Below are 72,089 nucleotides of genomic sequence, written 5' to 3' on the forward strand. Positions count from 1 at the left end.
TAGTGCCAAGGGATGGATTGAAAAGGACCCTGACTCAGCATCCTCTCCCTCCCCTTTACAGAGACTGGAGCTGATGGTGGAGTTAGCTCAATGAAATCCTTGGGCTCCCTGAGGTCTGGCACTCCCATTTTGACCAGCTCAATGTAAGGGATACAAATATTGGAGGGACATGTAGAGGAGCTACAATATGGCTCTAAATGCATCCAGACCCACTGAAATACAGCCACCTCTGGGACAGAGAGCTTTAGTCAACTGGTGCACAATAAGTGCTTGATGGGATAGGTCTCCCAGACCTTAGGTTGTAAGTACTTTGAATCAATGACTCTGTCTTCCTCTGTTTGTACAGTGCCTGGCACAATATGGCCCTGATCAGCATCATGGTAGCTGGATACTATAGTAGTATAAATAATAATAATAATAAATACATGAAATCCATATTCAACTTTAAATTGATTAAGTTCTGCCCAGCTGAAGATATAAAATATTATTATCTGTAGCCAACATACCTGTTCAAACATGTAGAGAAATTTCTGTCATTAATAGTATTGATTGATAATTTTAAAAGCATTTTGTTTGTATTGTGTGTTTTCTGGTCAGATAGCACTAGCAGCACCTACAATAATCAAGGTATTATGTGGTATCCGTCTATTATGTGGTATCCGTCTATTTTAAAATTAATGTGGGGTTTAGGCTGCCCAAGCTGCAAATAATACATAGTGGATCTAATAAGTCTTCTATTGTTCTTGTAGCTTGGCCAGTTACGTAGTTTTAATGGCAATGGTAGAATAAGTATCACGGTTGTATTTTACTGGAAGCAATTTTCATCATGATGTATTTAAATCAAGTATCTAATGATGACATTTTGGAGAATAAGTTAGTTACATGGTATGATTTAAGACTGGCATGTTGATGACCGCATATCAATTAACATGTACATGTTTCAAATAAATCAATATAAAAGTTTTCCCTTTATTGATCTTTGAAATCCTGAAAATTATTCACCTAAATTCTTGATTCCCTTTTGACTGCTTCTGTAATTTTAAATATAACTTTAGTCAGCTGGAAAGTGTCTGTTAAAGGAGAATAGCTCAACTGAAACAAATTCCCCTTGCTTTTGTCTCCAAGTCAACTGCACTGTGAAAGGACATGCGATGTGCGTGCGCTGCCTGAGAGGTTTGCAGAAGAAGAAAAGGTGCAATCTGACGGGTAACTAACAACTTCTTCATAGTAGAGCAAATATTCCGAATGGGAAAAGGCTGTTGGTTGAGAAACAACAAGTAAAACAAGACTTCAGGTTAAAAAAAAAAAGTATATTAATTTTTCATGTGAATTGTCCTCATAACCTCCTTAAGAGCTGCTATTAGAAGGTGAATTCTGCTGCATGAAGAAACTAATGGTTACTCAGGTGTATGAAATGATATTCAATGGCAGTATGTGTGAGAAGAGGAAAAAACACCTCTCCCTTTAATCGGTGATGATATTAATTATATTTCTGGTATTAAGAGTAATATTTCAATATAGTAAGGGACATTTTCTAATAATTTACAATCTAATGTTTATGCTGATTTGTGCTCAAAAACAAAGTTTATTTATGTATTTATTTTGTGCATTGAGTTTGAAAGCTTTGACCATATGCTGCATATTAAAAATCAAATTAGGGATATGTTCCTGTTTTCAATTGTATTAAGTGTTGCCATGCATCTTACCCTTATAACTAAATATTGGTAGATAATGCCAGCTTTCAGAAAAGTTCCCAAATTGCAATCAGGTTCTGAAAAAAATAGGCCACAAAAACTTGCTGTATTCAGTCTTTGTTTTCATTGTGTTGTTTTCTTATGGACCACATTTTCAAAGACACAAACTAATTTATGAAAAATTATGCACGTCTACATGTGTGCATATAATTACAACAGACGCTTTTGGTTATAGGCCTGATCCCAGGACCACTGAAGTCAACGGAAAGCCTCCCATTCATTTCAGTGGGCTTTGGATCAGGCCCTATCTGCATACACAAAATACTGCAGATTATTATTATTAATGATTTGTATTACCATGGAGCCTACATTAATACTTGCATGTATAAACGGATGTTTAAGCATCTAATTTCTCACTTACATGCACACATTTGTGGGCACAGTGGCTAGGCAAATTAGGCCTGTAGTTTTGTGCAAGGACCAGGGCTCCTGGGGATTTGCTAACTGGACCTTTTCAATAATTTGGTGCTATATTTGTAAAAAAATTGTATTTAAGTTCCCCAGTTGGTCCTCATAAATTGAAACTGTTGGTGTGGCTTGGGCAGGAGAATAACTTGGGACCATGCTGAGTTTTCCGATTTGATTAAATCAAAAAAAGCCTATTTTAAAGGAGCAATTGCAAAATTTACATTTAAGAAATAATGCTCCTGAACTGTATTCTGTTCATCCCATTTTGACATCAAGGACCCTTTTTTCCCCCTCTCAAAATACAGGGATAAGGAAAAGACTATACAGATTGAACTATAGGGAAAAAAATTAGTACTACTGCTGTCACCTGCTTACTCTACAGATTAGGTTTGGTGCATCCTGAACAGGCCTCTGAAAACTTGAGTGTTCTGTGGTCCAGTATGCAAATTTGTTTTTGTGGCAAATTTTAATACCTGAATGTAATGTGCCATAAAGTACAACTGGAAATGGCCAAAGGATCAGACCCTGATTTCATTTACATTGATCTAAAGCCACTGATTTCAGTGGAGTCACTCCAAATTAACAATGCTGTAACTGAGATGAGAATCTGCACTACATGCTATTTTCTTCTTTATACACACATGTAATTTCAGGTTTAATTAATTAGTGTTGCATAATGTATTAAAAGGAACATATGCCATGTCAGTGTTTTAATCCACTGACCCAAATCAGGGGTGCTGAAAGAAGACTCATTCAGAACGAGTCTTCTTTATACAATCTCATTCGAAATATGACTTTGGGTTTTTTAGTTTTCCAGAAGTGGTGGCTGAATGGGGAGAGAGGTGGAGAAGAAAAGTGACCAAAAGTCATTTACAGTTTGCCTCAGTTTAGCTAACTGTGCATATAGTTCCTAATGGACACCTGACAACACCTCCATGAAATATCTTCATTGTCTAAGCAGAGCAGCAGGCCAATCAATCAGTGCCCAAGATGATTTACTTACACTCGTGTCCCTATAGGTGTTTCTCAAGAGTAGGAATGAGGTATGTTGGCCAGCCAAACCTATTGCTTATGTTGTACGTGTTCTATGGATAAATAGAGCATTTCAGTTTGCTGTGCTGTTAATTCTTTCATCTATTGAAGAATACTATTTTTAAACAGCCCTTTGATATAGATGTTGACTTAATCTAAGCATTTAGTCAAGTTCCAGACACAAAAATAAATTACAAAAGAACAAGTTTGCTTATAAAACAACTTATAAATCACTCTCTAGTTAGTTTAGATTAGAAAACCTCCAGTAACTGAATTAGAGAGCATACGAAAATGTCTGCTGCTGTTACTGTTCTGTCCAGAGTCATCAGAGAACTGCCAGTGAAACACCTCCTGAAGAATAGTATGTGATCAGTGCAGAATGCTAACAGGAGAATACCAATGATATTAAACACCACCACGGGCCAACAGTCCATCCCTCATCCTCTACTTAATGAATGAGCTGTGAAAAGCTATTGTACAACTTACAAGAATTGAAAAGAGGAGCCACTTTCATTCAATTTTTCCTCCTTTTCTAAATGCACTGTAAATCTGACTACTGAACAATCAAATCAGTAGAACATACCAGAGGAACCAGCATGACATTCATTTATTGCACTGATGTGAACAAAAGCATTAGTTTGTTTTTCTCAGCAGATTATTTATTTTTGGAGAATAATTCATTTTAATTATGGGTGCACTATAGTAGTGACTAAAGGAATGGAGAAAGTATAATGAAGTACCATAAACAAAGTCATGAGTAGGGCTGGTTGAAAATTTTCCATCAAACTGTTTTCACTAGAAAATTCGGTTTTCAATCAAATGCATTTTTTCATTAAACATGTCTGCTTTCTATGGAAAATTTCAATATGTTGTCAAAAAACAAGATGCTTGAAAATTGAAATATTTGAATTCAGATACATTGTGCATGGTGCCTTATGAGAATTATAGGTCAGTGTCATCATGTCCCCATTTTCCCTGATGAGTAGGGCTCCCCAATCAGTCTGGATCTTCCACAATGCACTAGAGCAAGGCTCTAGAACTTCCTCCTCTCATTATGAGGGGAGACCATGGTTCATCATTGGAGATGTATTCCGACCTGGAAACCGGCCTATAGAGGAAATAGGAACATGAGGCATCCAAACTACAAACTCATCAGGCATTTTCTAACTGAAATATTTTGTTTTTTGCCAAAACATTTCAGTTTCTGATATTTTGTCAAAAACTTACAATTTTCCATGGAGATAAAAGGATATTTTCTGACCAGCTCTAATATGAAATTTATTTTTGTCAGACATCTCTAACTAGTACTCCTCCTTTCCTTCCTAGCCATCAAGAAAGTAAATAAAAAATAGATTGGATTATAACAAATCTCACATGTCCACCAAGAATGTCATTTCTGTCCTTACTGGCATTTAGTAAATACTGAAAGCAGGTCAACATAAATGATCTTATTGTAACTATTATTGTTTTCTGACAAGAGACACAGAAGAAATAATTCAATATAAATAGGTCTGGATGAAAATACGTCTGCTCTTCGATGAAAGATTAGGTTTCTGAGTAAACTATTTTTGGGGGGAAAAGTGTCTTTCTTGCAGAAGATTTCACATTTGCTTAAAAAAAATGAAGCGAGCAAAAAATTTTGGTTTTTGACAAAAAGTCAGAATTTTCTCCAGAGGAAAACACATTTTCCAAACAACTCGAAATATAAACTCTTGTAAATAAAAATGAACAGCCATTTTACATGAGAACTGAAGAATCATGTCTTCCTTTCTTTCTTTCTAACCCACTGCAAGTTGCACTACCGAAAACTTAATTAGTTTATTTGATTAACTTTAACTGAAATTAATCGGACTATTTTACATTTAAAGCAGTAGAACATGTCTCATACCTTAATTATGTAACCCTTCTGCCTGTCAGAGTTGGCAGCAACAAGGGCCGGGTTCAGTATCTAGGGGTTCCATTCCAATAACACAGTGCAAAACCGGCTCAAGCCCCCACCCAATGACCTGGGACAAATATATACCACCCCCGCTGGGCGCCTCCAAGGGGCAATACTTCCCCTCTCGCAAGCACAGAGTCTGAGTGTAGCAAAGCCTTTTAATAACAGAGAGAAACAATGTGGCATTATGTTGGGAAAACACCACCAACAGGATTCATAACACAACCCATGAGCAAAAAACCCACCCCAAGCAAATCGGGGCATGTCCTTTCCCTTTGGTTCTTGAGTCCAGCAACCCAAAAAGTCCAACACCCCAAGAGTCTCTGTCCCTGGTCAGGGCAGCCCCAGAGTTCAAAAGTTTATCTGTAGAGTTTTACCTCCCAACCTGGGTGGAGATGGGGTGGGGGGGTTAAGGGGCACCTTACGTGGTCCAAAGCTGATTGCCCCACCTCTCCATGGGGCTCCGCTCCACCAACCGTTCCACAAATGGCTCCGCTCTGCCAACCGCCCCCAGGAGTTGCTCCAGGCATCCCACAAACTGCTCCACTCCACCAGCAGCTCTGCCAGCCATCCCATGAGCCGCTCCAGCCGTCCCACAAACTGCTCTGCAATATATCTTCAGGCTCCCCATACTTAACACAACATTCAGTGATTTCAGCTTGTAGTAGGGGAGCCTCAGTACTGGTGCACCATTGGCCCAAAATTAATTCAGTTCAGCAGCCTGCAAGTAGATTCCTAATGGAATCAAAATTAGCTCTGATATTCCACAGGGGAGAGAGAAGGAAGTGCAATTAGCATATAAGACCCTCACCATAGGGCCCATACCACCAGGTATTAATATCTATCCCCAGCCTCTTTCCATTCACTGAATTTTGGAACCCATGACCTTTGCCTAGCGAGTGCTGCTTAGTTGATGGTGAATCCCTCCATCATAACAAAAGACCAAGTACAGTTCCACTGTCCTTGATTCACAAAATCAGGATAATAACAGTTTATTCCAGCCCCAATAACAGAGAAACTGGGGCCTATTCTGACCCAAAGTGACCATCTAGGCAGGATGGGTGTGCCTATTCAAATGAGATCAGCCCCTGAAGTTCTTTTCCACAACCCACCATGACTCGCCACCAGATGTCAGGGTAGAGCTCATCCTGACTCTGCTTACAATTAATTCCAGTGCTAGAACAGAATTGCCACAGATCTACAATCTTTCATATCATACAGAAAGTCTGCTCTTCCCTCACTGAGAAAGTCTTTGTGTCTGCTGATGAACTTGGAAAAATATCAAGATATGCATATAAAATACTTAAGTAACTGCGGGCCTTACTTCTCTAATATATTTTATTCCTACTCTCTCCATATTGTTCAGTTTTCTCACTTGTGTTGTCTGCAATTTAGACCCTGATCCTGCAATAAGCTCAGTACAGGCAGGTCCAGGTGTGTCTATACAGAGTCTCATTAAAGTCAAGGAGTCTCTTTGGAGGACTGAAGATGATGGAAAGCCTCCCATTGACTTCTGGTCAGGTTGGGCCCAATCAGATTAGGTAAGCACTATGTAATGTATGCATTCATGATAAGCAGGTATTTTAATACCTGGAATGTGAGTATAAAAATCCACATAACCATTTGGTGTGCAAGTTACATCTGCCCTTTTGTGTTGTTGTCTAGTGCTTTGTGTTGGGCTGATTGTGTCTCTCCCCATTTATGAGTCTTTATTTTAGTCTTGCTGTGTTTTGAAATTGAGAATCTCTCAGTGCTATTTACACACAGAAGTAAAAGCCCATGTAGTGCCCTGAATATGTGAGTAAGGGTTTCAGGATTAATCCCATGCTTTCCACAGCAAAAGTAACATACAAGCAAACCCAATTGTACAGAAACACTTTGAATAACAATGCTAGGGATAGTGCTTTCAATTTTTAAATAGTCTGGGATTTTTTTCTGTGATAGATCTATTCTTTTTGATGTTAGCTACATATATCGCTTTGCCTCCCAGGTGAGCTGGTAAAGTTTGAGTACGTGTTGGTTGTATCTCTATTGAAAAGCTGCTTATAGTTCATCCAAGTTATTTTTGCTACACTAATTTATCCCTCCACAAATTATCCCTTGTTAGGGGGAAGAGGGGGAAAAACACAGCTAGTGAGGAACATTTTCCACTGGTCTTGCCAAACCTGTTAGGGAACGTTCCACTTATTCTTCCAAAGCTAATGTTTACCTTTTCTAATACTCCTGACTCTTTTCCTCTGAAGACCTAATATTTTAAAAGTTTTACTTATCACGTTAAAAGTATTCCTATGCCTGTTTGTGTTATGTATTCATCGCTTGCTCTGATTTCTAGGTTAAATACGAAAAGGCGAGAAATCATTTGAAAACATAATGATAAGAATGAAATGCTTGCCAATCTCTTTTAGCATGTGCCTGCCTTATGCACTCTACCTTATTATAGGATACGTATGGAAAAAAAATACATATTCATGGAAATATATTGCTATTTTTTAATTGTGACCTTTGCTTCATGAACAAAGATTTTACTTTATTCAGTAACTATATTCTCCAAATCCTAGTTTTAAAATTATTAAAGGAAAATGAAGTGCAGTGTTTGGGATTTTTGCATAGTCAATGTTACTTTTGCAGGCCATTAGCACATAGTGGAAACTATTTTGGGTAGAAAAAATAAACATAACCCAAGTTATTTAATTTCAAAGTGGTTATTGTGCACACACAATCTCTCATTCTCAATATAATATTCACATGCATTTTTGATATATGATTGACTTTCCATGCACAGGCATTCAGCAGGAAAGCATATCATAGAATATCAGGGTTGGAAGGGACCTCAGGAGGTCATCTAGTCCAACCCTCTGCTCAAAGCAGGACCAATCCCCAATTTTTGCCCCAGATCCCAAATAGCCCCCTCAAGGATTGAACTCGCAACCCTGGGTTTAGCAGGCCAATGCTCAAACCACTGAGCTATCCCTCCCCCCAAATCTCCCTCTCCCTCTGCAAAAGAAAGATCCTATTGCAAAGTAATCTAATCTTAAATATTAGAAAACAGAATTGACCTCTAAAGACCCACTATGGTCTAATGAGTAAAAAATTTCCGTTTAAAAATAAAATCCTATTTTGTATACCTGTATATACCTCAAACTGCTCTGTGCAATCTCTCTGTACAACTATACTGTTTGATAGACAAAATAAGTAAACAATTTATTTAAAAATCCATAAATGAAGATATATATGATAGCCTATTATACTTCCAATATTTCTTATAAACTATTATAAAACTATGCATTGAAAAGAAAAAAATTAAACATGAAATTTATATATGAGAATACCTTAGTATTATAAACCTTGTAACAAGTAAAGGTTGGAAATTCAGAGTTAAGTCTCAGACTGTTCCATAACTCATGCTATTCGGATCCAATAGAGTACAATATCGGGGGTAGCTGTGTTAGTCTGTATCCACAAAAACAACAAGGAGTCCAGTGGCACCTTAAAGACTGACAGATTTATTTGGGCATAAGCTTTCGTGGGTAAAAAAACACTTCTTCAGATGAATGGAGTGAAAATTACAGATGCAAGCATTATGTATTGACACATGAAGAGAAGGGAGTTACCTCACAAGTGGAGAACCAGTGTTGACAGGGCCAATTCGGTCAGGGTGGATGTACTCCACTCCCAATAATAGATGAGGATGGGTCAATTTCAGAAGAGGCAAAGCTGCTTTTGTAATGAGACAGCCACTCCCAGTCCCTATTCAAGCCCAAATTAATGGCGTTAAATTTGCAAATAAATTTTAGTTCTGCTGTTTCTCTTTGAAGTCTGTTTCTGAAGTTTTTTTTGTTCAAGTATAGCTACTTTTAAATCTGTTATGGAATGTCCAGGAAGATTGAAGTGTTCTCCTACTGGCTTTTGTGTGTTACCATTCCTGATGTCCAATTTGTGTCCATTTATTCTTTTACGTAGGGACTGTCCAGTTTGGCCAATGTACATGGCAGAGGGGCACTGCTGGCACATGTTGGCATATATTACATTAATAGACATGCAGGTGAATGAGCCTCCGATAGTGTGGCTGATATGGTTGGGTCCTCTGATGGTATCACTAGAGTAGATATGGGGACAGAGTAGGCAATGAGGTTTGCTACAGGGATTGGTTCCTGGGTTAGGGTTTCTGTGGTGTGGTATGTAGTTGCTGGTGAGTATTTGTTTCAGGTTGTGGAGCTGTCTGTAAGCGAGGACTGGCCTGCCTCCCAAGGTCTGTGAGAGTGAGGGATCATTTTCCAGGATAGGTTGTAGATCATTGATAATGTGCTGGAGAGGTTTTAGCTGGGGGCTGTATGTGATGGCCATTCTTAAAACTACAATAGCCACCTGGGGAAGTGAGGAAACAGATTGACAGAGTGAGACAGGTACGCAGAAATCACCTACTACAGGACAGGCCCAACAAGGAAAATAACAGAACACCACTGGCCATCACGTACAGCCCCCAGCTAAAACCTCTCCAGCACATTATCGACGATCTACAACTTATCCTGGAAAATGATCCCTCACTCTCACAAATCTTGGGAATTGGCCCTGTCAGCACTGGTTCTCCACTTGTGAGGTAACTCCCTTCTCTTCATGTGTCATTATATAATGCCTGCATCTGTAATTTTCACTCCATGCATCTGGAGAAGTGTTTTTATACCCATGAAAGCTTATGCCCACATAAATCTGTTAGTCTTTAAGGTGCCACTGGACTCCTTGTTGTTTTTATAGAGTACAATAAAATTTCTAAAGTGCCCTTTGTGCTAATACCTTGGCAGGGGTGGCAGGTTTGTATAATTTTTGGTGGTGCCCAGAATCCACCCCTGGCTGGGGCTGGGGGTTTGGGGTGTTAGAGAGGCTCAGGGTTGGGGCAGAGGGTTAGGTGCAGGGGGGATGAGGGGTCTGGCTGGGACTGGGGATAAGGTGTTTGGGGTGTTGGAAGGGCTCAGGGCTAGGGTAGAGGGTTAAGGCTGCAGTGGGGGGAGGGTGAAAGCTCTGGCTGGGAGTGTGGGCTCTGGGGTGGGGCAGGGTGTTGCCAAGAAGGCCAATGGCATTTGGGGATGTATAAGTAGGGGCATTGCCAGCAGATGGAGGGACGTGATTGTTCCTCTCTATTCGACACTGGTGAGGCCTCATCTGGAGTACTGTGTCCAGTTTTGGGCCCCACACTACAAGACGGATGTGAAAAAATTGGAAAGAGTCCAGCGGAGGGCAACAAAAATGATTAGGGGACTGGAACACATGAGTTATGAGGAGAGGCTGAGAGAACTGGGGATGTTTAGTCTACGGAAGAGAAGAATGAGGTGGGATTTGATAGCTGCTTTCAACTACCTGAAAGGGGGTTCCAAAGAGGATGGATCTAGACTGTTCTCAGTGGTAGCAGATGACAGAAAAAGGAGTAATGGTCTCAAGTTGCAGTGGGGGAGATTTAGGTTGGATATTAGGAAAAACTTTTTCACTAGGAGGGTGGTGAAACACTGGAATGCGTTACCTAGGGAGGTGGTGGAATCTCCTTCCTTAGAAGTTTTTAAGGTCAGGCTTGACAAACCCCTGGCTGGGATGATTTAATTGGGGATCGGTCCTGCTTTGAGCAGGGGGTTGGACTAGATGACCTCCTGAGGTCCCTTTCAACCCTGATATTCTATGATTCTATGAGGGCTGGGGATGAGTTTGGGGTGCAGGCAGGCTGCTCCGGGACAGAGGCCAGAGAGGAGGACTCCCCCCAGCCCTTTCCCTGCCAGAAGCAGCGAGCTCTGCGGGAGGAGCCCCCCTTACCCGCCCCCCGAGCAGCTCACTCACCCCCACCACTGTCCCTGCATGTGCTCCTAGGGCCCCTCTCAGGTCCAGGAATCTCCCTCGCCTCCCCTGTGGTGGGTGCCAGGGGGTGCTGCGTGTGCCTCCTCCTCTGCTGTTGCCCCTGACTGTAGCCTCACTGGGGCTGAGGGATGGGGCTGCCTCCTTGCCCAGCATGGGGCAGGAGTGGTGACTGCGGGTGTGGGGGGGCCCTGTGCTGGTGGAGCATCCCGCCAGAAAAGGGAAGGGTCTGAGGTGGAAGGGCAAGCTCAGTCAGTCTGTCCTGACAGGGAAGATGCGGGGTGCTAGGACCATGCGGCAGCAGTTGTTGCAGGGAGGCAGCATGGAGCTGGTCGGAAGAGGCAGCCAGGGACGGAAGAGACAGAGGCAGGGACCCTCTGCTCCGGGGTACGGGGAGGTGCGTGGGGGCAGCAAGCGGGGGCCGGGGGACACTTGTGGGGGGAGGGGTGGCAGGTGGGCCGGGGGGGCACACCTGGCCCCAAATATTGGTGGAGATGGGCCCCTGGGCTCTAAATATTACTGGTGCCAAGGCACCATGTGGAGATATAACTCGCCGCCCCTGTACCTCAGAGCACTTTACAGTGGATAAAGTTAAAATTAGCAACATAGCACTCAATTTCCTAAAGACATTTTAGAAAAACTAAGTAAAATCAATGCCTTAAATCATAGAATCATAGAATATCAGGGTTGGAAGGGACCTCAGGAGATCATCTAGTCCAACCCCCTGCTCAAAGCAGGACCAATCCCCAATTTTTGCCCCAGATCCTTAAATGGCCCCCTCAAGGAAATGTTTGAATTTAAAATCCTAATGACTGGAACTCTCTTTATTTCAACTGGCAATGTGTTCCAAATCTAGTGAACAAAATGGCTGAAGGCTTTATGGATTTATATCATCAGAAAAATGATAGTTTTATCAGTTACAAAATTCAGGGTGCATACGGATACCAACAGAGAGCAGATCTGTTAAGTAGGGAAAGCCATGCAATGCCCTGTATGTCAAATAATAAAGTAAGACTGTTTGCATTTCTATAACATGTTCCATATAAGGATGTCAAAGTGCTCACTGTATTAGTTCCGAGGGAACAAAACAAAGCATTTACTAATTTGCAGTAATGTGCTGAGAAGAGAAATTTTGTGTATGTACTCAGTGCAACCTTTTGCTAAACCATCCGCCAGTTAGATATGGTAAGGAATGGCTTGTATAGCATGGCTGTGTGCTAGCTAGGCTTGTTGTAAGTGCTTATGATAACCTCCTTCCCTTGCTATCTCGCCTGTGGGGCCCAGTCTGGTAGTCTTTCTCAAAGGCTGCCTTAGAGCATGTCTACTGGACCAGATTCCACACAGAACACAGCCAGAGAAGGAAGAGGTGGTGCCCCCTTTGTAACTTTAGCCCAGCGGGTAGAGCCATCGTCGGCTATCCCTCGATACGAGGATGATGTCTACCAGGAGGAAAAAAGTCATTGATGGACTTAAGATAGCTGAGGAGTCCAATCTGTGCTCTAGGTTTTTCCACATATATAACAGATGGTTGCTTAGAGAGAACACAACTGATGGACGGGATGCTGTACACTTTCCTTCCTCCTCTGCCATTTATCAGCCTCTTGAGCAAGACGATTCACTTCAAAATGGGCTGATGCTTGATGTATGATGCAACACCATTACAGTCTATTGCCAGCCAATTCTTCCCAATTCATGGGGTCAATGAATGTACATTTTTAAGATGTACTTTCAGGGTGTCCTTGTAGTATTTCCTCTGCCCTCCATGAGTCCTCTTACCATGACTAAGTTGAGAAAAGAGGACTTGCTTTGGAAGACAAGTATCAACCATCCACACACAATGGCCAGCCCAGCGAAGTTAATGTTTCATAATCTTCAACTCAACACTGGTGATGTTAGCTGCAGAGAGAATGTTGACCTTGGTGCGATGGTTTTCCCATCTGATACAGAGAATCTTCCTAAGGTAGCGCTGTTGGTATCACCCCAGACACTTAAGGTGGCTTTGGTATGTCACCCATGTCTCACACCATAAAGAAGAGTGGGGATGACTACTGCATTGTAGACCAGAATCTTCGTTTCCATCTGCAGATCTCTGTCAATAAAGACATGATGGAGCAACTTTCCAAAGAATGCACTGGCACAATGGATCCTATGTTCAATCTCCACATCAAGATTGGCTGTCTGGGAGAGGTGGCTACCAAGGTAAGGGAAATGCTCAGTGTTTTCCAGGAGTTCACCACTGATGACAATTTGTGGGAGAAGGGGGCAACTTGTGCTGGGGCATGCTGGTGAAGCATCTTAGTCTTCCCAATGTTGAGGGAAAGTCCCAGGCTATGATAGGCATCTTCTAATGTGGATTGCAAATCAGCCTCGGTGTGTGTGAGGACAGCACAGTCATCCACATACTGAAGGTTGGTAATAACAGTCCTGGTGACCTTAGTTTTAGAATGAAGACACCACAGGTTGAAGAGCTGGCCATCCATGTGATACTCAATCCCAATTCCAGAAGAAAGGTGGTCATGAATAAGAATCAAGATCATGGCAGGATGGATGGAAAAAAGGGTTGGGGGAATAACACAGCCCGGTTTGAAACACCAGTATAGAGGGTGAGTGGGTCCAGCTCCAACCCACTACAAAAGATGGTGGTGGTCATCCCACCATGAAGTAGCCTGAGAACGCAAATGAACTTCAATGGACAACCAAACCTAGACATCACAATTCCATAATGCTTCATGACTGATGGAATCAAAGGCCTTAGTTAGGTCAATAAATGCCATAAACAATGGCTGGTGGTGTTCTCTACACGTCTCTTGGATCTGTTGTGCAACAAAAGACTTGTCAGTGGTTCCCCAAGATAGACTCTGAAATCATGTTGGGATTCCAGAAGGACATCTTTGGCAAGAGGGAAGAGATGCTTCAAAAGGATACAAGAGAGGATCTTCCTGGCAATGGAGAGGAGTGCAACGCCTTGGTTCCCTTTCTTAAAAATGATCACAACAAATATTGCCATTCTTTAGGTTGGACGGTTAGAGCACTCCTCCAGGAGGCAGGAGATCCAGATCCAATTCCCCCCTTCTGCCAGATACGGAGCAGGGATTGGAACCTACATCTCCAACCTCTCAGAAGAGTGCCCTGGCCACTGGGCTTTGGAATACTCAGGGGTAGGGTTCTTTCAATCTCTTCTGTTGAAGATGTTGCACTTTGTATAAATAATTAAATAGTTATTAGCCCAGAGAAAATATTAGAATGATTAAGTTATGAAGAGTTAGAATGACAGAGAAAGAGTGTCCAGTAGTTAGGATACTCTCTTTGGATGTGGGACACCCAAGTTCAAGTCCTCATTCCACTATTTAGAAAGTGAAATTGACAAGAATATTCCAGGTGGTAAGCTGAGCAAGTTGAAAAAAATTCATTCTGGTTTGCCTAAACCAGATTTTCTGGAAATACTGTCTCACAAAAGAGTTTGCTTTTCAACAATTGGAATGAATTTTTTTTTTTAAAAAAGTGAATTTTTCATGCTAAAGGATTTCTATTTCTGGTCAGCTTTATTAAGGACTATTGAGGCATTTTACAAGTGGATACTGAAGGAAATATCTGTCTTCTGCTAGCCAAGCTTCCATCTCCAAGATATTTTAAATATTTTTATATTGAGTTAGATAAAACAAAAGTTAGCGTGTAAGTTTCTGCTACATCTAGCAGAAACAAACATATCAGTTTAACAAGGAAATAAACATGGACATTCAAAAATATTGAATTCAACCAGGGATTCCAAGGCTTGTTTTAAGTTTTTGGGCTTTTTCTTATTCTGTACAGCAGTACTATATTGACTTTACCCTGCAAGCCCTCTGTAACCCATTCTGCATGATGAGTGTTTTAGATGATTGTCAGTGTCAGGTTATGCGGTTTGGGGCACACAAGGAGAGGATATTTAGAACTTTCTTCATGATGCTGACTACTCATTGAAACACAGAACTCAGAACTGAAAAAATACTAATAGGACACCCAGTTCAGGACCCTGCTAAATGCAGAATTGTCCCTTGTAGGTTTGAGCCGATATCCATTGAAGTGAATGGGAGTCAAATCAGACCCTGTCAATGTTCCTTCCCCACTCTGAACTCTTGGATACAGACGTGGGGACCCGCATGAAAGACCCCCTAAGCTTATTTCTACCAGCTTAGGTTAAAAACTTCCCCAAGGCACAAAATCTTTGCCCTTGGACTAGGGTATGCTGCCACCACCAAGCGCTTTAACAAAGATCTAGGGAAAAGGACCACTTGGAGTTCCTCTTCCCCCAGCAATCCCTCCAAGCCCTTACACCCCCTTTCCTGGGGAGGCTTGAGAATAAAGAAGTTGAGCACAGACCAGCTTGGGTTTCTTAGGACCCTAAAAATCCAATCAGATTCTTAAAAAACAGAACTTTATTAGAAGAACAAAACAAAGATAAAAGAAAACACTCTGTAAGATTAGAATGGAAGATAATCTCACAGGCAGTCAGATTCAAAACATAGAGAATCCCTCTAGTTACAAAAAGACACAAACACAGGAATACTCATTCCCTCCAGCACAGCGAATTTACAAGCCAAAACAAAGAAAACCTAACACATTTTCTAGCTAGATTACTTACTAACTTTACAGGAGTTGGAGGACTTGCATCCTTGATCTGTTCCAGCAAAGGTAGCACACAGACAGACAAAAGCCTTTTTTCCCCCCCTCCAGATTTGAAAGTATCTTGTCCCCCTCATTGGTCATTTTGGGTCAGGTGCCAGTGAGGTTACCTTAGCTTCTTAGCCCTTTACAGGTGAAAGGATTTTGCCTCTGGCCAGGAGGGATTTTATAGCACTGTATACAGAAAGGTGGTTACCCTTCCCTTTACACTTATAACAGACCCTATATTCTAATATTTTGTACAGTCTAGTTTTAAATGTGTCCCAGACAATGGCTTATAGCTTATATATTTTGCTGTTCAGAAGGTTTTTCTGATAGGTAAGCTATTCTATCTTTCTTTCTTAGACCTAAGGCCCCCTCTAAATAATTCCCTCTCATTTTTGGTGTTTATTTGTAGATTGTCATCCTGTCCCTCTTTAGTTGTCCTTTATGGAAATTGCTCATACAACAGTCATCATGGGGAACATTTGTAGCTTGTCCCTACACTTAGAATAGGCAATAGTACGCTACTCCCAGCTGTTGTGCTGACTGATAATGGGCTTGCACAAATAATGGTCTTGATTCAGGAGAGCACTTAAGTATGTGCATAATTTCCATTAATTCAATGGGACTTAAGCACATGTCCTGAATCAGGGCCAAAGAGGAAAACAAAGGAAAATTCCTAAAGTTAGAAATGTAATAAACATTAAACAGTGTTGCAAATATATCCATCTCTATATATCTATCTATACTGGGAGATAAAATTTATTTTCAAGCTTTTTAAGAGCATTGTAAGGAATCATCATCAAACATGCATAGTCTACTGGGGACCATTGTGTCTGCCAGAGTGATCGCAGTTGATGGCATGGCACCTGGCATTGTGTATTCAAGGTTTCCCAGATCTGGCTCAATCCTGTGAATACCCAAATCTCTGAGGTGACCCTGCAGGCAGTCCCACATAGGGTCAGTGCATGCTCCCATTTGAGTGTCGATGGAGAGTTTGAGAGCATGCCGTGCTGGGGTGGGTTTTGTCCCTCTAGGCGATATGGCCAAAGAGCATGCAATGCCACATTTGAATATTCTATATTGCAAGAAATGAAGAGTTTTACAAAATATACCCAGAAAACTATGATGTACTTTGCAGTTTCCTTTTAAGTGATGATAATAGCTACCGGAAGAATAAAATAGTATATTGCTTGTAGACATTTACTGAACTATTCATTTGGCTATAGGCAAATACCATACAGATCAATGCCAACTGACTGAAGTGTAGTGGGGCAAATTTTTTTTCAGTTCTTCTATAATAAATCTCTTTAAATTTTTGCCACAGTCAGTCATGTGCATCATATTATGTCAGTTTACATCACATGATTTTATGTAGCTTGCTGGTAACATCACTTGCATTATAGATTTAAAGAAATATCAGTTCTTTTCACATATGAGTAGAAGATGGTAATCACCTGACAAGATTTCTTCTGCTACCCATGAGAAGAAGCAGAGTATCAGATCTAATACTTTCCACCCCCGACAAATAACTTTCTGTAAATGCTTGTGCATGACAGAATTCTAGCAGATACTTGGTGTTTCACAGCTGCTGAAACTCTTATTGCTTAACTCTGATATCTGCATCTTATCGCTGTGCAAATTATTTAGCAACTGCCATATTATTTATAGGTATGAATTGCACAAATTAATCTAATAAATAATTCATTTTTTTGCTGTGAATTAACAGGCTGCCACAGTTAAAAATCTATTTCTGAAGCTGGTATCAATTGTTATGGTGTCTTGTACTTAATTTCCTCAAGCCAATTCATTTGAAAACTGTAAGTTACAATGAAAAGAGTGTGAGTTTTTCTTTTTTTTAACTTTACACACACAGTCTACAGGAACTTTTCAGGTTGCAAAAAATACCATCATGCTCTTTAAGGAGAATTCTGTCATTTACAGGCATTTACAGGAAGTAATTTGATGGGGGAAAACATTGGCTCTCATCCTAACAGTATGGCAGGCTGTCACTACTATGCCACAGGTTTGTAAACAAAAAACTAGCTTAGGTGAATAATGATCCATTTTTATAACTTGAACCAAAAAAAAATAGCTTTTTTTCCCCACCCACAGTAAGACATAAGAATGTCATTGCGGACCTAACAGAAAGACAGTCGCAAGTTTGTTTGCTAGTAGACTCCTAGGGAGCTGAACACAAAAATCCAATAAATAATTAGCTCTCCTGTGACAGGCTTCTGAATTACTGTGATACATTAATTGGACAAAATTAGCATGAATTAAGGCAAATAAGTATAACATGTAATTTATTACTTACTAAGCATGGTGCTGCAGTGGAAGCCTCAGATTTCCCTTAAGATTGCTTTAACAGCTATAATGCATTCCTTAATTTACTCTGTGGAAAATCAATTTTTTCAGAGTTCATTAAGCACCAATATGTTACAGTGCAACTCTCTAGAGCGTACAGCCACAATACATTATGCAAATTCATGGCAGCATGGTACCAATATGTAAATAGCAATAATACTATTGTCGGTTGCCTATTGATAACTACACTGGAAGCATAATAACTGAGACTTCTTAAAATCTGTTGGTTTGTTTCTGATATTAATCTGTAGTCCTATCAAATATCATTTCTTAGGAGACTTGTGGTTCTGGAGAGAGAGAGCTTTTCTTAATGGACCATTAATGTGAATGTTCTGAAGTTTCTGTTTGCAAAGAAATGGCATTTATGACTTTCCTGTACATTTATGAGCATCAACCTTTTCAGAACGAAAACTAAATAGTTCAGTGTACGTGCATAGTTGGACATGGCTGTCTATGGATTATGGCGAAGCAGGTTAATACATGGACTTGTAAAGCATTCATAGTTTATAAGGCCTTATGCAGAAATCTAATAAGAATATTTTGCAAACAAAAAGGTAAAAAATACTAAGATAAATGGCATGACTTCCAACTAATCACATGTGAGTCACAAGAAACTGGCATTAAAAGAATGAAGTCTTCCAGACTATTTGATATTCACCTTATCATATGATGGACTCCAAAGCTATGCCTCTGGAGCTCTTCAGGAGATTGATGTCACCAGTGGAAGGATAATTTCAACATCGTTCTATGTCATAGAAATGAGGAGGAAGGTGGTGGTGGTGAAAGAAGATATCTGTGGAAAGGTATCTGTGGAAGATATCTGTGGAAAGGCCACAAGTCACCCTTCTACTTTTCTTTCTTTCATCAATTTGTTTTGAACAGTTTTAATTTTGATTAAAAATGAAGATCAAAATTAGTCAGTTTAAAGACCATATGGTATCATTCCATGGATCTGCAGGTGTATGGCACAATATATGCCTTAGAAAGCAGAGAACTATATTGAATTGAAAATATAAACATCAGAATAGTTGGTTTAAGTCCATAATTAGACCTTGGTCCTGTGAGTTACTGTGCTTAGGAAACCCCCTGTGCCTACACAGATCCCCATTATAGTTAATGGGTCAGAGGTCCAGCAGCATGCAGTCACCTGCAGAATTGGGGCCTTTGGGATTTTTTTTTTAATCATGGATGCTTTACTGCTTAGTTTTATTATAGTCAGGGCTATAGACTGGCAGGGCCAAGCAACTTGGGCAATCTCTTTTCAGCTGCAGAGGAAACAGCAGCTGAGCAACTGGCTAGCCCTACAGTTGATTGCAGCAACTGGTCCACCAAAGAATATCCTGTTACCTATTGGCTTGGTATTGGCATGATCAGAGTTACATACAGAGTTATGCAGAATTCTTCCGACAACCTAGCTCTGTCTACTCTGGGAGTTATGTCATCTTACCTACACCACTCAGGGCATATCCCTGAGATACATACCTGGGTCTACCTATATCTTTAGTGTAGACCAGACCTCGGAGTGTCTGAGCTAAGTACAAGTTGGGACAGACAGTTAAGCATAAGGGGTAACATATTGCAGAAAGAAAAGGAGTACTTGTGGCACCTTAGAGACTAACCAATTTATTTGAGCATGAGCTTTCGTGAGCTACAGCTCACTTCATCAGATGTTTACCGTGGAAACTGCAGCAGACTTTATATACACACAGAAATCATGAAACAATACCTCCTCCCACCCCACTGTCCTGCTGGTAATAGCTTATCTAAAGTGATCAACAGGTGGGCCATTTCCAGCACAAATCCAGGTTTTCTCACCCTCCACCCCCCCACACAAATTCACTCTCCTGCTGGTGCTAGCCCATCCAAAGTGACAACTCTTTACATAATCAAGTCGGGCTATTTCCTGCATAGATCAAGGTTTTCTCACATCCCCCCCACCCCCATACACACACAAACTCACTCTCCTGCTGGTAATAGCTCATCTAAACTGACCATTCTCCAGGTTTAAATCCAAGTTAAACCAGAACATCTGGGGGGGGGGGGGGGTAGGAAAAAGCAAGAGGAAACAGGCTACCTTGCATAATGACTTAGCCACTCCCAGTCTCTATTTAAGCCTAAATTAATAGTATCCAATTTGCAAATGAATTCCAATTCAGCAGTTTCTCGCTGGAGTCTGGATTTGAAGTTTTTTTGTTTTAAGATAGCGACCTTCATGTCTGTGATTGCGTGACCAGAGAGATTGAAGTGTTCTCCGACTGGTTTATGAATGTTATAATTCTTGACATCTGATTTGTGTCCATTTATTCTTTTACGTAGAGACTGTCCAGTTTGACCAATGTACATGGCAGAGGGGCATTGCTGGCACATGATGGCATAGATCACATTGGTGGATGTGCAGGTGAACGAGCCTCTGATAGTGTGGCTGATGTTATTAGGCCCTGTGATGGTGTCCCCTGAATAGATATGTGGGCACAATTGGCAACGGGCTTTGTTGCAAGGATAAGTTCCTGGGTTAGTGGTTCTGTTGTGTGGTATGTGGTTGTTGGTGAGTATTTGCTTCAGGTTGCGGGGCTGTCTGTAGGCAAGGACTGGCCTGTCTCCCAAGACTTGTGAGAGTGTTGGGTCATCCTTTAGGATAGGTTGTAGATCCTTAATAATGCGTTGGAGGGGTTTTAGTTGGGGGCTGAAGGTGACGGCTAGTGGCGTTCTGTTATTTTCTTTGTTAGGCCTGTCCTGTAGTAGGTAACTTCACAGGACAGGCCTAACAAAGAAAATAACAGAACGCCACTAGCCGTCACCTTCAGCCCCCAACTAAAACCCCTCCAACGCATTATTAAGGATCTACAACCTATCCTAAAGGATGACCCAACACTCTCACAAGTCTTGGGAGACAGGCCAGTCCTTGCCTACAGACAGCCCCGCAACCTGAAGCAAATACTCACCAACAACCACATACCACACAACAGAACCACTAACCCAGGAACTTATCCTTGCAACAAAGCCCGTTGCCAATTGTGCCCACATATCTATTCAGGGGACACCATCACAGGGCCTAATAACATCAGCCACACTATCAGAGGCTCGTTCACCTGCACATCCACCAATGTGATCTATGCCATCATGTGCCAGCAATGCCCCTCTGCCATGTACATTGGTCAAACTGGACAGTCTCTACGTAAAAGAATAAATGGACACAAATCAGATGTCAAGAATTATAACATTCATAAACCAGTCGGAGAACACTTCAATCTCTCTGGTCACGCAATCACAGACATGAAGGTCGCTATCTTAAAACAAAAAAACTTCAAATCCAGACTCCAGCGAGAAACTGCTGAATTGGAATTCATTTGCAAATTGGATACTATTAATTTAGGCTTAAATAGAGACTGGGAGTGGCTAAGTCATTATGCAAGGTAGCCTGTTTCCTCTTGCTTTTTCCTACCCCCCCCCCCCCAGATGTTCTGGTTTAACTTGGATTTAAACCTGGAGAATGGTCAGTTTAGATGAGCTATTACCAGCAGGAGAGTGAGTTTGTGTGTGTATGGGGGTGGGGGGGATGTGAGAAAACCTTGATCTATGCAGGAAATAGCCCGACTTGATTATGTAAAGAGTTGTCACTTTGGATGGGCTAGCACCAGCAGGAGAGTGAATTTGTGTGGGGGGGTGGAGGGTGAGAAAACCTGGATTTGTGCTGGAAATGGCCCACCTGTTGATCACTTTAGATAAGCTATTACCAGCAGGACAGTGGGGTGGGAGGAGGTATTGTTTCATGATTTCTGTGTGTATATAAAGTCTGCTGCAGTTTCCACGGTAAACATCTGATGAAGTGAGCTGTAGCTCACGAAAGCTCATGCTCAAATAAATTGGTTAGTCTCTAAGGTGCCACAAGTACTCCTTTTCTTTTTGCGAATACAGACTAACACGGCTGTTCCTCTGAAACCTGTCATATTGCAGAAAGTAATTTGAAATGAACTCGCACAGAAAAATGATAGAAGACAAAAACACCGTACCCCCGCGGATAAACACTTCACAAAGTGAGCACTCCATATCTGATCATTCATTACTCGTCCTCAAACGAAACCTGCACACCTTCAAAAGGTAAGCCTGGGAACTTAAATTCATAACTCTGCTAGCCACTAAAAACCATGGACTTACCAGGGGCACTGGTTTCATGACTCATTATAACAAACTGTAACAAACACCTGCCTGCTGTCCTTTTAACCCTGATGCTAATCCTGCTTACCCTTTTCCATAACAATCTCACCCTCATTGCTCACTCCATTTCAAATGACCTCCTACAACATGTGATATCCCTTATGCTTAATTATCTGTCCCAACTTGTATTTAGCTCAGACACTCTTATGTCTTTCCCCAGACCTGAAAAAGAACTTTGTGTAGTTTGAAAGCTTGTACTTTCTACCAAAAGAAGTTGGTCTCAAGATATTACCTTGCCTACCTTGTCTCTCTCAAGTTCTGGGATCAACACAGCTACAACAACACTACAAAGGGGGAAAAAAAGTTTTAGTTCTGGACAGGCTTCTCAACATCAAATGGTGAAAAATCTTGAGAGTATTGGTGGTGGTGCAAAAAACCCGCAGTACAATCTTTAGTTTAAAAATACAATGGGTAGTGGTTGGATTTTCACTTGTTAGAAAACAAAACTGGTAAATACAAAGGAATTACATTTTTAAAATGAAAAATCTCTCATGGCAAAGCCAGTGCTTGTTTGAGATTAGTATGAAATACAGCATGAGCTTTCATGTTTCTGGAGCTCTGAGCGAGACCAGATTATAGTGCCCTATATGGGTCAGAGATGGAAGAGTTTAAATCTCAGAGTGCGTCTTTCACTTATGTGCCTCATACAACCACTTGCTTAAAGTCTCCCTGAGGCCTGCCCTGATTCAATACAGTATATTGTGGAGTATAGCCGTAACATTTGTGACATTTTATGATTGGCTCTGGAAGTTCATGGACTTAACACATTGTAGAGGTACAGCAGTAGTTCAGAAAATAATGTATGTCAAAGATTTTTACTGCTGCATTTAGGATGTGTAAAGCTGTGTAAAGCTTCCACGTTTTACCTGTGGTTTTAGAATTTATTACTGGTTTTAGAATTTATTCTTTAGACAAAGTAATATGTATTTCTCATTTTATTCTTCTGTTTACCTGTGTACTCTTGTACAGTAGTTAGTTAAGAAATTTTTACTGCATTCCTCTTGATTTTTTATCTTTAAAAATAATAATAGGAAGGAATTCATAGGTAACATACTACAGTTTACTGCGGTATAAAGAGTGAGGAAAATTTTAGGGGCCTAATTTGTAATCCTAGATTGCTAATAATTTAGAATGCAATAGAAGATTATTTATTAGCAGGTTTTGTCCAAAATACCATGTTTAACTACAGCATTTAAATGTAAAAATGGAGAACCAATGTTAATAACTTATATCTTTATTCTAATTACATAATGGTAAAATAATGTTTAACTCACTCTAAACTGCAATGAACTAATTAAGCTGTCTTTTTATTTATTATTTCACAATGTTTAAAATAATTATTGTATTTTAAAACTATATTTTCATGTTAATTTTCACAATTCTTAGAGGAATCCAAAATAACAGTGAAATTTATTTTGCTCATTAAGATGTTAGTGCTCATGACTACATAAACCAGAAATACATTGAAATATGTTGTTCTGGATAAATTTAGAATAATATTCAACATTTTCTGTCATTGTGCATAATATTGACGGCCTCAAGATCCCACAGTACAGCAGTTTCATAAACTAGCAATGTAATAGTCAATAAGCATCTCTAATCATTTATAATGAAACAAAACAATGCCAGCAATTCAAAATATTGTTTCAAATTAGTAAACACCAGAAGGATTTCTGACACTATAGACCATATATAAAATATATATTCCCTTCCATAAAACAACTACATAAACAACCCTGTATTTCATTGCTTTGGGGGGAAAAAGTCTAACTTTTACTTTGATGATAGAGTGTACTCAGGCATGCAGACACTTTCAAAGCTAACCCAAAAGCTGCTAAATAAATGCTTCAGGTGCCAAATTTTCCCTCCAGTTACACCCATAATTGGTTTGCACTGATGTAACAGAAAGCAGAATTGGCCCAATCAGTCAGTGTCCTAGTTGAGTTGGCTGTTATAGCTGCGTCCTAAAACAGAGGAAATGCAAGTTCATAAAAATACTCTTAAGGCCAGATTTGGTCAAGCACTTAAATGTGTGTTTAAGTTCCATTAAAGTCAATGGGAGCACGTACTAAAGAGCTTTGCTGAACTGGAGCTTAAGACTCAGTTGAAAGTCAATGGAAATTTGAATAAATATAGCATTAACACAGTCTGTCAACTGGGCATAACCCACACATCACATCATGAATGACTGTGATATCACTCCTCATGGAAAAATGATGCTAAGAACATGGGGGCTAGAAAGGAAAAGATAATAAAGAGTCCAAAAAACCCTGGGTAAATGATACGTACATGAATGCATGTACACTAGCTTAATATTGCCTAAGCTATTGCCATAAGTGTGAACCCAACTCCCATGGATTTGAGTGAGGAGTTTTATTAAGACTCTAGAAAGACATGAGTCCTTCTGGTTAATACCAAAATACTTGCTTTCATGTATTACACATTTGCCAGGGGTCTTTTTTTTTTCTACTTGAGTGTAGGTATTTACTAAATGGCTACAGTTATAGGAGTTTCAACAGAAGCATGCCAGAAATTTATTGAGTGCGCAACTTCATGTGGAAATCAAATGGCAAGTATGGGCTGAAACAACCCTTTTGTCTGTAGAAGGTCTGATTCTCTGCTTTGAGCTGGAATTTATACACATCATTATTTTACTGCTTTTTTTTAGCATTGAGAAAATGATGACAAATAAATTAACTTACCTTCTAAGCACACACAGCTCTTTTTGCCTTCCCTCATATTCTCTCCAAATGTAGCTGTTTCTTTCTGGTCTTTGTTGCCACTAAAAGTGTTGTACGTTTTTGGCCTGTGCATCCCTAAAGCAGTCCCACTCCTTGACCCAGTTTTGTAAGAGTATCAGCCATGTTAGTCTGTATCTGCAAAAAGAAAAGGAGTACTTGTGGCACATTAGAGACTAACAAATTTATTTGAGCATAAGCTTTCAGGAGCCACAGCTCACTTCATCGGATGCATGCAGTGGAAAATAAAGTGGGGAGATTTTATATACACAGAGAACATGAAACAATGGGTGTTACCATACAGACTGTAACAAGAGTGATCAGGTAAGGTGAGCTATTACCAGCAGGAGAACGGCGGCAGGAGGGGGGTTTGAACCTTTTGTAGTGATAATCAAGGTGGGCCATTTCCAGTAGTTGACAAGAACGTGTGAGGAACAGTAGGGGCGAAATAAATAAGGGGAAATAGTGTTACTTTGTGTAATGACACATCCTCTCCCAGTCTTTATTCAAGCCTAAATTAATTGTATCCAGTTTGCAAATTAATTCCCATTCAGCAGTCTCTCCTTGGAGTCTGTTTTTGAAGTTTTTTTGTTGAAGAATTGCCACTTTTAGGTCTGTAATCGAATTACCAAAGAGATTGAAGTGTTCTCCGACTGGTTTTTGAATGTTATAATTCTTGATGCCTGATTTGTGACCATTTATTCTTTTACGTAGAGACTCTCCAGTTTGACCAATGTACATGGAAGAGGGGCATTGCTGGCACATGATGGCATATATCACATTGGTAGATGTGCAGGTGAACGAGCCTCTGATAGTGTGGCTGATGTGATTAGGCCCTGTGATGATGTCCTCGGAATAGATATGTGGACACAGATGGCAATGGGCTTTGTTGCAAGGTTCCTGGGTTAGTGTTTTCGGTGTGTGGTTGCTGGTGAGTATTTGCTTCAGGTTGGGGGGCTAAAATGATGTATTAATACTGTGTTTATATTAAAATAGAAATGTTGTTGTGACACTGCACCCTATATTCTTCATAGAGATGATATTATGATATGATTATAACATATTTATGATATATTTTATGCAAGATAGGTCATGTAAGATATCACCAAAAAGGTTTCAGAGTAGCAGCCGTGTTAGTCTGTATTCACAAAAAGAAAAGGAGTACTTGTGGCACCTTAGAGACTAACCAATTTATTTGAGCATAAGCTTTCGTGAGCTACAGCTCACTTCATCGGATGTCTTCAGTGGAAAATACAGTGGGGAGATTTATATACACAGAGAACATGAAACAATGGGTGTTACAGTGGTTACAGGGATCCTATCTTTATTACTTGGTGTACTGTGCTGTATTGCTTTTATGACATAGCAGTCATTTGAATTTGACAACATCATGTCTAATCGCACTGATCATGAAGTTCGCCTTTATCTTTGTGTTTAAAAATTGTTTTTATTTTCTTTAAGAACTCCATCTAAACATATTCCCATAGAGCTGGTTAATTGAGATTAAAAAAACCTGGAGTTTTTGTGTGTAGGAGAGTTCCCATTTATGTATGGTGCTTTTAGAATGATAATCTTCTTATTCTGTGTGTTTTGTTTCAGAACAGTGCAATATCTGTCTGTCATTGTCTTTTTGAAGTACATGGCCAATCACATGAGCAAAATGAAAGGACCTTCTACCTAGTTTCTTATGTATTATATTGGTCATGTCATGCTGCCCTGCTGAGCTGTCCACTGGTTTCCCCCATCTCCAATTCGTCAAATTCTTTACTCGACTACCCTTTTCTCTTAACCTGGGACACCCTGTCGCCTCTGCTCCACCGTGATGTCAGCCTTGATATCACATTTGTTCACTGCCACCTATGAATGGAATGCCATTCCTTTGCTGACCCGCAAAGCCACTACCTTCTCTGCATTCAGAGTGAGATGCCTACAACAAATAGCTATAGGCCTGGATCGCCGGCACCTTGCACTTTGTGCGTGTAGACGCCCTCTACTAGAAGGGCCTCTGAACTTACCTGGGAGTGTTCCAGTTGGAAAGATCCTGAGTGCTGCAATCCAGCCTTGGGGACTACAACTCCCATGATGCCTTGGGAGACAGAGAGAGAGAGAGAGAGAGAGAGAGAGAGAGAGAGAGAGAGAGACTTCCACTTCAGGGGTAGACATGCCAAACCTGCAAAAAAAAAAATGCAAAAATTGGGCTTGTTTTTGCTTAATTGGCTTGTGAGTTGCTTATTGGCTAGTTTTTGCCTTGTAGCTTGCTGCTTGTTGTAGCTCAGGGATTGGCAACCTTTGACATGCGGCCCACCAGGGTAAGCCCCGTGGCGGGCTGGGCTGGTTTGTTTACCTGTCGTGTCTGCAGGTTTGGCCAATTGCAGCTCCCACTGTCTGAGGTTCGCCGCTCCAGACCAATGGGGGCTACAGGAAGTGGCGGACAGCACATCCCTTGGCCAACGCTGCTGCAAATCTGTGGACGTGGCAGGTAAACAAACCAGCCTGGCCCACCAGGGGGCTTACCCTGGTGGGCCGCGTGCCAAAGGTTGCCAATCCCTGTTGTAGCTTGTTGCTTCTTTTTTTTGATCGGCAATCAGGGCAAGGGGGGGAGAGAGTCAGCGGTGCACAGCGGGCCCACCACAGTCTAGACTGAACACTGGAAGGATCTAGTCACATAGAGTGTTGGGGTTCTTAGGGACTGGCTTGTTTTGGCCTTGTTTTGAAATGGGATTAGTTTGTTTTTTGGCTTACTGTGAAAGTCGGGGTGCTTATTTACTGCGTGAAAGTTGGCAACTGTGTCCAGGGGTTGCAGAGAGAGCATACGGTGGGCTCCATCTTAGAGGAGAGCTGAGACTTGAGGAGCTCTGTCCAAGCCAGGAGCTGCTGCTGAGAGTCTACTGGGGCTTTGACCAAGCAGGAGGCCTCAGAGGTGGCTGGTGGACTTCACTCGGAGCCAGCGCAGAACCTGTTGCTTTGCCAGAACCAACTCAGGTGGGCCTGCAGTGAAGGCTGTGTAAGTAACCATGGCCTTTGTTGTTTGGGAAAGTGCTTGCAGGCGAAAGGGGACAGGAACCCTTAAGAGGTTGCCCCAGTCTGAGAAGAGACGAAGTGGTCTTATTGTTTAACCAGAATCCAGGGTTACTGTCTTCTTGTTAAAACAACTCCCACCTTTAGAGGGCTTGTGCAGCTTAGAATGATACAAAGTTAGAATTGCTCTGCCTCTTGTTGCCTAAGCTGGACTGTTTTACTGGGCCAATACAGTGCTGTCTTCAGCTTCATGATCTTTAAGCGCACCCACTCAAGCAAGTGTTTAGAACTCTGTAATTCAGTAGAGTGTACACTCAGGGATGAGGTAAATGGTGCCAGTGTAAATGCAAACTGCATTTGTTAATTGATTTAGTGTTGTGCCCCTTACTGATTTATATTGGTTATGACATTTTTCAATTAATCTCCATCTATTACATCATGTTTTTATTTTTAAGTTAAGTGAAGGTATGTTAACTTTAAGTGTCTAGTGGTTGTATGTTGAATTAGACCCATTGCATAAATTAGCTCAGGTTAATTCCTGGATGCCCCCTCGGCATCCAGGGGAGTGTGCACATGGCCAGCCAGGTGGAGGCACTGCCAAGATTAATTTCCTTTATATGTGAAAGGACTGCAGCAGAGGGGTGAGTAGAGGGTTCCCATCTATCCAACATCACCACCGGGAAACTCAGGATCTCCTTTACTGTCGACGTCATCAGGCACCGGGCACATAAGTGAGTGTTGCCTGACCCTGAGTAACCCAAGAAGGAAAGTGCGGGGGGGAGGGAGGGAGATTACATGTAGTTATTCACAACTGTGCATAAAATGCTAGCATTATGATTTGCTTTGTACATGTGTAAATAACTACACACGGTGCAAGGCAGTGGACAATCAGGTCCAAAATATATTATAAAACAATCATCCATGTTTTAGTTTGTTGAAAAATCAAGACATAACTCTATTGCTACCTTAACTGCTTGTTTGTATATTATTTCCCTTTCACTTATCCACTGTCTGCTTTTAGATTGTAAACACTGTGGGACAAGGACTGTTTCTTCAAATATTATGTGCAGCACCTGGCACTTTTTGAGCAGTATAAATAATAGTTTAAATCCCACCTAATAAGGTCTGCAAGTTGTGAATCTTGGCTGTTGGCATCCATTCTGTTTAAGAGAAATCTTTCTGAACTAAACAGGACTGTCATCACACAATCTATTTCAGTGCTTGGCAAAGCCTGAATCCTTTTCTTTGCATCCATTGCTTGGTCTCCAGTATCAAACTTCTCCTTTCTTTACTTGCACTTTGGCACCAAAGGAGTCTTTATGTTGCTTCCTTGTGAATTTCTTTTCCCAAGGCTCTGGAGTGATTGGTAATCTTATCAAATCTGTCTTCATGGGTGTTGTTTGCTCTCACATGGATTATAATCAACAGGGAACCTCAGCTTCATTCAGGCTATCCAGCACCTGCTTGTCACCACATTGGTTTTCTCTCCCAGGTTTTCTGTAGGCATGTTACAGTTTTCTTTCAACGAGTGACTGAGAATGCCCACAAAAAATCTAGAAGTAATTGTTAAATAGCAGATGTTGAACTAAGCAGCACTGCAGTACCTAGTACGTGTAGCACCACTTAAAGTGAATAATCATATGACTTCACACTCCCTCACAGAATGGTGCACTGATTCAGAAAAGAAATGGAACCTTCTGCCAACTCAACCATATCTAGAACTGTACTAAAAACAAATGTTTTGCAGATTTGGTTGATGGTTCTTAGCAGAAAAAACTTGAAGGGAGGATCCTTGAGAGCTATTTTTGTTCTCTCCTTTCCTTTTATGTGTGCTGCTTTACATGGTCCTGTTTTCCCTTCTTTATATGATAGCTGTGGTACTGAATGCTTCCAGTCCCAGTTGGTCACCACAGGATGCAAACATTCAATGCAAACTTTTTCAGCTAATTTTTAGGCTGGGTAATCAGCCAGAAGTGGGTAATATTTAGGTGCAAATGGCTAGTGGGTATTAGGATGGCAATTAGTGTCTTCAAGCATCCTGAGTCAGGGACTCAGCTATTCCACTTGTGTAGTAGAGGTCATGGCTTTTTCATCCATTCTTTTCCCTTCCTTTTAATTCCCTAAATCCCATAATCCAGCAATGTATTATGCAGCACAGACCAGGAAGGTGGGCTGTAGTAAATGCTGCTTTATGGATCAAGCAGTAGGAAGTGCTATACTCTTCCCCCAGAGACTGACGGCTTTACATCAATGACAGCCTTGAGTTTGCTTCTGAAGTTACCTGTAGCATAGCTGTGTGGCAAATCATTATCCAGCATTCAGTTTTTTAAAGAAGACACGTAATTTGAACACTGAAGCACAATATGGCCATTTTCTCTGACTCTGAGAACCTTTCTCATTGATCACCTCTTTATGTGTAACAGGTAGGAGACAGAATGTATTTTGTACTTTTTGAGTAAAGTGCCTGAATAATCTCACCTGCTATAAATAGTGCATGTGAATTTTTGTGACACAAAACCAAGATTTGCACATAAATATAAATGGAATATGAGAAATGTCAGTCTAGCTTTATCTGCAAAACAAAGTTATATCAATTGCACTCAGCATCATGTAAAACTAAAATCAGTGGAAAAACATATTTAGAGATATTCTGAATTACGCTGCAAACATTTTGTAAGCCTTCTGTCTGCTTTTAACATGTTTTGGACATTGTGCAAGGAGATAGAATAGAGAACATGGTATTTCTCGATCTGGAGCTTTCATACAATTCATTTAGCAGCTAATCCTGCAATGAGCTCTGCATGCACAAACCCCTGTTCCTGCATGCATCTCATTGCAGAATCACAATGTTTATCTTCAGAGTGTTTATTTTCAGTATACCAGTCTGGGATAAAATTCTGTTTCCAGTGACATCAATGGTAAAGTTCCGATTGACTGCAGTGGGGCTAGGATTTCATCCCTGCTTTTGGGGTTCTGTTTCTTCGTGGCTATATTATGGCAATTAACCACAGCCCTTAGTAGGAACAAATATGCTCCAATCTCCCTGGTGTGCAAGTGCAGATTGCAAGCTGCATCATCTTTGAGGGTTCTGTTCAGCTAGCTCCACAATTTAGGGTGTACCTATCGGTAGTCAGTTAGCTCCATACATCTGCGTGAACAGGGCCCTGGGGATGATCCCTCCTGGTCCTTGTTTGTGGTTCACAGATAAGAAAGGCTCCTTGGCTCTCTCCCCCCACCATCTATGCCAGGACCAGAGACAGCCTGACATTTTCTATTTTAATCATTTTGATTTTAAAACATCTGTGTCTCTTCTAACCTTATTTTCCCCATATTTTTCTAGTATTCTCTTCAGGTTACACTGCTGTGCTCCTGAACATCTCTAGCTATGTGTGATTTTTTTTAGGTATCATCCTCTTTTCATAAGCAGAGATGCATGCTTAGATGTGAATAAAGAGAGAGTTATCCAAAGAACATCCATACATGAAAAATGTTAAGTCTAACTTTTTTTCATACTTTCATTCAATTCATTTTTCAAATGTAATTAGCATGTCTGTGACTGATGGCCCATCTTAAAATCTACATGTCCAGAGGACAGCATGATGTCTTCCCAATAATGTTACACATTATTTTAGTTGGATGTTTTCCTTCAACTTTTTCAGGGCATTATTTCAGTATCATAATTATAGTTGACTGTATTCTTTTAAAAAATAATGACACAGATTAATCCCTCTGCTGGCACAAGTGCTGGTGTGAGGAGAGAGGGAGAGGTAGTTTGGTTCCCACAGCCTCTGAATAGAAGAGAAGCAATGTGGACTCTACTGCTGGCCAATAAAAGTGTAACTTGCATTCATTTTTTTCATTCAATTCATTCTTCAAGTGTAAAGTGATTATGGCGCAATTGTTTAGAGCAGCGGTTCTCAAACTGTGGGCCATGGCCCCATTTTAATGGGGTCACCAAGGCTAGCGTTAGATTTGCTAGGGTCTGTGGCAGAAGCAAAAGCCCGAGCCCCACCACCCGGAGCTGCAGTTGAAGCCCGAGCCCCACTTCCCAGGGTCTAAGCCAAATCCCAAGGGCTGGGCAGCGGGGCTCAGACTTTGGCTTCAGCACAGGGCAGTGGGGCTCAGGTTACAGGCCCCTTGCCTGGGGCTGAAGCCTTGGTCTTTGGACCCTCCACCTGGGACACTGGGCCTTGGGTGGACTGAGGCTTCAGTCCCCCCATCCTGGGGTCGTGAAATAATTTTTGTTATGAGAAGGGGGAACCCCTGGTTTAGAGCACCCAGATGTCAATCTTCTTGGGATTTGCTTGTAGTAGATTAGTGGGCTAAGATCTGATTATCATAAAGATAACCTATCTCTCCATGAGCTGCCAAGCATTCCACAAGGATGGTGCAGCTACCTGCGCATGGGGTTGAATGGAATCTCAGGAGTAGAAGGCAGAGTGTTTGTAGTGATGAAACTCCATCTGGGAACTGTTCAGATCAAAGTGCGAGACCTACTTAGTTGCTAAAGCCTTCACCTGATAATGGCTTCTTTCTCAGGCCCAGATCATGACAGAAAGGTTCAGGGGAAAAACAAAGGAGTAAGAAGAGAAGAAGAAAAGTGATGTATTGAGAGGTGGATGTTATGGCTGTTTTGTACATCAGAATGTACTACCTTTATATTTTTGTTCTGCCATGCCATGGTGATAAGTAGTTTAGAAATACAATGATGGAGAGAGATTCTTCCTAACCTCCCTCTTCCCAAGCCTAGGGGAAGGTTCCTCCAGGAAACAGTTCCCTATACTCCTGCAAACATCCTTGAAGAGCTATGTCTCAGTGACACTAACTCTGACTTAGGCCTTGTCTACACTACGCATGAAAGTTGATCTAAGCTAGGCAGTTTGAGTTTCGTTAATAGTGTAACTCAAGTCGACATAGCTTAAATCTACGTATTGTGGGGTACACACTACACAAGGTTGACCGGAGATGCTCTCCCATTGACTCCCCTTACTCTTCTCATTGTGGTGGAGTACAGGAGTTGATGGGAGAGTGATCTGCGGTTGATTTAGTGGGTCTTCACTAGACCCGCTAAATTGACTGCTGATGCATCGATCGCCACCCCGGTAAGTGTAGACAAGCCCTGAAGAGGCCTGGAAATGTCTCTCTTTGCAGTTGTCTGTCAACATTGGTCCATACCTCAGCCAGAAAGGATGACTTCTTTTGAAGTAAATGGTAGCTCTGCCTGCCTATGGATTGCACGATTTTGCATTCCAAGGACTCTGAACATTGGTAGTTTTAACTGTCTTTATGACAATAAAACAAAGATCTGATTAAAGGTAAAGTATCAGAAAATTTCAGGTGTATATTCTAATATTCGTAAGACTGTTGATTGACAGAGAAAAGTTAGGCCTTACCTTTTTGTTTTCTCACATTAATGCCTTTTATACATAGGAAAAATGTATATGTATCTGTCCCTTTCTTTATACATTAGCGTAAAGCCAATAGATTTGTTCAGAGTTTTTCATTCTATATACAAGGGTACTGAATAGAATGATAGCAATTTGTTAAGGAATGCTTTCCTTGACCTTCTGCAAAGTAGTATAAATGACTTCCCTGCCTTCTATTCCCTGAATAGAAATAATAGCAAATTGTTTTATTTATATCTATTGATAAGTGTTATTTATGGCTTATTTCCATTTACCGCCATGTGAGTATGAGAACAAGAAAATAAGGAAAGGCCACTATATCTTCAAGTTTTGACCCTTTTAATGCACCCAGGGGAACATCTGATTGTTTCTTGATGAGTCCCAAGGCTCATTTATTTTGTAAAGGAGACCATCCACACTTTATTCAAACTCCTTGTAACTGAATTATAGGATGCATATAATAAACTGGAGACAATCACTAATTCTTAATCAAACAGGGTGCATTTGCCTCACATGCAAGCTATGATGAGTACTTGAGAAATAGATAGCACACGTTGATTTGTTATAATGTACCCAGAGCAATTATTTCACCTGCTCTCTGTACTTGTAAATTGCCAGCTGCAACGGAGGATGAGAGAGAGAATGAACTACACATGATATATGTGAGTTATGTGGCTTAATGCAATATTGGAAGGCACTCAGAGCCTATAGGAGTGAGAGTAGTATTAGAACCCATATAGAAGAGACTAGAATTAAAGTCCATTTTATACTTGCCATTTATCTTTCTGCTTCTTGCCATGACTCAGTGAAACACCTTTTCAAGATGCTTTTGGTCTAAAATGAACAAAATATACTGTACAGTACTTCTCTGATGCCTCAGTGCTATAAATCTGTTTTGGTGAAATGCTTGGGACATCTAGATGCCTTTGCTACTGTTGCATTTCTTGTGTGTGTGTCTTGTCAAGGTGTCCAACTCATTATCCTTTTGGGGCTTTGCATCTTCTATAGTTATGTAAGGCCTAATCCTGCTCCACTGAAGTCAATGGAAGCTTTACCAAACTTTGGAGCAAACTTTGCATAAGTGTAAATGACTGCACAAGATGCAAAGTAATGTAGACTGTCAGGTCCAAGGTGTTCTTACATGCCACTGAAGGTGTCTTTACATCACCTAAGGCTGGGCCTCTGCTTTTTAGTTTTTGCTGATTTTTTTTTTTTTTTGTTGAGGTTATGTAAGAGTTGTAAATGGTTTACATTTTATTTAGTCTGCAAAAAGTATTACATTCAAGCGTCTCTTTAGTGCTTCTTGTAATGCATTTTGATTACTTTTGGTAACTCAAAGTAATGTTTAATAACTGTTAGTTTTCTTTTAGAGAGTTCTTACAAATGAAACAAGACTTCTTAGAGCTACATGGATAATTAACTTGAAGGCTCTCTGTCTCTTGGAGGACATCAGCTATGTAAATAAGGAACTGAAATGTTAACAAGACATGCTAGGGAATTGCAACAAGTTTCATTACACTAAAATATTGGTATTAAAATCCTAAATGTTTTAATATATGGTTACAAATGAATACATTTTTACAGAGCAAAAATGTGTTTTATGTTTTGGTATGTAAGAGCTAAGAAATATGTAAGTTTTAATTTTTGGAAAGATGGAGGTGATATTCTGAACTATTATCTAAAAAGTAAGCCACCTTTGGGAAACATAGATTACAGTGTGTCTGTTTTCTTCTCTAAGAATTCTTAAGATATAAGCTTATACTAAAGGTAAATGAATTCTTTGCATTGGTCTTCATGGCAGAGGATGTGAGGGAGATTCCCAAATCTGAGCCATTCTTTTTAGGTGACAAATCTGAGGAACTGTCTGAGTTTTAGGTGTGATTAGAGGAGGTTTTGGAACAAATTGATAAACTAAACAGTAAAAGTCACCAGGACCAGATGGTACTCACCCAAGAGTTCTGAAGAAACTCAAATGTGAAATTGCAGTTCTATTAACTGTGATATGTAATCTATCATTTAAATCAGCTTCTGTACCAGATGACTGGAGGATAGCTAATTTTTTAAAAAGGCTCCAGAGGCAATCCCAGTAACTACAGGCCAGTAAACTTAACTTCAGTACTGAGTAAACTAGTTGAAACTATAATAAAGAACAGAGTTATCAGACACATAGATTAACATGATTTGTTGGGGAAGAGTCAACATGTGTTTTGTAAAGGGAAATCATGCCTCACCAATCTACTAGAATTCTTTGAGAGGGTCAACCAGCATGTGGACAAGGGTGATCCAGTTGATATAATGTACTTAGATTTTCAGAAAGCCTTTGACAAGTTCCCTCACCACAGGCTCTTAAGCAAAGTAAGCTGTCATGGGATAAGAGGGAAAGTCCTCTCTGGGAAACAAAGGGTAGGAATAAATGGCCAGTTTTCAGAAAGAAGAAAGGTAAATAGTGGTGTCCCCCAGGTGTCTGTACTGGGACTAGTACTATTCAATATATTTATAAATGATCTGGAAAAAGAGGTAAACAGTAAGGTGAGAAAATTTTCAGGTGATACAAAACTACTCAAGATAGTTAAGTCCAAAACAGACTGTGAAGAGTTACAGAGGGATCTCACAAAACTGGACAAGAACATGGGGAAGAAATTCAATGTTGATATATGCAAAGTAATGCACATTGGAAAACATAATCCCAACTATACATATAAAATGATGGGGTCCAAATTAGCTTTTATCACTCAAGAAAGAGATATTGTTGTCAGTGTGGATAGTTCTCTGAAAACATCCACTCAGTGTGCAGCGGCAGTCAAAACATCTAACAGAATGTTGGGAATAATTAAGAAAGGGACAGATAATAAGACAGAAAATATCATATTGACAGTATAAATTTATAGTATGCCCACGTCTCAAATACTGCATGCCCATGTAGTCGCCCATCTCAAAAAAGATATATTGGAATTGGAAAAGGTTCAGAAAAGGGCAACCAAATGATTAGGGGTATGGAACAGCTTCCATATGGGGAGAGATTAATAAGACTGGGACTTTTCATCTTGGAAAATAAATGAATAAGGGGGGATATGATAGAGGTCTATAAAATCATGATGGGTATGGAGACAGTAAATAAGGAAGTGTTATTTACTCCTTCTCCTAACACAGTAACTAGGGGGTCACCAAATGAAATAATAGGCAGCAGGTTTAAAACAAACAAAAGGAAGTATTTCTTCACACAACACAGTCAACCTGTGGAGCTCTTTGCCAGAGGATGTTGTGAATGCCAAGACTGTAAGGTCCATCAATGGCTGTTTGCCAGAAGCTGGGAATGGGCATCAGGGGATTACCTGTTCTGTTCATTCCCTCTGAAGCACATGGCATTGGCCACTATCAGAAGATAGGATATTGGGCTAGATGGACTTTTGGTCTGACCCAATATGGCTGTTCTTAAGTACCGTATAGAAGAAAAAAGAATATACACTATGTCAGAACTGAAAATTATTCCTTTTCAAGGGGATGGATAATCTGTAATGGGATATGGATAGCTAAGATAGGCAAACCTTTCATCCCTAGTGCACTAGTGAGAATTTGGTCAAAGCCCATATATACCAAAAATCATACCATCTTCTGTCCAAAATAGGTTCGTCATTCCTAAACTAACCTATTTCAACAACCACCAACCTATCACAAAAAGACTGGAACCACTTTAACCTATTGCAAAAGCCACCATAACTTGTTAGCAAGTGCACATAAAGACTGCTACCTTTTCCTCCTTGAAGGTGTACCCTTCATATCAATTTCAAAGGCACATTGACAGCAGTACAAGGAATTTGTCCTAGCAATGCCCATGCTATTCTAGAAATAGGCAACAGCTGCTTATAGTATTGTTAATCTAGCACCTTTTGTGTGCACCAAATTCACTGAAAACTTAAACATATATATTCATGCAGGATTTATTTTCCATGTAGACTGTTTTCTTTTTAGTAACTAAGCCCTGGATTAAGCAAAACACTTAAGCAAGTTGTGAAGCTGGCAGACCAGAAGCCATCTCATGCCAAGACCCTTAGGCCTCACTGAACACTAACAAATGCATAGCTGGAAACCAGTCTGGTTCACCTGTGTGTTAGCATTGTTAAAATAGACATTAAGTTGATAAGAATGTGTTTCATGTTGAGACTTTATGAAATGCTTGTAGGGTGCTGCATGTTTTGATCTCACTTATAACATCTGTAGCCCATTATATAAAGCTATACTGAGAGTTTGCATTGGAGACCTCTGTAATTGTGTAACTCGCCAAATAGGAAAGAAGTATTAGTTAACGTAAAATGCTGGTCCTGCATACAAGAAGGCCCATTGAAACCAAAGGAGCCATTGTGAAACATCAAAGGACAAAGACTTTGATGATTACTCCTCTCTACAGCCATGAAGAGGAGACAGGCGTTGACACCTGTACCATCAGTTTGAACTCTGGGGAAGGGAATAAATATCTCTGATTGGAAGGAACGACATTGCTATGCTGCTTGGAATTTGGAAAGGACAATATTTCTAAGAATAAGCAAGGGATCCCTGAGCTGCTTAGCTAGGATAAGCCCTAAAGGACATCTAGAGCTTGTATATTACAGCAGCTTCTATTACCTTTTGAAACCTAAGACAGTAACTCTTTTGCATGTGTATGTTTACCTGTTTTAACCTTGTAAATAACTCTCATTTCTTTTTCTTAGTTAATGAACCTTTAGTTAATTATAAGATTGGCTACAAGTATTGTCTTTGGTAAGAGATCTAAGGTACAATTGACCTGGGGTAAGTGACTGGCCCTTTGAGACTGTGAGTAACCTAAATATTGTTGTGATTTTTAGCATAAAGTGACCATCTATCAGAAAGACAAGCTTGCCTGGGTGGCAATATAGACCAGAGCACTCAAGGGGACTGTCTGTGACTCCATGTTAAGGATGTTATAGTGCTTGAGGAGTTAACTTGGTTGGTGACCTCTACGTATAGAACTCAGAACCAGTTTGTGTTTTGAGATTGGCAGTCATGGTCATGAGCCACTCTAGACAGCTTAATGCAAGTATGTAATTTAAGCACCTGAATAGCACTAATCACTTCAGTGGGGCGACTCATGGACTTAAACTTATCCATTTCCTCAAGTGCTTTGCTGGATCAGGGCCTAACGAAGGAAGGATCTAAAGTGTTCTAGTAGCTAGCTTTGCTCCCCATGGGCCAAATCGGCTGATTCATTATCACTATTTAAGTCACCAGGGAAGTGCACAATGCAGCGGCAGTTAAAGTTCACAGAGGTTTGCATGAAGCTGCTGTTTGGTTTTGCTTCACCTGAATTTGCATCTTGGGTTCAAAACAACCCAAAAATTCAAAGTGAAGTTCAGTCAGTTTTCACTGGGTTTCACACTGAAACCTTGGGTATTACAGTACTACAGTTCAGTCTAGGTTCACTCCAACCACAAATCCCTGAAAAAGATGTGAATCATTTGACAAACATGGACTACATTTAAAGATTTAACAAAGCCCTTTACCAGTTTTGCCTTGTTTCTGGTTTCATTCCAAATTCCTCACATAGCTCTTCTTAGAACCCTGAATGGACTGAGGAGAGTATAAGTTGTCCTTAGATACTTTTACATTCTAGTAGCGTGATTCTCTCATCTGTTGTGTGTGCAGCTCCCAATAAAGTCAATGGGAAGAGGGAGTGCTCAGCTGATGAGGCATTGGGCCCCTTCTATTTGGAGGAAAATATTGAAGATTGTTGCATTGTTTGTTAATAAATGGATATTGTCATCCTGAAAATGAAATGCCTATTTATGGCTGACTCCCCATAAGTTTTCATCTATGCTCTTTTTAGAAGCATAAAGTGAGGTTAAGGTAATTGCTTGCAGTAGGGTTGGGAATTCATGAACTGGAAAAACGTGACTGTGGCTCATAAATTGCTTTCTGTGTTACTAATTTCAAGACATTCTCCCAGTAAAAGGTGAATAAATTCATTTACATGATTTGCATATTGTGCCATTGGAGCTCAAGAGTAAAGAACTGTATATTGTGTATTAACGCCAATGCTAAAAATAGATTGTAATATAATTGAAATGCAAGAAGGCGCATTTATGTTCTGCACCGTTCAGTTAAAGCTGTACTCACTAAATTAACAAAACAAAACAAAAAACACCTTAACAAATAGATTAGGTAAATTGTGATAAGCCCAAACATTTTTTGTTTGTTCTCCAATGCATTTTGCTTGTAAAAGTGGAAGAAAAAAGAGATAGCTCTCCCTCATTTTTTCTATCTTCTCTATTTTGGCGACTTGCGTATGTTTTGTAAAATACATTCCCAATATGCATTGTTCAATCAAACAGACTGTTCTAACACAATATGACTTTTAACTGTGGATATTTTCTGTAAGTCTGGTTTCAGAGCTTGTTTTTTTGTGAGAACACACTATCTTTGATTTAATTTTTTCCGACACTGTGCCCACTGCACAGTAGAAAAAAAAGTGTAATTGTAGTTTTGTCCTTTACAGCACAGGACAAATAAATGTCAAAATCAAATGGTGGTGTCCCCCAAGGGAAAATATACTTCAGTTATGAAATATTCTTACTCAGTTCCCATTGCTATTCCTATGAACACCTAGGTGAAGCTGCCCCAGGACCTAATCAGATGCTACTCATTTGCATATAATAAAAATTGTGCAATGAGGTTTTAGAGCAACTATGAGGAAAAGTGCATAATGTCTCTTTAAAATCGTCTGGTGTAAAACTAGTGCTGCTTTGGCTCTGGATAAATGATTGCCAGCTCTTGAACAGAATAGTTTGACAAGACCTGGTATGAAATGAATATCTGTTTTTATTGTTGGCATTTTAATTGTCAGTTTAATTCTGTGTTTAATAAACATGCTTTAAAGTAGCACAGTGCTATTTCCTGTTCTGTTTCTTGGAAATGCTGTGATATTGATAAAGTGTCAGCCTCTTACTTGGGAATGACGATAACAATCAACGTTACAAAGGAATCATTAAGGAAGCTTTAAGAGGAGACTGATGCAGGGAAATGGCCACTCTTGGGCTTTATTAGCAATCTTAATTGCATTGTTACGCAGAGCAAGTGAAAACTAATCACCCTTGGTTCATAAACGTGTTTTGCACCTTTGTGGAAAGAGTGGATTTAAAGTTTGGAATTTTTTTCCCTTTAAACGCAGAGATGTTTTGAAGAACCAGCTAAGGATTGAGAATGAGAGCAGACTCATTGCCCTTCATTAGGGTGATAAATTTGCTGTCCTCAGCAAGTTATATCTGCTTCTGAAACATTTTAGCTTTAGCTTTTTGATGCATGCAGGGCTGGATGTCACATATGGTCTCCAACCATATCACTCCAAACTTCAAATCCTTTCACTGGATTCCTTTCTATTGCCACATCAAATTCCATCTCCCCACCCTCCCTTTCGGCTGATGCAGAATCTTGTCCCTGTCTACATGTGATGCTCAGGTATCATGGTTGCATTCAGATGATGCCCTGGTGGCACGTACACATTATCCATCCATCCATCCATCCATCTATCCACTGACTGCTCTCATTTCCTTCTTTTTCAGATCATGTGTTCAGATCATTGCCCTATGTTTACTTTTTAACTAAGTTGGACTGCAAGAACTTTGGGGCGGGGACTCTAGATCTAAATGTGTGAGCGTGCTGCATTAAGATGTAGGATTGAGGCGATAATCTGTCAGCCCTTTCAGAAATCTAATTGCACTCTTTGCATTTCCTGTTTGATCGCTATATATGCAGCACCTCCTGTCTTGGCCTGAACTTGGCTACTATTACCTCAGACAGGATGTTGCTGAGGAAGTCTTCTGTGTGGCAGCTGTATCTAATTATCAAATTCCTACAGAGCTGTCAAGTATCTTGCCTGTCACATACATATACACCCCCTACTCCCTTAGCCCTCACCCTGTTCGTATCTATCTGCAGTATTGATGCAAAAATACATGAGGACTTGGACCACACTCTCTCTCACCTACTGTAGTGATGTTGTGTCTCCATTCCTTTACTGCTTACCTTACGGGTTCACTGCCAGCATGGGGCATTCCACATCAAATGATGGAGGAGGGAGCGGGGGAAGAGAGAGAGTTATAAGGAGAGAAGAGGGTGGAGGAGGCCTGGAACTGGCTATAGTAATTTCCCACTGGGCAACTGACCCTTGGGAAAATGGGTAGAATGTAATGATAGGAGCTCTGATGGTTCTTGGGGCATCCAGAACTGTGAGTCATTTTGTTACTCCCTGCCTCGAGCATGAGGGAGTCTTGCCTGTGACTGACTGGGTTTCAGCTCCCTGACACCACCAGCCTTTAAGCCACTCAAGCTTTCTCCTTTGGGCTATGCCAGCCCTGTCTTCACCATGCACCCCAGTCCACAAGTCCCTTTGAATTGTTCCCCTGGGCTATCCAGCCCCTGACACTGGGTATTCAAGAAGTCCCTGATCCTTGCCCCCAAAGAAGCAGTATACCTCCGTTTACCTGTTTTTCCTTAAGCCATCACTCCTGTATAGAATAAAGCACTTATAATTAAACAAAAGTAGGTCTATTTAAGAAATAAGAACCATTTAACTAGAAACAAGAAAGAGAGCGTGGAAAACAAATGATTACAATACAAAACAAAATCATAAAATGCCCCCCGTGCAACCCCCAAAGTCAGTCAGTCTCTTGAGAGCTGACTGGCTTCACCAGAACCAGGATCCAATTTTTTATGAGAACAACTTGTGCCTCAAGATCTCCTCAGCGAAAGGATTCAGAGGACCTCTTCCTCCTCTGTGTTTTACTGAAACAGTCTTTTGTTTCAATCCATAGACAGGGGGTTTGTAAAGTTCCTTTTTTTACCTTTAAGTGGTTTTGATTGTTTTCATTGCCTCTGATGGCTTTCTATTGAAAGTCTTGGAATTGAGCAAGGCTGAACAACGGAGCCTTGCATTGCATCACCAGCTAAACAGGGTGGGGAGACAACTCCCTCCATCCTGAATGGGCCATTACTGAGACATATTATCCCCTGGTGACTAATTTTTACAATTCCATAAAGGATATTTTCAATATAGTAAGTTTGTCAGGTCTGAGGTGAGAGTTGTTTGCAAAGAACAACTTTGCCTAGGAGCCTCTGTGTTACAGAAGCAGACATAGGTTTATGCAGGAACAACGGCAGGAGGAAGATGGAGTGTGGGTGATGGTGAAGAAGCAGGCATGTAAAGAGCCAATAGCCCAGGGGTTAGGGCACTCACCTATGATGTGAGGGTCTCTGTCTAACTGGGAGCACGGATTTGAATCTGTCTCCCAGGTGAGCCAGCTAACTAGTAGGCTATTGGCTAGTCTGGCATGGATCGCTCTCCTTCTTTCTGAAATTCCATCCTGGGCCTGTGAAATCTTTTCTGATGAAAGTTTTGTGTAAGCAGATATGTGCCTGCCAAAGGTTTTAGTTTTTGATTAATTAGCATTTTGCAATGAAAAATCATATTGTTGAAAAATTCGCAATCAACTCTAATTATAATGCATTTGCTCAAAGGGGCCTTTTGAGATGTAAATTATGCTTTAAGGCAGTGGTGTCAAAAACCCAGCCTGTGGACCAAATTGGCCCACTTCTTTTATATATACAAGTATGCTGTAAATCTGAAAATGCACACACACTTGTGTTCATTTCAATCTTTCCATACCAGAGCAGTTGCAAAGTATGCTAATATGTGGATAGTTACGTTTGATTATGGGACTTCGGAAGATTACTATTTCCTTATTCATTGGAGAATGTATATCATATGGAGGAGAAAATCTTTCTCTTTGGAAAGGTGTATGTTCTGACAATACCGCATAAGACAATTCATGGAATGATTGAAAATCATTTAAGGGCCTTCTCTTAAAACCATGGAAACATTAGTAGGACATTGGTGGTAGCAGCAGGCTCAAGCTGGATTCGTCTTGTGGCTATGTCAGTTAGTGCTATAATAAAATGTTACGTTTTTTTCTAGGTTTGACAGCAGAGCAAATCTGTCTTGGCTGCTGACTGAAGGTGGGTATCTACAGTATGATGATGTCAAAGCCTGAGTGTCGAAGGAGACGACATTTATTACCTGAGGTTCATCAATATATATTGTTCTTGAGCTTGACATCTAACTGTGGTACTTAACTGCCCCCAGTTATCATAGTATCTGAGCACCTCACAGTCTGTAATGTGCTTGTCCTCACAACACCCCTGTGAGACAGGAAAGTGCTATTTTCAGATAGTAAGTAGGTACCGAAAGACTAAGAGAGCCACCCAAAGTCACACAGAAAGCCTGTGGCAGATCTGGGAATTGAGCCCAGATCTCCTAAGATCCAGTTTAGTGCTCTCATCCTTCCTCTATAAAATGCTCCATTGCAGGAAGTGGTGTGGCCCGCAGGGACATGCTGTCCACCGGTTCCCGCAAACGGTAAACCACAGCCACTGGGAGCTGTGGGCTGTCATGCCTGTGGACAGTCAATGTAAATAAAGTGTCTCGTGGGCCACCAGCGGATTACCCTGACAGGCTGCGTGCAGCCCGTAAACTGCAAATTGCCCACCACTGATTTAGACTCTGACCTAGAACAAAAAACATCTCTCTACAATCACAATATTTTATTATTAAATTAAAAAGCAGATTTAAAATAATAATGTTAATTTAAAGTCTTGAATGAGCTGGAAAAATCATTAGGATACAAATATTTTGTACCACTACAGACTGTTTGACCATTGCGTACATATTAATTTATATGGCAATGCAGTTTTTCACTGATTGCAAAAATTGCACTTGAATAAGAAGCTAGTTGCATTTTAAAGTTCTTTGTTTGGTCACAACTTTAAGTGAAGCTCTTATTCAAAATTGATGCTAACTGGTACCCCTTGTCAGCAGCCTCAGCAAACAGGCCAGTGAATGGGCATGAAAAGTGAACTATCCTTTCACCCTTAAAGGATCTCACCTGGCCTGTTATTGGTTAAGCCATATGGAAGAGCTCCCGGTTTTGGGAACAGAGAACTGAAAGTCCCACACTTTCCAGAAGCTAATAATTGCAAGAGTCGTTTTTTTAAATTGCTTAAAACAGTATGAATAAAATATACCTGTTACTCTGGCAGTCTATGAAATTCCCAGAATTTCAAACTCAGTCTCATATTGCAGACTCAGTCCCTTGCTCACAGGCCATCAGAGACTGGGAACACTCATGCTACTCTCCAGTGACCCTTTCTGTCCATCACTGATGAGTTCTAGAGGGATCTATGTCCAGCTCTCCTCACCAGAGACATGGTCAGCCTCACTTGGTGTGCTTGACGATTTGGGATTGTAAAAGAAGAGAAACTGAAGGGATTGAGGCCCGTCCAGCACTCAGCTACCATGGTAATGGGTCATGGTATAAAAACCTAGATAGATCAATTCCACTTCTGGAAAAAAATATTTTTTAAAAAATATTAATATTAGATCATTCTAGAAGATATTGATTATAAATAGCACCTGCAGGTATACTAATATCGAATTCCTTGGATGTAATGTGACATCATCTCAGGCAAGTGCTGGTGCAAGCAAATAGCTCAAGCAACCAGAGTGTAGCAGGCATCATATTTTTTTCATTAGTCCACAGAATTGCACCAGCCTTCGGGTTACAATAGCCTCTCTGGTCCTGCATTCATATTCCATTGGGGTGGGGGTGGAATTGGCTAGCGGATCCCCATAGTTGTGGACCCACCAGTCCTGCTCATTCTTTGTCACCATGGCAGCACTGTAGAGTAATTTCAGAGCTGGCTTTTGTACCTGTGTGGGCTTTTAGCATCATGTCCACATTAGTTCCACTGCAGACAGGCCTGTTCACAGCTGTGGAGGCAGGGACAGGACTTTCCCCTGTAAGCTTAGTACTATGTTCTCCTAATGAGTCACAACAAAGTACTCTAGTCATGTCCATTATTTTTTTGGCAACAATTATCTTTGTTACTATCACCTCATATTTAAGAGGCAAAAATAATCATGTCTCTGTGTTGATTCATAATGTTTTGCAAGCGTTTCCATAAACAAAAAAAGAGTTTATAGGGAAAAAAAAGGCACATGGTTTTCTTTATTTTCTCCTCTTCTCTGTGATCAGTCCCATTTCTCAAAGGTATCAGTAGAGTGGTAAGGACCTGACAAAGTCAGATTTATTAGAAGTTATATAGGTAAATTATAGGTCAGTTCTTTTCATGAGTTGAGACTGTGTGGTCCTTTTCTACCTGGGGAATCCATTTGTTCCTGAAAGCCTCTATTGTACTCAATACAGCAGAGATTAGAAGCATCAGCTACCTTTTATTCAAAACATATTTGCATTAAATTACAACAGGTTACTTTGCAGCCAGACATATGAAAGCCATATGTATGCTGTGTAGAGAAGAGTGTTAAAATTCCCCTGAAGTGATAGAAATATGAGAGGCAGAGAGAGAATATAATTTTGGCAATTGTAGTCAATACAGTGAGGCTAAACTGAGCTTTGTCTCTGTGGTACTTTTAGCAAAGAAGACATATGTCTTGAAAGTGGTTCAAATATGTTCCAAACATAAACCGTTTAAGGACGTCACTGGTCATTCCAAACCGTGCCGCATAACCACATATATGTTCCAGATAGTGAGTGAGCTGAAGCATACTTCATGTGTACACTATACTCTGGCACATTTTATAATGTTTTAATTTCTGAGGATTAGTGTTTTCCCTGATGGTATCATAGATATGTACTAAAAATACATGCAAAGGGAACAGTTTCTATTTGGTGAATTATGTTAAACCATTTTGTTAAAGCTAGTACAGCTCTATGTACTTTGCGCCAACTCTATTGCTGCGGTGACAACTTACATCATAGATGAATTTGGCCCATCAAAATTCAAGCACTATTACTTTTCTAATTTGTTAATTACTGAATATTAATATTAATTAACTTAATAGGCCAGTGTTTGCAACTAGGTTACTTGGCTAGGAAATAGAGAGCTCCACCATCAGCCAGGGTAAAATGATTTGATCACATACAATAATACTATAAGGTGGTGCACATGTTTAGATGAATGGTGTGACATTGTCACTTCTGTACACAGTGCTCTAATTTCTATAGAGAGTCCCAGTTTGCGAGCACTTTGCTTGAACAAGAAGATTTAATTTATTTGTTATTTTATGAAGCATTTTTATGCGTTGAAAAAGTGCTACTTGTTTGCACATGCTGGTTATGTGGCATTCTTACATGATTTCATGCTTTGCTGATGGAAAATTAGACCCTTGTGTATTATAAAAGAATAAAAGATAGCTATAGAATCAGGATGCGATTGCCTCAGGACATTCTGTTGACAGCTAGAAATATATACAGACAAAGCAATGTCACTGGATGCTAATGTGAACTATAGAAGTTGATGAGTATGGTAAATCCCTGTAAAAAGAAAAGTCTAACCCCTTTTATTTTGCAGGTTTTGCCTTTAAAATTTCCAGCAAGTAAACATTTCAATAGTTCTGTTAAATAAAAACTATTATGTTTTATAATTATATGTCTGTTAGTGTACATAACATTTGTTTATATGTTTGTGTCAATATCTCTATTCAGAAAATAAAACAGTCCTCTTAGAGGGCCAAACCCTTACTCAGGGCTGACTCTAGGTTTTTTGCCACCCCAAGCTCTGAGAAAAAAAAAAAGGCTGGAATGCCGTCCCTTGAAATGCACGGCCCCAAGCACGTGCTTTCTTTGCTGGTGCCTAGAGCTGGTCCTGCCCTTACTCACCACTCAGGTGAAACTCTCATTGACTTAAGGAGTGGTGAGTGTGTAAGGAATGCTGGATTGGACTGGTACTGAGTTGGATTAAGAAGATTCATATTATCAGTTTATCTGAAACTATAGCAAATTAGCCTTAGCAGTTACAGTAGCTTTTCTGGCTTCTTTGTGCTTCCAATAATCATACTAGATGCTTCACAGAGCAAATCTCAGGGCAGAGGTGTGAATTTGCTTTTATTGAATTTAATGCTAGCAGGATAGTATTGTTTCATTTCCATGATTTACCTTACTATGTCTATTCTCTAACAACTCAACTAAAATGAAACTGTTTTGATGTTGGCTGTCCAGTTCAGCTTTCTTATTTGTTTAAACTTTAACAATATAGCAGGAACATATGAAGTTTGAAACAACTGATACAAAGTTAAGTGAAAATATCTTCTTTAGTGATGTTAAGGTGATGGTGATTTGTATATCAGACAGTTTTTTCACCATTACAATTCTACTCCAATTTAAGAATACTTTTAATATGTCAGCAACCTTGTGTTTTGAGATAAGAGAAACATAATTACTTTTATTATTCACACTAGAAAACTCTAAATTGCACTCAAAGGCCCAGTTCTACTTTGATACACTGGTGTCAATCCAGAATAATTATGATTTATGCAAGCTGTAACTGAGAGCAAATCTGAGCTCTGAGCATGTAGAGAAATTGAGACTGTCAGAACTACTATATGCATTTTGTTCCTAATTTGGGGCCAGATCATCTCACTACATAGGGGATAGGAATCCTGTGCATGCCTTCAGACCTCTTACTTCTTGGGACCCTGAGATGGAGTATACAAAACCCAGCTAGCCAAGAAGGTGTTAACAACAGCCCTGCCCTACTACACCTGCAGTAGAAGGTGTCAGGCCTGGAGGGAGACATTAAAAAGCTGAAAGAAAAGGAGTACTTGTGGCACCTTAGAGACTAACCAATTTATTTGAGCATGAGCTTTCGTGAGCTACAGCTCACTTCATCAGATGTTTACCGTGGAAACTGCAGCAGACTTTATATACACACATTAAAAAGCTGAACCAGCTCAATTAGAAGCTGACCTGATTGCTGGCTCTCACTTAGTGAGAGAAAATGAAACAGTTGTGGGGTGGGAGGCAAAATGTTGTCATGGCTAAGATGCAAGAAACAGAGTAGGAATAAATGGTTAATTTTTATCATGGGGAAAAAGTTAACAGTGGGGTGCTTCATGGTTTTGTATTAGGTCTGGCATTGTTTTATACATTTAATAACAATCTGGAAAGGGATCTGTTTGCTGAGGTAGCAAAAGTTGCAGACGACAGAACGTTATTTAGGTTAGTCAAGTCCAGAGAAGACTGTGAGAGGGACCTATCTAATTTAGGTGATTGGGCATCATAATTGCAGTTCATTGCTGATAAATGCAAAGTAATGCATGTTGGAGTGAAGAACTTGAATTGTTCATATGCCTTGCAGGGTTCTAAAGTAACTATATGAACTCATGAAAGGGACTTGGACATCATTGTTGACAGCTCAATGAAGACCTTTGCTGAGCTGCTGCCAACAAAGCAAACAAGAAGTTAGCATTGATAAGAAATGAGATTGAGAATAAAATGGAAAAATATTATAATGCCATTATGTAAATTAGCGGTGTGGCCTCATCTAGAATCACATGTACCATCCTAGTCACCCCTTTTCAAAAAGGATATTGCAGAATAAGAGGAGGTTCAGAGAAAGGTGTTGAGAAAGATTAGGGACATAATAAAACTCTCATATAGTGAGAGACTGGGATTCTTTCCCTTAGAGAGAAGATGAATAAGAAGGCACCCGATAAAAATATATAAAATAGTTAATGGTCTATAAAAGGTAGATTGGGAGGTTCTGTTCTCGTAACACAAGAACAAGAGGACATTCCATTAAACAGAAAAGTGGAAAATTAAAAAGAGTTATAAAAGGAAATACTTTTTTCACATATACTGATTGGACCATGGAACTTATTGCCACCTGATATCATTGAGGTCATGAAGTTAGTGAGGTTCCAAAAAGGGCTGGGAACTTATATGGATAACAAGTATATCCAGAGTAATACTAGTTAATCCTAAAAATAAATAAACATTGAAATTTACCCCTAACTCTTTGGAATTAACATAAGACTGTGATGGGGACAGATTATCCCATATCTGCCTACTATGGGGTTTCTTGCAATTTTCTCTGAAGCATTTGGTGTTGGTTACAATCAGAGACAGGATACTGGACTAGACAGATGACAGGCCTGATCCAGTATAGCAATTTCTATGTTCCTATTGATCTCCACAATGCTTCCTGGCCCTTCAGCCTTCCCTGGACTCCAGTGGAACATGGAACTTTGACAGTCTACAGTGCTGATGGCTTGTGGACCCAACCCCCCCTCCACAACCCCAGAATGCCAGGAGTGCGGGTGGCGCATACCTCCCAGCCAGGGCCATCACAGGGTGGGGCTGGAGCCCCATGCAGAACGGGAAGCAGGAGCGGGGATCTAAGGGTGGAGCATGGCCGGGGCCTTCCCCACTGTCCATGGTGATATAGTCTTTAATTACATGATCACTAAGCATCTTTCCGAACAGCCCTGAAGTTCGGACTATAAGGGTGCGAACTGCAGCACACACTAGTGTGTTGTGCTATAACTCCCCTGTGTGGAGGCTGCTGAAGATAGCAGGTTGGTGGCATTCTTCTCTTTTCATCCAGCACAGTGACAGTGTTCCTGTCCCTGCCTCTTAAATCTGGAAGTACATCATGACGAGGACCTATTTAAATTCAACACTTTAATTTGTGTCTTGCTCATGTTAGGCAAAAAGTGGTACCCATATATATAAACAGTGCGGAGTCAAATTCTACCCTAACATGGGCATCCTCTCCCCCCTACTGAATGTATCTGAAATCAGAATGTGGCCTTCATATTATGCGAACCCCTAAGATACTGTGTGCTGTTATGCCTGCTTACAGCACTAGATGAACAGAATACTGGACAGAGCATACACCCCTGGAGCCACTAAGAACATATGGCATAATCCAAGACAGGTGTTTGTAAATCCAAACGATCGCATTAGACCCCCTTAGGCTACAACCTGAATGACAGCAGTGGGATTTTGTAGTTTATGTAGGACCCTAAATTAAATTGTCACCCTGAATTTGTGGAAGGCACCTAACTGGGGTGAAAAGGAGTTATGATTTCTTCTTGCAGGGTAGGATGGAATTTCTTCCAATTACTTTAGCCTACATTTTGCTTGAAGTATAACTTTTAAAAACATTTTTTAAACTGTTACTTAGGTTTTTTAAAGAAATGTGTCCAGCAGTGTGTCACTAGACTTTGGGGTCTCTGGAATATACATAAGTTCTTTCCAGGATGAATCATTTGAACACATGCTAAATAATGGAAACCTGCTTGGATTGATGAATTCTGATTGGCTTTGGCAGCTGTCCATTCTAAGGGAATAGATTAATACACATAAATGATCAAGTTTAGCTGAAACTACTGTTCAATATTGTAAACTGCCAACTTTATAATCCTTAAGCAAAAAAATAGTTTTTCTCCCCAACAAAGACTTTTAATAAAAGCAATAAGGTAACTGCATGAAGTATGCTTATCATGATATAATCACACCCCAGGGGGAATGAGAGGTGCTCGACTGCACCTCATGCTTTGTAATGACCCAGGGGTGTGATTATCTTATGATAACCACATTCCCTGTCATGCCTTATTGCATATATATTCCACATGTCATAATGAATCCTGAAGCACTTTCTAGGTCTCGTAGCAAAGGCAATGACTTTGAAGTATAGGAAGTAGCCAGATTTTCTAGGTACATACAGATTAATATTGTATACATGAGGGGGAATTATGAATGACTACTTATCTGTACTAGCCAGGCCATAGTTTTTAACTATTTCTGGGAACTTTAGGTTTCACATTATGTTTTATTGGTGCATGTTAAATTGTTCTATCAAAATGCAGTGTAAGAGCTAAGCAAAATATACCATAATATTTTAGTACCATCAAGGCAATGACATCTGTGACACAACTAGCTTGTAATTTCCTGGTAGGACTGTCCTATAGGAAAGGATGTGAGTATGATTATACTGGCTTTACTCTAGAAATCATTGTACTTTTAGTTACCCTTTAATCAAGAATTATAGCCACTCTGGTTATAGTGTTCTGAATCTTGAGGTCTAGGTTTCAGCAATGGTGGAAGAGAAGAGAAGGGTTGAAAGAACTGTAAGGAGTCCTTTTCAATGGTGGTTGAATATCATATAGGCCTCTCTGCTTCTGGAGTTATATCAGGAAGTTGTATGTCATCTGGAGACATCTATTTAGTTTTAAAATCCTACACTTTAATAGTAAAAATAGTAATACATTCTAATTAAAATGAATAGGGTTAATGGGAGGTCCATAAGGGAACTGGAAGACCAAGATCAAGGGACTTCTGAATTCACAATTATGGACTGACATAAAAGACAACAGGATAATAAACTAAGCAATTATCTTTGATATACCTTATGATATAATCGCACCACAGGGGGAATCTGCACCTCAGGGAATGGGTTTCTCAGCAACTTTGCAACCTTGTTAATCTGATATATGTCGCAGTCAACATTTACATACTACTGTGCTGTGCGGGAAAATCTTCAGTACCGTTTCATGCCTGTCAACATAAATTGGTAGATAAGATGATGGCCTATCATTATGACCACTGATGGGTTGATTCATTGTCTGCATCAGCTCTGAGATCAGTCAAGTTAACTGTAGGTCACCATAAGGAAATCTGTGTCTAAACTAAAGCTTATTTAGCTGTATAGTGCACAAGTGGAATACTACTGATTATCATAAAGGTCAGACATGCACATTTTAACTGGTGGTAATGAGTAGTTTTAAAGATGTTTGAGCCTTTTCTTAATCTTGCCATGTCACAAGGCTTCTATTGTTATGCACCACAGAATATGCCTTTAATTGTACCGTTTGCCCTATTGTGTCTTGATCACAGAGTGGGTAGGATGATGTTACTTGTGATAACCGCCTACCACATGTCCTGATAATTACTAGTCTTCAGTAAATTGCACAGTGAAGTAACACAGAAGTCTGGTAAAACAAAAGGCTCCAAAAAGTTGAAAGCAATATTTAAATAGTTTCATGTAGTGTACCATATTATGCTGAATGTGTGATGCCTCAAAGTAGGGTATAAAAAATAAATAACTCTCAAGCTTGAATTATAGAAACTGTAAAAATACTAGAAAGCATTTTAAGAAGTCTTATAATAATTAAGAATTATTTTAGTTTCTGTGGATGGTCAGACTGAATTACCGAGGAAATATTGAAAAGATACTGGAGACACTGTGATTCATCAACAAATTAATGCCTGTGGCAAATTATTTTATGAACTAAGGACATTCATTGCATGTAGAAAGTAGTTTTCAGACAGAGATGTGCAAACAGTACTTATGGTTTCCAAGGGATGTGCTATCTCAGTTTCATTTGTAACAGCTCTGAGCAATTAGTTCCCCTAGTATTTCAGAAAAAGAAGCTAGGCTGAAAAATGACAGGTTCAGATAATTCAGAATGGTAGTGTCCATGAAAACCTCAAAAGACATGTAAAATAATCTGAGAAGAATGCTAATTGCTGTCGATGGCTTGGGTAGTGGTCTGAGTGAACCAACCCCATTTTGAACATTTTCTTAAAATGTCTATTTAAATTTAACTTTAAATATGATGCTCTTTATTTTTATTACCTAGCCATGTATGGAAACTTTTCCTTTAAAAGTGAGTATGCTTGATAAAAGGAGCTTGGAGGAAGCATTTGATGTCATGGGTTGAAGAACTGACTAGAACATTCCTTATACTGACTGCAGACAGTAAAGGCTGGTAAATAAATTAGGGTTTAAATTTTGGCCTCACTGAAGTTCATGGCAAAACTCCCATTGACTTTAAAGGGGCCAGGATTTTACTCCACAGTTTCTTGAAATTAACAAACTAAGGACCTGATGTTTGAAAGTGCTGAGTGCCTCCTATGAGGTGTTGAAACTCCTTAACTACTACTGTCTTCACAGGATGTGCTCAGCACCTTGTAGGATTGAGCCCCCAGATCCTGCAAAGATTGACGCGTGGTCCTTAGCTTTAATCAGGTGAGTGTAATTTCATTCCTTTGAAGTCAGGAAGTTCAAGTGACCTTAACAGGATGTTGTGAAGATTGTACAATAAAAATGTATACAATGGAGTTTTTAAAAGATGTAATGTGGTCTAAGAGTGCTAAGTATTTTTATTAGTAGTTTATTTGTTAGTCATTCAGTGCTATGTAATAGACCAAATTCAGCCTGGGCATAAGTAAATGCATCACCACTGTCTGTATTGCAGTTGTTCCTGTTTCCATCATAAACGAATGTGATGATTTTTGTGTCTTTCTCTGATCTTTGAGCTATATTTTTCATGTGAGTTGGAAACGTTCATGTTAGGTTAGTCACTCTGGTGCCCTCTGGTGTAACCACTGCAGTGTGTTATGGCGCCATAAGCACTGGAAGGAGGCCTGGCCAGGGACTGTGCTGATTCTCCACTTCCCTTTCAGCAGTTCATTTCAGAAACGCTGGTGCAGTGGGGAGCATATTCTACATCCCCGCTGCCTCTCTCCCTCTGGATTTAACCTGAGGATTTAATCGGGAGGAATGTTAATGTCCACCCACCTCTCCTGCCTAGCTTTTCTGAATCTTGTCCCTTTAATTAATAGTATAGTTTTGCCTCAAAAATATAGATTTTTGCATTTTAAAAAACATTTAAGTAGTAGCATGTGATTTAGTGTTAACATTGAAGCATCCAGTGGATCTCAGAGTGAATGAGTCCTTTACTTTTAGCATGCTTTTTGGGAAATACAGGCCTGCCGACAGCAATTCCGGGCCCCAGAGCAGAACAGTCAATGGGCCCCTAGAAAGGGATGGGCTATTTTTAACCAGCAGTTTGGGTGTTTTTTTAGCAGTTGCAACGCAACTTATGCTATTCTGGGCTTGGGCTATTTTGCTGACCCTCACTCCAAAATATATCATCTGCCTGAGAAGTGCTGCACTTCTGCCGTTCACCCATCGGATGGTGCTGCGGCATGGCACCAAATACAGCAGGGGGTGGTGTGTGTGGTGGACAGGTGCGCAGCAGGGGGCGGGGCAGGGAGCCACTGCCACAGCCCATCATGCAGGGCAGGCTGGAGCCAGGACCCACGCTGTTGTTTGCCCGGTGTGGCGTCGCTGGACCCCGTGTGGTGGCTGGTGCATGCGTGTGGTCCACCTGATATTTGGGCAGCGCTGCGGCTGCGCTGGTTGGTGCCCAGTGAGCTGCTGCTGGCTGTGCTGCTGGCGCCCAGTGACCTGCTGGCTCTGATGCTGGGTGCGCTCTTCTGGCTCGGCCAGGGCTTCCACCTGCCCGCCTGGCTGCCTACGCCGCCGCCAGTACCGCATCGCGTGCGCCTAGGAGTGCACCGAGCAGCGGCTGCAGACGGAGGGCCCCAGGCCCTTTTAAATCATCCGGGCCACTGGGCAATTTTCCCCCTTTGCCACCTCCTTTCCCCCGCCCCGTTGGCAGGCCTGGGGAAATACATCCGAGAAATTACTTTGTAACAAACACACACACAAACTGTAATGAGTAAAAACTTTGTATAATTTAATTCACCATCAAGCTTATTTTAGTGAGTTTTATAGCAAAAAAAAAAAGTTAATCCCGTTTTCATTTACTTTATTTCTCCCTTTAATATTCTGAAAAAGGCACAGGTTACAAATATTTCTGTATGTGAAGTGAAAGACCTGATTCTGCACATGCAGAACACACACTGCCTGATGAACTTTCCATTGCTTGGGAACTCTGCAAGGGCTACATCTGCAAAGGACAGAATTTGGCCTAGAGCATTTTAAACCAGGCAATATATAGCTATTAAGGGTTCAATCCTACACTCTCTGCTTGCTCCCAAAGTTTCACTGATGTCAGTGGGAGTTGGAGAGTACACAAAGAATGCAGAATTGGGTCTCTTAATAAATACGCTTTCTCAAGGCAAGCTTAATCTCTTATCCAGTAAGTTGCATAATGACAGGTTTCAGAGTAACAGCCATGTTAGTCTGTATTTGCAAAAAGAAAAGGAGTACTTGTGGCACCTTAGAGACTAACCAATTTATTTGACAGTATGGATCCGATGAAGTGAGCTGTAGCTCACGAAAGCTCATGCTCAAATAAATTGGTTAGTCTCTAAGGTGCCACAAGTACTCCTTTTCTTTTATCCAGTAAGAATACTCTAGGGTGGCATTGAAAGATGATTTTATGTTTCAGGCATGGTAGTTATGCTAAAGGACAATAGGTTTTCCCCAGCAATTTACAGGATTAAAATTTTGTTTTTGTTTTTGTTGTTTGTTGCCGTTGTTTTTTTAAACTGTATAGTTGAAAAGAATTGTAATTGGATATGGAGACTTTCAATTTCTGGGTCACGTGTTTGAAACCATCCCAGGCTAATATTTACCAGCTGACTGAATATCTTTAATATTTGATGGCTATTTGGTAATCTGTGTGAAATAAATTGGTGGTCCTATTGGATGGTGTCCACGTCTCAAAAAAATTATCACTTTTGGCATTAATTGGAATCTTTGGCAGAGAACTCAAAGACTGAATTGGCAGAAGTATGAAGTCTCACCCTTAGAAATGATCCATCCACATCAAGATTCAGGCTCACTGTGAAGAAGCTTTGATTTCAACTGTTTATGCTTTACTTATGCTGTGGAAAAACATATGACTTCACACTCCAGCAGGGAACTGTGAACTGATTCAGAAAAGAAATGTAACTTTCTGCTAACCTCAGACACATCGAGAACTGAACTCAAACCAAATGTTTTGGAGGTTTAAATTTCAATAATTTAAAAAAATTATTTACATTGTTCTGTACCTCTTCACTTCAGGGTTCTGGCTGCAACTAAAGCAGAAATAACACGCTATTGAGAAAGGAGCTACTCTTTAAAATGTTTCTGATTGGAGGATTTTTGGGTGGTTCTGGAAAACAATTTTTTTGCTCCCTCATTGAATCTCTCCAGCACAATTAACTCCTGTCCACCATGATCCCATCAATATGAACAATAACAACGGGGACCTCTGGAAATAGTTTCAGTGGACTTAAAAGCTAGTCCTAGGCAATTATAGGAAAAACCATAAATAAACTGTGATCTTTAGGAGAAATCAGCAACAAGTATTAATCCCTAGCAATTTGTTTGCCTGGGTCAGTGTTTTCTAGGCTACCTTCTCAAGCAAAGAAATTAGTAAATTCCTTTTTTAAATGAAAGTTGAGATTCTCCTTTCGATTTCTAGGACCACCAAATCAGGGTATCGTGTAGGTACAGGCCAATAGTTTAACCCAGTGTGGTCCTACATTAATCTCTGGAGCTTCTTCTCCGCAGCCTCCAATACCTGAAATACTCTCCCTGATCAGGTCCAGCATGCCTTATCTCCCACCACTTTCAAGTCCTTCAGAAACATGTTTCTTCAAAAGGCATATACATTTTCATGCTGTACTCCTCTCTTGACCCCAAGAAGCATTTACACATTAGTTTAATTGTTTTTTGTAAATTTCCAGCTAACATATGCTTACAAAACTTTATTGTTCAAACACATTACTTCTAATTTTTCCTACCTCTATCTTTCATGCATGGACTGTAAACAGATTAGGGCAAAAACCTCATCTCAATATCTCACTAACACTATACAATAAAAATAATAATGCCAGAAGTAACTTGATAAAACCACTTCTCATGAGATTACAGTCCATTTTTGGGGGAGTTTTGGGCAAGCATCCAAATTTTGGTTGTCAAAGATCTAGAATATATGTCTCGAAGGGACCTCAAGAGGGCAACTAGTCCAGTCCCGTGCACTGAGGCAGGACCACATATTCCTAGACCATCCCTGCCGGGTGTTTATCTAACCTTTCTTAAAAACCTCCAAAGATTCTACAACATCTCTGGAAAGCCTATTCCAGATTATAATTATAATTATATAATTATTTTTATAGTTAGAAAGTTTTTCCTAATATCTAATCTGAATTGCCCTTGCTGCAGATTAAGCTGATTATTTCTTGTCCTGTCTTCAGTGGACATGGAGAACAATTGATCATTATCCTCTTTATGACAGCCCTTAACATACTTTAAGTCTATCAGGTTCCCCGTCAGTCATTTTTTCTCAAGATTAAACATGCCCATTTTTTTTTTAACCTTTCCTCATAGGTAGGGCCCTACCAAATTCACAGTCCATTTTGGTCAATTCTACAGTCATAGGATTTTTAAAATAGTAAATATCATGATTTCAGCTATTTAAATCTGAAATGTCAGAGTGTTGTAATTGTCAGGGTCCTGACCGACAAGGGAGTTGTGGTACTGCTACCCTTACTTCTGCACTGCAGCAGGCAGTGGCAATGTCTTCAGAGCTGATGAGTGGCAGCTGGTGGCTGGGAGCCCAGCTCTGAAGGCAGAGCCGCCACCAGCAGCAGCGCAGAAGTAAGGATGGCACGGTATGGTATTGCCTCCCTTCTACGCTGCTGCTGGTGGGGCTTTGTCTTCAGAGCTGGGCGACCGGCCAAAGCTGCCACGCTTCAGCTGTCCAGCTCTGAAGGCAGCACAGAAATAAGGGTAGCAATACCACTATCCCCCTAAAATAACCTTGTGACCCCCCTGCAACTTCCTTTTGGGTCAGGACCCCCAATTTGGGAAACACTAGTCTCCCCTGTGAAATCTGGATAGGGTAAAAGCACAGAAAAGATCAGATTTCACAGGGGAGACCAGATTTCATGGTCCATGATGCGTTTTTCATGGCTATGAATTTGGTGGGGCCCTACTTATAGGTCAGGTTTTCTAAACCTTTTATCATTTTTTCTGTTCTCCTCTGGACTCTAATTTGTCCACATCTTTTTTAAATTGTGGTGCCCAGAACTGGACACATTACTCCAGCTGAAGCCTCACAAGTGCTGGTTAGAGTGGGACAATTACCTGCCATGTCTTACGTCCAACATTCCTCTTAATAGACCCCAGAACATTATTAGCCTTTTCCACAGCTGCATCACACAGTTGACTCCTACTCAATTTGTGATCCACTATAATCCCCACAGCCTTTTTAGCAGTACTACTGCCTAGCCAGTTTATTTTGTAGTTGTGCATTTGATTTTTCTTTCCTAAGAGTAGTACTTTGCATATGTTCTTATCATAGGTGCCAACTTCTGCTGGCACCGGTGGGTACTCGACCCCCCCCGCCCCTGGCCCCGCCCCGACTCCACCCCTACCCCACTCCCATTCCAACCCCTTTCCCAAAGTCCCCGCCCCCACTCCGCCCCCTCCCTGCCCCATTGGACTCCTTCCCCAAATCCCTGCCCTGTCCCCACCTCTTCCCCGCCTCCTCCTCTGAGTGTGCCACATTCCTGCTCCTCCCCCCTCCCTCCTGGAGCTTGTTACGCTGCAAAATAGCTGTTTCACGGCAGCAAGCACTGGGAACTAGCGGGTGAAGCGGGGACGCAGTGCGCTCAGGGGAGGAGGCAGAGGAGGAGGTGAGGTGAGGTGGGGGGTGGGGAGGGGAGCTTGGATGCCTGTGGGTGCAGTAATTTTTCCCCGTGGGTTCTCCAGCCCCGGAGCACCCACGGCGTCGGGGCCTATGGTTCTTACCAAATTTCATCCTGTTGATTTCAGACCAACTCTCTAATTTGTCAAGATTGTTTTGATTGTAGTCCTGAAGGCTCCTCCGTGGTAGGTCTCCCTCTCTTCATGCAGAAATGGGGGCTGGGAGCAGTACTACAAAATGCCCATCTTTGCTAGAGCTTTGTGTGGAAGGGGTTCTGCTTTGTTTTGGAGGTAATGCAGCACCATCCCTGCCAACTCCACAGATATACCAAATAATATCTGGGTAGATGGCAATGTACATAGACTCTAAGGTCAGAAGGACCATCATAATCATCTGGCTGCTTGAAGGGAGCCCTGAAAAGATAGGCTTTGTGGTGGATGGTGCAAACCCCCAGAACAAACTCTCCAAATCCTCATCCACCACACCCATGTTTCTAAAGCTCACTGAGATTCTTGGATAGCAGAAACCACACTATGGAGATATAAGTCGTGACTCCATAGTAAAGGTTGCATTGGGTCCTATGGCAGGACTAAAAGTCCTCTATTTCATACTTCACAGATTGAATTTAGTCTCCAAATTTGGCACAACAACTCTTCAGATAACAATTGACTTTTCTGTGTAATTTTTTAGTAAAATATTTACTTACTTTTGCCGAGAAAATAGTTGATAATGATCCTTCTTTGAAGTTTTGCTGTGGCTCCTGCCCCTCCACCCAGCCAAACAAGCAACCCTTTTTAAATTTTAAAATTAAACACAGAGTTATTCCCTGCATTCAGATTAATGTAAATGAGCTTTGCCACGAGTAGCCAGCAAATTGCTGAGATTGGTCAGTGACTTCTGTTTTCTGAGGCTAGGCACCTGAGTTGCCAGCTGTGCTCTGCTCGGTCTGGAAGATTTATCCAAATCAGTGGCATTAAATATCAGCGACACTGAAGACCACTGTGCCAATACATTAGTTCAAATGGTTCTTGTACAACAAAGCATTGTATTTCAAGAGAAACCCGAGAGCATTTTATGACATTAGAACCTCTGTCCAGGGACAAATAATAAGTTGTGTTTATTCTAACTTTTCAATACTTAACCCACACAATACAAAATATGAAAAGTAAAATCCTTTAAAAAAAGGTTTCGTGGGCATAGGCCTTTGATGTAGAGTTATTTATAATCTCATAGACTAATGCATTCCCAATTCTTCATTGCTCCCTATCAGATAAAAACCAAACAGTGATGTCAGTGGTTCCACAGAGGTGAGAAATTTGACAAGTTAGTGTGTTTGATCAGGGAGTGTGTGCTTCAATAACATTTTTAGAGTTGTTCATTTTCAAATACCTGTGAAGAGCTTACAAAGTAGAGAGCTCCCTGATCTTTGCATTTTTTCCTCTTTAAAGGTTCCAAAACTTTGCTGTCGCCACCACAGGGGTTATCTAAATTTTTGTTCTCATTATTCTCAGCATTTTATTTTCTTTCCAGAAACGAGTCTTTGGTCTTGACTTGTATTTGCCACAATTAACTTTTATATAGCTCCTTGTAATTCTTTCGTAGCATTCCATTCAAATAAGGGGCAAAAATGCAAACCTAAGTGGAACAAATTAAACTTTTCAGAGTTCTTTTACAAGCAAAAATTCTCTTAGATGAAACTGTCTGGGGTCACACACCTCCACCTGAAATATAAATGTCCTGAAACCAAATAAGTAAAAAGGGAAAATCAGTTGACTTGTTTTGTGTTGGATTGCGGGTTTTATGCACATCAAAGTCAAATGAATAGCAAATTGAGAAGAATTCCACTTATGGTTAGAAAGTCCGTGATAGTCATAACTACATAATTGTGTAAATCTGTCCTTATTTATGTGAACTTCTTGTGAGATTTACTTCGGGGTATAACCTGTGAAGTGCTAATGATCTTACACTGCAGTCCTGACTGTCAAATCAAATTATAATGCCATTGCATTTCTTTTTCAAGCAGTTGCAACATAGATTAAACTTCTATTACATGTAGGACTAAGCACCTCATTAAGTGGGTTAGAATCAATGTTGATTTCTCTATTAAAATGAATAGCCTGTTATTGATCAGTCACTGCTAAACTATGTGAAGTTGCTGTCGATCAGGAATTAGATGCCACTTTAAAGAGCAAATTTATTTTTATTATTACTACCATTCAATACACCTTAACTTTATTCTGTTGCAACCCCTTTAATTTAACAAAAACCTGTATGATAGGTTTAACAACCTGGTAGCTATTTGTCTGCCTGGGGAGTGTGAGCCATTGTGTTAATCTTTCAGGTCATTTTGCTTCTAGGACAATTCAGACTTTCACATACTCTAAATAGAGATTTACAATGCAAATGCTGACAGATCCTTAATCAAGGTTATTAAAGTTACTGGAACTGTTCTCTTTCTTAGAGTAGATTTACACGAGTGTAACTCCATTTACTGGAATGGAGCAGCTCCTGCTTTATACTGGTGTAAGTGAATGGAGAATCAGACCCATTTTCTTATGAAGTACTTATTAGTGGAATGGGAATGTAATGTTACATGTGACTGGTGACTTATAAAGTAATAGATTACTGATTATTTTTGCATTTCGTAGGTGAATTGTACTCTGAGAAAGGCCTTAACAATTTAACAGCATTTCTCACACGATCATATCAATAACAGCAAATCGGAGAAGACTTCTGTATGATAGGCTGATTCCTCATGTAGCAGGATAGCATGTATATACCAATAATAGCACCCGCAGAGAACAAGAAAGTCTATCATAAAAAAAAAATCTCTTGAAATACAATGACTTGTTGTACAAGAACCACTTGAACTAATGTATTGGCAGCGGCTCTCTTACCCAGCCATGACGCTTACATCTTTGTGTTTTCAGCAATTAGGTCAGGACAGGAATAATAGAATTGCCAAGAAAGATAACTGAAAACAATCTGTGATATTTTTGAACCTTTCCAAGTGTCCAGGTGTCTTTTGAATTTTGTAACATAGTCTTTTACTGTGATCAGTTATTTACAGAAAAAATCTGGCACCTTGATATCTTGGTGATGGGGGTCACCGCAAACACTTAGATAATTTATTTCTCTGCAGTTCTATCTGCTGAATGCCTGGAGAACATCATCCTCAGGAAGGATCTGGGGTCCCACAGAGTTGTGCTTTGCTTATCCCTTTAATCTTTGGGATGTGCAGAATTTGCAGGTCTCAGCCTCTTCCTTTATTGAAAGGCTGCACATCTCCTCCATGTCTAGAAGAAAATGCAGTTCCAATTCAAATTAGGTGATTTCAAGAGGATATAACTCATGGCTGGGCAAGAGATCCGTTGCAAGTACATTAGTTCAAATGGATCTTGTACAGCAAATCATTGTATTTCAAGAGGGCTTTTTCATGATAGACTTTCTTGTAATCTGCAGGTGCTATTATTGATATATAAGTGCTATCTGTAATTCCTGCTACAAGGAGAATCTGCCTATCATACAGAAGTCTTCTCAGACTTCCTATTGTTGATGTGACTTTGGGAGCAACACAGTTAAATTATCGGTAGGAGAGTGATTCCTGGACACACAAGTCTGGAGGCATGGCCTGAATGACCTTGTGCTCCAGTGATCCCCAACTGACTGATAGGCTGCTTGGGACTGGTGCAGTAGGCATAATTCAGAGCTATACTAGGTTGCTCCTGGGGACTAGACTATGGCCTGGAAGCCTTAGGCGCAGGCAGCAGCAAAGGTTGCTTTTAGTTGATGATCCATGGTCTGAGATTTGAGTTTATGATGAAACATGAAACCAGAAACAATATGGATTTTGTAATAAGGGTTTCTCACAGATTTCACCCTTAACTTCTAAATGTCTTTATGTATTGCAGTGCAAAGTACTAGCTCAGTGTGCATGGGTCATGATACCTTCTAGTGGGCAACTGGATAAAAGTCCAGCTTGTGTTCTTCTAACTGTTCTGGATTCTATTCACAATAAGGACCCATATATCTATATATGTGTATGAAGATTGGCACCTGGCCTTTGGATAGGAACATCTGTGAACCTCAGATGCTAAGGGAAAAACTTTCTTAAAGAAAGTTACTGGCTCAGTGTGTGCAATCATATTGCTACAAGTAATTGCTCACAGAAAGAACATGAGATTCTTGCTGAGTAAGGGAAATTCTCCTTTGACTCAAATTGTATTTATTTATTTATTTATTTATGTTGGGATTTATACTAAAATAGATAAAAAATGATAGAAGGCTGTGTTTTTTACCCTGCTGCTGTATGTCTGTGATTTAGTTAATGACCAAAGTGTCTGTATGCCTGTAACCTATTACATCTGTCAGCATACTGGGAGAGCATGCACTCTCTGAGGTGTGGGGAGAAAAAACAGAGGAGTCACCTGGTTTCTCAGCCTTCATTAGTGCTGATAGCCAGGTTAGCACAGGAAAATTGTATGTTTGAAAATATGCAGGCTCCGTATAGATGACTGATGGCTTATGCTTTGGAATATTGCAGTTCTTATAGGAGTATCTCCTCATGCAATCTAGAGGTGAGACAGCCATAAGTGGAAAGTAGAGGTGTTCTACAGCCTTCAGGATGTGGGAGGAGACGCTGGTAAGACATTTATTGTGAGAGCAGAGGACTGGGAGCAAGATCTCCAGTTCTTTTTCTTGCTCTGCTGTGTGGTAAAGTGCCAAGTCAGTTAGGATTTAATTCACCTATAGCATGGAGGGCCAGTGCAAGGTCCTTTGTACCACACAGGGGTTGGACAGGGGATGAAGGCATAGGCCTGTGAAGGAATATGTGAAAGGTGGACTGGGGGCCAGCTACGGGACGAGCAGCTGAAATTGCTCCACCAATCCTCACAACTGTTATTTAGGGGCTGCAGGAACCTTGGATTTTGGATTGTGACTCTTACTTCGGCTTATTGCAGATGATGTGGATTTACCCTTGTCTCTGCCTCCATTTACCCATTTGCAAAGTGGATGTAATAGTAGTTACACGTGTTATTCACAGAAATGTTGTGAGGCTTAATTAAATACTATTTTTTAAATATCTTGAAGTCCTTTGATGAAAGGCTTTATGTTGTTGTTATTTGGTAGATGCAAATGTGTTCTCCAAAGTACACCTGTAACTATATTATAAATCATTATTTTAATATATTTTGTTACGTGTGGTAAGATTTACATCTAGAATTCTTTTTTTTTGTTATTTTACTGCTCTTTGTGCTTGAGGCATTTCTAGCAAACTAAGAGATCTTCACATGCATAGACAAGTCGCACTCCGGCTGTCTGTAGAGAAATGATTTAGAATAAAGAGAACATCATTTTTAATGCACTACAATAAGTAAAGATTTTACTATGAATTAATAGAATTAATATTTAATGAAATCCCAGTCTTATTTTGTTTGTGTAACATCTGTCTCTTATTATCATTTTTGTCCATCGCTCAATGCTGTTGCCATTCAAAACAAGTAAAAGTAATTTTTTTCTTACAAATCCCGCAATTGAGCAAACTGTATCTCTTTTATAAACCTCTCAAAATTCAGAATATACAGAGAGAGAGTTCTTAAAACATTAAAATGACAATTGGCTTATCTGGTCTTTTGTGGCACTATACAAAATGATATCGGATTTCTGACATCAAAATCAGCGATACAGATTGCCTTTAAAAATACAGAATGTGTTGCTTATGTCAGGAAACAATGTCTCACAAATAACAAAGCACCTTTTGTTCTTTAGTTAATTAGCTCATTATACTTTAGGTACATAATTCTTTCTAAAAAAGCAAACACATCTGAACAGGAATCACAAAAAAGTTATGGACGGTAAATTCAGGCAGCATAAAAATGTTAAAGATGTCGACTTTCCATGAAAGATGTATGTGGTAGCATGAAAGAATTTAAGCTTGTGGAACCAATGCTGGTGTAATGTTTTAATTCCTATCAGTTAAAAAGACGTTCTATTGTTTGTAAATAAAAAGGAAATATTTCACTGAGGCACTTCCATCTGTTACCTTAACAATGAGTGAAGTCATGCAGTTAATCACAGTATTTTCTAAAAAAGGATTTAAACTTGAAGCTCGGCTCTTATATCCCCATGCAGTTATAAAACACTTACCCACCAAGAACAACTATTTCTGACTGTCAGTGTTGTGTTTTAATTCCAGTATGGGCTAGTTCAGAACTCAAAGACATGGATTTCCTACTGAGTGCTGAGATCTGCTGCCAGGAATGGCTGCTTTCCAAGAAAATGTGCTACCTTTTCAAGATAAGTGTTCTCAGGTGTAAGAATGTCTTCACTGCTGAATATGTTTGCTTGCAACATTTTTAACAATATGTAATCTTCCAAATATTTAATTTAAGCAAGCTGTGCAACATAAAAATAATGGGGAAAGAAAAACCTTGATGGCTCAGAACTCTAATCCTTTCTAGCGCTAGTGGTGTGCTCTGCTGAGGACTGTGATTCCAATCAGTGCACTGCTCTCAAAGCTGGGAAACAGACTGGCAGGACTAGCACTGCAAGGCAAGTTTCAAGTTCGGTCGCTCAACAAAAAGCCTTTCTTTTTTTTAATTACAGATATTGCTTTTCCCTAGGGAAGGAATTCTGGGACAATACTGGTGCATACTGGGAAATTTTAGATCACAGTATTTATCTACATAGCCCATTACGGACTAGTGAAAAGGCTGTTTTGGAGCATAATGGATAGTGACTTTTTTTTTTTTTTTTTTTTTTGCTGTTGCGTTTACTCAGCCATCTGGTCTAAGCATCCCTGATGGTGCTGTAAAGTCAGGAAAAATGTTACATTCATTATGGAGAATTCCTGAGGAAAACTGAAAACATGTTCAAAGGCAAATAGCAGTTTCAAGGATGTCTTTGACACTCCGTACCGCTTCTCAGAGTGCTGCAGTGAAAAGATTGCCTATGTGATGTGTACCTGAAATTAGTAAGTGCAGGAAATTGCTTCCTTTAAAAAAGAAAAAAAATGTCTGCTATGGAAACTTTAAACCACAAACCACTGACATATATGTTAGTATAGGATTGCCTTTTAAAACATACATGCAATTTAAAACGATATAATTACATTGTGTTTGAAACACCGACATTTCATATAAAAATGTGTGGCATATACAACAGGGGCACGGGCACTATTCAGTATACAAAAAACATACAAAGTTCTTTTTACTGTTTGAGATTCACTTCCATTCCAACCCTAAAAAGGAAGCACCCTCTGCTGGCTCCTACTAGATATTACTTTATTCCTTTGAAACATTCAGCTATAAACTGTAAAATAAATTGCTCTGAATTAGGTTCCTGAGGTTCATTTCTGATCAATTTGTTAATCTGAGTGGTACTACTTGTGGCTAATTGAGCAAAAATTACTCTTAACTCATTCACTTTAAGGTAATGATGGTGATACTAAGCCAGGATCAAAAAGGTGTCACATATTACCTTTAAATTAATATTGAGGTTCTGTGCAAGCAGATAATGCAATCTACACTGACAATTTTTTGCTGAGAATTAAAACCAAATACTGGCTATTTTTGTATTGATATGTAAAACATGTAATCCTGGGACAGAGAGACAGGAAAGTTTTAGAACTAATCTAACTATATGTATTTCAGATAGGAAAAATGTATTGGGACAAATGTAGGTCCATCAAAATGGGGGGATGGGGATGGAGATGCTCCCTGATTTCCAGAAAGTGAGAATCGATACATTAAATGTCCTTTTTACTGTTAAAATATTGGAAAGTACAACATGCCCAACCCATACATTTCTGCCAGCTTATGTTACTCAATAAAATATTATTTTTGATGTTTCTTTCCTTTTTTAGTGTGTAAGTTAAAACAATAAAATAAAAATCAAGTAGATTTTTTTTTTCAAAATGTCCCTATGATCTGCTGTATCAGATTGTGCCAGTCAGTGACTTGATCAAAAATGGGGCAACTGAAGCGATATATCTTTATGCAAGGCAGCCTATTTCCTCTTGTTTTTTCCTACCCCCCGCCCCAGATGTTCTGGTTTAACTTGGATTTAAACTTGGAGAGTGGTCAGTTTGGATGAGCTATTACCAGCAGGAGAGTGAGTTTGTGTGTGTATGGGGGTGGGGGGGATGTGAGAAAACCTGGATTTGTGCTGGAAATGGCCCACCTTAATTATGCACATTGTAGGGAGAATGGTCACTTTGGATGAGCTATTACCAGCAGGATAGTGAGTTTGTGTGTGTGGTTTTGGGGAGGGGGGTGAGGGGGTGAGAGAACCTGGATTTGTGCAGGAAATGGCCCAACTTTATTATCATGCACATTGTGTAAAGAGTTGTCATTTTGGATGGGCTATCACCAGCAGGAGAGTGAATTTGTGTGAGGGGGTGGAGGGTGAGAAAACCTGGATTTGTGCTGGAAATGGCCCACCTGATGATCACTTTAGATAAGCTATTACCAGCAGGACAGTGGGGTGGGAGGAGGTATTTTTTCATATTCTCTGTGTATAAATAAAGTCTGCTGCAGTTTCCACGGCATGCATCCGATGAAGTGAGCTGTAGCTCACGAAAGCTCATGCTCAAATAAATTGGTTAGTCTCTAAGGTGCCACAAGTACTCCTTTTCTTTAGTACAATGTATGTATTCCTCTCTAAGAGCTGAAATGGGCAAAGGCTGTCCCATGACTTTGTAATTCAACGTTTGCAACTCTAACCTTCTGATTTGGTTTAAACTTTCTCAAATAGTGATTAATTACATAATACTACATGGTAGTATATATTTTTCACTTATGCCCCAAATGAGGATTTTAGGGCCTTGATGTAGGGCCTTGATGCTTAATTTTAAGAACAGGAGCTGAATTTGGGGCCTTACGTAGTAGAATATACTCAACCCATTTTCCAAAGTGATTCCACCCATTCAGCATGGTTTTGAAGAATATAGTATTTTAAAGTTTTGTCAACATCCCCACTGAGCTGCTCTCATAATTGAGGGAGCCCACCAGTTAGCCATACAGCGACACATTAAGATTCTGAATTTGATGGACTAGAAGTTGGTTGTGCTTTTTTTGTGAGGGTAGAGAGGTGTGTTTGCTAGTGTAAAGCCATGTGAGGGATTTCTTTTAGGAATTGGCAGCCATTTCCCCCATTTCATGAAATGTTTTAGTACATATACCTACATGCAATGGCACTGAACACAGCTTTCAGCAATGCAGGATGCTGTACTGTGGCAGAACTAAATGAAGAGCAGGATTTAATAGTTAAGGCAATTTTAATAATTATTTTAAAAAATGGAAAACAACCTGATATTTTAGAAAACTAATCTGAATATAACTCATTAGCATGTCAGTCCTGGACAATAACCCAGATATGGTCAAACTCATGCAACATTGAGTGGCAGCTAGAGATTATAGATTATGAAGTTAATTTCATATACCTTGGAGTTCAAAATTACAGTTAATGTTGTATGCATGACTGATTTGAAAAGAAGGAATGTGTATGTTAATACAAAGTGTTGCAAATAGTTACACAAGTAGAACTGGGCCAACTGGCAATAAAATTCAGAAATAGCACTTTTTTATTGTCTACACACACTGAAAGATAATCTCTGAGGATTTTTAGGCTCAAGTTCTTTCAGTCTCCTGTAGAGAAATGACCACTTTTGTAGCATATTTTCTGTGGCAACATTCCAGGCCATTTCAGGCCATTTCACTTTCAGTTTTGTGATAGGCCTTTATTTAACATCTTTTCTTTCCTTTCATTGTGTGTTAGGTTTTTCTAAAACATTGCACTTTTGCAGCGTTTATATTCCCAAAGCTTTGCAGAATAATTCTAATAGAGTTGTTAGATAGTGTGCACAACAAGGAGAGAACATAATAGAAGGCAGGGGAGGAAAAAACTGTTTTCAGATGAACTTGGGAATGAGATGGAGAACTGATAAAGTGGAAGGTACTGGAAGGCAGTTCCAGATGACAGGAACTGCAGTAGAAAAAACTCTCATGTAAACAGTGGGAGATTCTTTGGAGGGCAGACAGACGAGAAGTGATGAGTGGAGATTCTTTGAAATGTAAGAACTGAAAAAAAGAAGTACCCCAGTATTACAAATGCATGTGTTCTAGAAGTCACCTAAACTCCCATTCTGTTACTGTGGACCCCATGAAGAGACTCCATGTGAGTTCAAGGGTCCACACAAGTGTCTCTGTTTGAAGACTTTGGGCCAACAGCTCTTCATAAGTCATTTTGGGCTGATACATAAATACATCACATTTGGGGAATTTTAAAAATACATATTCAGAATGACTTCTACAATGTGCATTTCTCTCTGCAGTGGTTCAGAAGATGCTATTGTGTGGCTAGATCTTTGGCTAAATTTAATGATATAAATTATAGAGGCATTTTGGTTCTTATACTGCACCCATCACCTTGGTGTCATAGAAAAAAATTAGCAGGTGCTTAGCACCCACCAGCAGCCAAGCTCCCTTCCTCTCCCCCCACTCTTGCCCACCTGTGGCCCCTACAAATCAACTCCTTCCGCTCCCTCCAGTGCCTCCTACATGCCGTGGAACAGCTGTTCTGCAGTGTGCAGGAAGATCGCTCGGGGAGGGGAAAGAGCGGGGATAGGGCGCTTGGGGAAGGGGGCAAAAAGAGACAAAGCAGGGGCATAATGGGGGTGGGAAGAGGTGGGGCTGTGTTCGGGGGTGGGGGGAAGGGGTGCAGTTGGGGTGGGGCCTGGGGCTGAGCAGGGATTGAGCAGCCGCGGGGAAAATGTGAAGCTGGCACGTGTCTCTGACTACCTAGAACGCATGTTTTCCTAAGAAATAATAGTAGAACTTTTGAAGCACATAGAGGTCTGCTGTGTAAAAATTTTTCTTTGTCTTTAATAAAAACAGTGGTGCCTAGGCTTCCTTCCACTTAGTGGTGGGGAGAGGATAAAATCAAATAGAAAGTCATGGCGGATCCATGTACAGGGGGATGGTAGCTAAGTAGGGCTCTCCCTTGTGCCCTGTTTAATCATCTTTTCCCTCTGCAAAATATGTGGGCTGGCCCAGGGGTCGGAGCAGGATCACACTAAGCACTATGCTCCCTGCAGCAAATGCAGCTGAGCCGTGAGAAAAGTCTGTGGAGAATTAATGTAGCCTGAGGTGGTATTAATTTAAGATGTGCACACTATGACTCTCTTCTGCAAAGTCACAGTGTAGCAAGGGGCCTGTAGCCAACAGCTGTGGGTTCTCATACCACACTGTGGATATCCATGATATCTGAGCACCTCCAATAGTAACTATTATCACACCACTGCAGATTGCAAAACTGAGGCAGAGAGATTAGTGACTTGAGAAAGATCACACAATGAGTCAGTGTAAGAGCTAGGATTAAAACTCAAGAATTCCCGGCTCCCAGTCCTAAACTCAACCCATTAGACAGTGCTTCCCTTGCAGAATCACACCAGCTGAAGAAAAGGAAAATAAAAAAATGCTAAACCATGCACTTGTAATTTCCCCCCCTTCTTTCTATGCTATTAGTTTAAAATAGCTAAGAGGATTTTTCTACAAATTTAATTTGAAAAAAGTGATGCCAGACTATGATCAAGTAGGACTTTAAAAAACTCGTTTGTATTCTGTGGGGGGAGGGGGAGAAAGGAGTTTATAGTAGAAACACTGAACACGTGGCAAACGTGTATTATGATTTTATTGAGGATGGCCTATGAGTCTAATCATGTCACCTTCATTTTGCAATTAAAACATGCTTGCATTAAGTCTTCTTTATGCTTATCCAATGGGACAATGGGAGCTGTGGAGCTAGTGTTCAGGGCCGGGTGGGGGCAGCACAGAGAGCTGCCTAGCCGCGCCTGCTCCTAGGAGCATCAGGGACATGTCGCCACTTGCGGGAAGCCACCTGAGGTGAGCCCCGCCCAGATCCGGCACCCGCACCCCCTCCCGCACCCAAACTCTCTCCCAGAGCCTGCGCCTCACACCCCCTCCCATGCCCCAACCCCCAGCCTTGAGCCCCCTCCCACACCCAAACTCCCTCCCTCTTAGTAAACCAGAATTTTTTTACTTACCGGCACCCCCCTTTCCCTCAACATTCCAGATAACAAAACTTTTACTGTATTATGCATGTACAGAGGTTACAGTTTATAGAATTCAGCAAGGAAAAGAATGAGTTCTAGACCAATTTCTTTCTGGTGTTCAAGTATTAAGATTTCAAGGGGACCCAGCTGATTGTTCTTGTTTGAATCAGCCCTAATATATCATATTAGCTCTGTGGAATCCTCATGAACTTTATATGATCTAATGTCATAGTGACATGTTTCAGTATTTGCTTTGAACATTCTCTAATTATAAAATGCTTGTGTCTCCTACAGATATCTTAGGATTCAATAAAAAGGCACCAGCTCTTAGAGTTGGGGGCATTTTCTCTCGATTTCTATTGAACAGTATGGACTACTGGACATTATCTGTTCCCCTGCTTCCACCATCCAATGCCAAACAGATGTTCTAATGTTGTCCTTGAAATCCCGACAAGTGGAGGCCATCAGAAAGAATGAGGTAGAGCTCCAAGGACTGTAAAAATCTTCACAAGAGGCCCTTATTAACATTGCTCCTGCACCTTAAGATCGGAAATTATACCTTCTGATTCAGTACAGGCTTCTGCAGATCATTTGTGGAGATATAAGTAAGGAGCCTCCATTAAAAAGAGGAATACTACTTTGCACAATCTCTCAAGAGAACCTGAGCTTTTTCAGAGTAATGAAGAAATGTCAGTGAAAGTAGATGGTGCGTGTGTGCATGTGCATACATGTTGTGGGGAGGGGGAGAAAGGATATAGTCAGACTCTAGAATTTTTACATTTCAACTGTCTTTTGGAAATCACTTGTATACTCTAAAACACAATCCCTAACTCTCCCCAGGCTATTAAAAATGGTCTGTATACAAAGCTGTACAAAAAAATTGATTTGGCAAAAGCTGTTTTAAGTGGTCGCTGGCTTCAAGGATGCACTGGCATCCTTGGCTCTAGGTCCAGCATGAAGGGGAGGATATTTATCTGTTATGTATGTGGTAGGCTGATAGTAAAATGGAATATGTTCTTCTCTGACGTTTGTCTCTGTATTAATCTCACTATCAGGGCCACATATTGAAGATAGTAGGTAATGTTTGGGCTGCATGTTATCACCATCACTGTTTGCTGTGCCATCAGCTAGAAGTTTAAATAGGCTCGTGTAAGGCCTGATCTGAAGCCCATTCAAATTCATGGAAAGATTTCCAATAATTTGAATGGGCTTTGGCTCAGGACCATAACCCACTTCCTCATAACCACTACCACATTAATCCCAGACAACGTGAGTCTGTTACACAATGCAATTTCTTTCAGTATCTTTCTGATATTTCAACAGAATTTATAACTACAGTA

At 40.3% G+C, this 72,089-nt stretch overlaps 1 long non-coding RNA gene across 2 annotated transcripts; it reads left to right on the forward strand.

The window, feature by feature from the left end:
- The first annotated feature begins 1,122 nt into the window (after nucleotides 1-1,122).
- LOC140905235 (uncharacterized) lies at nucleotides 1,123-25,696 on the forward strand. 2 transcript variants are annotated; one of them, XR_012156800.2, is made up of 5 exons: nucleotides 1,123-1,206; nucleotides 2,972-3,205; nucleotides 6,529-6,674; nucleotides 21,934-22,077; nucleotides 25,647-25,696. It is a non-coding gene; the product is annotated as an uncharacterized LOC140905235 (long non-coding RNA). The 2 variants fall into 2 exon arrangements; XR_013635365.1 differs by lacking the exon at nucleotides 2,972-3,205 and having other exon boundaries at nucleotides 1,131-1,206; nucleotides 6,500-6,674.
- The last annotated feature ends 46,393 nt before the right edge of the window (nucleotides 25,697-72,089 follow it).

The sequence above is a fragment of the Lepidochelys kempii genome, chromosome 1 (assembly GCF_965140285.1).
Source record: "Lepidochelys kempii isolate rLepKem1 chromosome 1, rLepKem1.hap1, whole genome shotgun sequence".
NCBI lineage: Eukaryota > Metazoa > Chordata > Testudines > Cheloniidae > Lepidochelys > Lepidochelys kempii.